This window comes from Strix uralensis, chromosome 7 (assembly GCF_047716275.1).
Source record: "Strix uralensis isolate ZFMK-TIS-50842 chromosome 7, bStrUra1, whole genome shotgun sequence".
NCBI classification, from domain to species: Eukaryota; Metazoa; Chordata; class Aves; order Strigiformes; family Strigidae; genus Strix; species Strix uralensis.
Genome location: NC_133978.1, coordinates 4,700,199 through 4,763,961, shown reverse-complemented (window position 1 = coordinate 4,763,961; position 63,763 = coordinate 4,700,199). Strand labels below are relative to the sequence as shown.

The following is a 63,763-nucleotide window of genomic DNA, read 5'->3' as shown; positions in this document are numbered from 1 at the left end:
CAGGGACCCAGAGCCTCTGCAGGGAGTGCGATCCCACCCACCCCCAGCTCCCCAAACCAGAGGGACCGAAGCAAAAGCGTCAGCAGGCTGTGGGTGAGCGAGCATGACCTCATCCCTCAGACACGCAGAGCTGCCATGAGATTAAACCAGAAAATAGTTACTGCTGCAGCGCCAGTGGCAGAAGGGGAGCCTCGCTCTTGGGAGAGAAAAGCCCCCGCAGCATCTTCCCCTTCCTCTCTAAAGCATCTCCCAGCCACAGTAGGGAAAGACACCCCTTTTCCAGAATTTCAGCTCTCTCCAGGGTTTTTTGAGGAGTGCTGCTACAAGACCATCCGGGAGGGTCACAAAGATGCCATGCTCATGCAGGAGAAGAGGAGGAGAAGCACAAGCCCTGCTCTTGGAGGCAGAGAGCTGACAGGCACATTATCTGGTCTCTGGCTGCCCCAAGGCAGGATCATCCTGGCAGAGCTCTCCCTAATCTGCAGTTTAAGACCTCCAAAGATGGAGGGAGCCTCCACAAGCCCCCAGGACTTCTTTTCTTTTTTTTCAACGTCTTACTTTTCTTATCTTGGAAAGTTTTTCCTCCTGTTTTATCCGAATATTTCTTGCAGCTGCTTACGCCCAGGAGTTTTTGTGCCATTTACTTGGATTTTCTTGCCTTTCCTACAGCCCTTTCCCTACACGAAGATAGCCACCGTGCCCCTCCACAACCTTCTCTGATCTCCTCTGACCTCTCCCTATGCAGGTCAGTGCTTTCCCTAGCTGCGACGCCGAGCTCACGGTGCACCCTGAATAAAATCCAATTAGGTGCCCTAATCCTCCACAAAAGTCCAGGGATACAACTTAAAGGCTTCTGGGCTTTTCCTCCAGAAGTGCAAAAGCAAAGCCATGCCCATCTGCCTTGCACACCCCTTGGATCCCTTGCACCTGCAACACCCACGCACAAACTCAGAGCCACAAGATTTGCTCAGGGAGAATATAAATGCAAATATGCACGTGTGATACATCCTGCCACCAAACTCCCCCTGCTAACATACCAAAGACACTGGATGCTATCACAAAGCCAAGTGACAATGTTCTTCCATGAGGCCCCAAACACACTGGCATCATCACAATTTTTTGAGGTGAGCCTTGGCTGCAGGTGGAAAACCAAGTTCTTCATACGGATTTAGCACCTCAGAAACAAGTAGCACATGATACTGTGGATTTTTGGGAGGACTGAGGCTCCCAGTGCCCTTTTCCAAGACCTGGAAAGGAGAGCTGGGTCTCCGGAGCGGGTGGGCCAGCCCGGATGGGAAACAGCAGTGATCTCCCATGCTGTGAGGTCCTACACTCTTCCCATCAACCGGCCACTCTGCAGCCCACGTCTCCAAAGGCTGCCAGACTCTGCTTCCTTGGAGAGGCCAGCACATGGTATGAGGCCATTCCCCTGCAGTCAACGACCCCTGGCAGCAGCTGGCCAGCAAACGCGATGTCAAGTTATCGCAGGAAAATGGGGAAAATGCATGAAGGACAACAGCAAGAACCCTCCAGAGACTGACAAATTCCCATCCCTGCACCAAGACAGGGATGGAGCATAAACCCCACCAGGGCACAGGTCCTCCTGACGGTAACCAGGCAATGTTTGCTGGGATCAGAGCCCTGCAGCCAGCCCAATCCGAGGGGAAGCACCTTTCCCTCATCCCACTTAACTGCACCACACTGAGCATTGCTTCTCCCCCGAGCCGGGCTCAGGCTCATCCCTAAAGCCCATCTCCTAGCAGAGCATTCAAGTAGAGCTGCATCTCCAAATTCCTGCAAGATATTTGCCTTGGCAACCTTGCTGGGAGGTTTTTAGGGGCCAGGAGTCCCGCCTCAGCCCCCTGCCCACCCAGGGAAAGCTTTGGAAATGAAACCATAAAGCTGAAAAAGGAATAAATGAGCCAGAAAGTGGAAGTCGACGCTGGCCTCGGCTGATGGGAGACGCTGAACTGCAAGTTAAGGGATGGTGAAACAAGGTCAGCGAGATTTATACCGACAGCCTTGGATGGCTTCCAGCCCCCACCATCAGTGGTGAGGGCTTGGAAAAGAGGAGGGAAAAAGTTGCTCTCCTTCTAGGAACCACGCTGCATGGTCTGCAGAGAAAGCTCTGCTGGCGTGGCTGGGTCCCGCCGATGGGAAAGCAAAAAATAAACTCCCAAAAAAACTTGTTTTCCAATTGTAATGCAACACGGAGCCCAGCTGCAGCAGATGTTGAACTCCGGGTCAGCGGGACCGCAGAGGAGTTCAGACGTTCAGCACCAGCTCAGTTTAAATAAGCCAGCCACCCAGCTAGCCCAGACGCCTGGGTGAGGGGCTCCCCGCTGTGACGGGCGGAAACCGATTTAACTGCTCCTTCCCAAAAATGCAGTGCCTACATAGAGGCTTAAAGCCACCTGATCGCTGTGGCATCCAAGAGAAATATATATGCTGTATCCTCAGGACCCAGGTGGCTGTTAAAGCCTCTCCGTGCCGGCGAGCGGCCGGGGCTCAGACCACCTACGGCCTGGAGGGCACAATGATGGTGGCAGCATCGCCCACAACCCACCAGCATCGCTTCATCTCTCAGTGCAGGAGACGAGCTGTCCCTGACAAAATATGCACCTGAGCCACGGGGCTGGCTGGTGAGAGAAATCCGTCCCTGCCCGCTATCTTGGCATCCCCAGCCCTTCCCTTTATTTACAGCAGTATTTTTCCCATCGAGGCCCAACACAAACTAGGTTAGCCTTGCCCAGCATCTCTCCAGATGCGCCTTTCCCTCTCTACGCATTGACCATCTTATCAATTTTTAATCATTCTCCTGCTAAAACTAAGCTTACTGGTGCGTAAAACCAAATTGTTTTTTTTTTTTTGGCCTCTTCAAGCTAGTTGCTGAGCATTTCCCAGTCCCTCAGGGCCTTGCTCATCCCCTCGGCCGACAGTTACCGTTCCGGCAGGACTCCTGCCAGCTGGTGAGTGCTTTCGAGTGAATCTCATTGAGCCCTGTCTCCTCTTTCAGTGCTTTCAGCTTGAGCTGGGGAAAATTGATTTTTCATTTGCGTGGGGCCAGAAGCACCCCAAGGTGGCAGGGAGCCAGAAAAAAAAACAGCTTTTATCTTTTTTTTCCTTGCAATGTTCACAGGTCAAATGTGAGAAAGAGCAGAGGAAAGTCATTTCAAGCCTGGGGGATCGCGGTTTGTACGTGCTTTGCTGCAAGAAAAGAGCTAACCCTGATGCTTTGCATGGTGCCCCCAATTTTTGAGGCTTCAGAAAACCTCAGCTCGATGCCCGCAGGGATATTTCCCCTCCACACAGGATGGCGTTTGCATTGCTCCTCTGGATTTAGCCAAAAATCCCCTTTCTCCACATCATCCTTTCAGGCCACGATTTATTCCTGCCTCAGCAGCACACCCCGGACCCGTCGCTCCGCTCCCTGAGATGGAAAGCGGGCGTTTGGCCCCAAAACGAGCCGTGCTCAGGGGTCTGATGGGGCTGGGAGGGCAAAATCGGGGGGGAAAGGAAAGTTTATGGTGCTCGGAGGTCTGGTATTGCGCCTATATGGCTTTTATTTTTAGTTTTCCAAGCCCTGGCTCCGCGAAAGCATCTTAATTACTATTCTTCAGCTATAAAATGAAACACAGATGCGCTCTCTTTGCAGAGGTCCAACGGTTTCATCGGGGGGTTCTGCTAGAGAGGTACATCATAGAAAGAAAAACATGGAAATTATTATTATTATTATTATTTTAAGAGTCGTTATGTCAGAGCTATTCGCGGTGGCCCCGTGCCAGTGCATGCCTCCCCAGCATCACTTTTGCCCTGGCCTGCCAACAGCTTCCCTGAGCTCAGCCTCTTCCCGTGCACCTTCCCTGCTTCAGTAAATAGAAATTATATCATCCCCCAGCCCCAAAACACACTTTATTTTCACCAACAGTTAGGGAATATTCCCGAGTTGGTACTTGAGAAGCTGAGGTCTGTGGGACTTGGGTACATCTGACATATTATGCAGAATTGCCACAGCTAGGTGGAGAAAATGGGAAAAATGTTGGGTTTTGGGGTTTTTTTAAAAAAAAGCACCTCTGAAGCCCCTGATAGCTGCGGTGATTATCTGGGCCTGCAGCAGGTTTCCCCTTGCAGTCCCACATGCCAGCGGAATATTGGCTCCTCAGCATATTTTCCCCTTTCGATGTATGAAAAAACATAAAAGACACATGAATTTAAGCTTCCAAGGATTTCTACTCACCCATAAGAGGAGGGGGAAAAATAAATCCTGGCTGAGCTCCATTCCTTTTACCTCTGTTAAGCCCAAAGAGGGGTCCCTTTGCCAGGGCCCCCATCTGAAGGAAAGATGCAGAAAGGGAGAATCTGGCCAGGAACAGTTGTATTTTTGCACATTTTTGAGTCAAAAAACCAAGCGTGTCAATAATCTTAACAAAATAGAGCGGGTCCCACAGGCCAGCTTGTTCAGGGGGAGTTTCACAGAGGGATGAGGGAGCTAGGATGTCATCCCTGGCCACTTTTTCACCCTCCATGCAGTGAATTTATCTATTTATTTATTGCACATATTTATTATGTGTATTATGATGACACCAGAAAATAGTTTCTGGCAGCAAGTTTTGCTTTCTCGCGGGAGGCAGCTGATCTGTGGGTACACGTGGATGAACATGGTGCAACTCGCTACTAAAATATTGCTCACAAAAACCAAGCTCCATCCAAACGCGAAGGCTGAGCAGTGAGAAAGCACATCTGTGCCCATCACATAGCACCCATGACCTCACACATACGAGGAATTAGGGTGTACCCTCACTTAGGAGGCAGCTTTTGACCCCAAACTTCCCACAGATCAAGTCACAGGGGTTTTATTCAGTTCCGAAAAGGTTTTCCTCTTTTTTTTTTTAATAAGTGTTTTATATTAAAATATGTTTTAACAGGGATTTAAAAGACAGCTTTTATCCCTGTATGGGTAGTGAATACCATTTAGTGCTGCCAGCGGTTACAGGTTAATCATGTCTTGTTATATATCAGTGGGTTTTTTAATTACACCCTTATTTGTGACCTTTGCTATGAGAAAAGAGCGCACGTGCAGTACATCTACTGCAGAGAGAAACCTGGAAAGTGTGCATCAGCATACACCAAACCCTCAGGGACGGGAAGGCAAATAGAAGCATTAATAACTACAAGCTTATCCATTTAAAAAATAATCTCGTTAGCCAGTAGCAGAGCATAGCTACAAAAGTTGCTGTTGCCACGTTACCCCCACGCTGCAGCCAGAAAGAAGGAAAAAAAAAGTAATAAAATCACTCACTGCTTTTACGACAATGGAGCTGGACTCCCAGACTGGCCAAAAAACCTCTTTGATGATGATCCAGGATATTTTGGCGTGCAGGAGCAAGCGTCCCTCCTTTGCTCTGTGCTCAAGGCTTCCTGAGTGGCGTGGGGAGAAATGCAAACAGCACTGCTCTGCAAGCAGGAATTGGGGGGCTTCTGGTGCCCCCAGGTTTGGGCTCCAGCTCCTGGGCAAGGGTGTAAGGCAGGTCCCACCTGAGGATAATTTGCCCTCACGCAGCACAGATGCCCTTAAGGCTGCGGGTCCCAGCCCTGCAGGGAGGGAGGCACTGATGGGGATGCAGCGCCCTGATTTCTCTGGCAAAATAATGTGGTCCAGCCCGGCGCACATCGGCAAGGCTCTGCTAGCGTGGCAGTCTTTAAATTCACTCCTACAGCAATATATGTAGATATAAAAAAATATATAAAATATATATATTTTCTCTGGCACAGGCAAAAGGCTCGCTAGCACCATTTATTAAGGCAGCTGTGGTTCCTTTTTCAAAATACTCCAGCCGCGCATCGCATCTCTTTCAAGCTCCATCAGGGCTGTTGCCACAAAGACCATTTTCAATTCCACAAATAACTTTTTCTATAGACAGAATAAGGGGTGGGTGGGTCTTTTTTTGTACATGATGTTAAGAGTTTCCATGATCCACTCCAGCCTGTGTGTACAAACATGGGTACACTGAGGGGACACCGGGTGATTTCGGGGGGGCGTTATCTTCTCTCCTTGCCTCACCGTGACACGGAGCCCATGGAGCCTGGCTCCACATTCTTAGACAGCCCAGACATCACATCCCTAAAGCCGGTGTGGCTCCCACGGCTGCAGAGCCAGCTCTTTCCCATTCTCCCACGAACCTACAGGTTTGGGAAAAAGGGCTTGTAAATAAAGCAAAGCCCAAAAAATGGGTGATGATATCCAGAGCTGTAGGGACGCCTTGAGTCCCCCCAGAGAAAGGACATGCAGAGCCGGGATGAGCACTGAGATGTTATACCGACTGCTGGATGGATGGATGCTATACCATCAGGCTTCCAGAGCAAAAAACCAACCTGGGATCTGTGTTTCCTGCTCTGAAATCAATCCCTTAGGACTGCTGGCTGGGATTTAAATATTTACTTATCTGCTCCAAAATATTTACTTATCCGCCCTGAACAAGAAGATGGAGAGAGCAGAGAAACAGGAGTATAACGCAGTTAACAAAGGGTCAGAACCCTGCAGAAATCCATGAAATCAATCAATGAGCACTCCTTCCATGGACTTTCCTTGGCAGAGCAAAGCCAGTTCTGAAAAAACAGGGTAAATAGGAGTCAGGAGTAATAAGGAGGTGAAAAAAATAAAGGCTTGTTTCACTCCCTGAGCCTCACGCTAAGCAATTTCCAGTGAAAAGGTCAGCTAGCAGACCCAGCCAATGGAAAACAACATTTTTTTAAAAAAATATAAAAACACCCTTTGAGTTTCCTTTTTGTAAGTATTTTTGTCCACAGATCCCCTTGCTGATGCCTCCCTGGGTTGAAATGCTGCTCCTGGCAGGGAATATACCCCAATGAGGCTAAACGTCAGCATTAACTGCATCTTACTAATAGCTGCTTTTTTAATATATCTTTATATTTATATTCTATACGTTATATAGAATATATATTTTGTATGCATGTTATTATATAGAATATAGTATACATCATATTATGTATAACAATTATAGAATGTGTATTTTGTTATTGTATAATTGTGTTCTAGATAATATATACACAATAGATAATGTACAAGGTATACTGTATACAATATAGTATATATTATATATATACAATATAGTGTATATATTACTATCTCGTATACATTCTATAATTATTCTATATTCTCTCTAATACATGATCTATATCCCCCTGTTTGCTTTGTCTCCAGCTGAAGACTTTCAGAACTGCCAATCTTTTCCCTGGAGTGGTGGTTTCCTCAGGCAGGGCTGAGTGGCGGAGTGGGGGCAAGCACGGCCCTGGTCCCCCCTGTGACCCCGCGAGCCTTCTGGCACCGGTGAGCAGCACAGCCATAGTTCGGAGGGGAGGTGCTGAGCTCGGGGAGGAGGCAGAGGGGAGGAAAGTCCCGCAGGTCAGGATAGAGATGCACAGTCAAATATCTCAGCAGAGCTTGATGGTGCAACCACGGCTGGTTGGAATGATAGGAAGAAGTGAAACCATGACCTGAATTTGCAGAAAATCAATTTCCTGCAGCAATCAGGATGGGAGAATTGACGGGGACCAGGTCACCCAGCGCCCTTGAGGATGTTGTGCCCCATCTCCCAGCCATTCCCCCCACATTGGGACCCCCCTGGGCTCCCCCCTGCCTTGCCCTGAGAGCTTCAGCAAATCTCTCCAAAACCCATTCAGAGCCAGGTTTAACTTATCATCTGGGAGAGGGAGCCAGGTTTCTGCCTTCTGAGCCTGGGGAAAAGAAGAAATAAATACAGCACGGTTGATTTTTCACGTTCAAACACATTCCCATCTCCAAGGCGCTTTTTTTTTCTCCAGGCAATTGCTTTTGCCCCATGTTGGAAATCTCTTGTTAGGATGGTGGGAAAGTGGAAAGAAGCCTTTGAGTTCCCGGGTCCAGGTGATGCAAAGCCCCAGCCTTCATTACCAAGATTAAAGGGGCTGGGATTTCCTAAGCAATTAAAAACCCTGCCTAATTAAGTCAGGGCTATTAGGCAGAACTTTCAAGGATTGCTGCCAGGGGCAGGAGAAGGGGATGGGTCTGCAGCCTGACTGAAAGCAAAGGAGCCTGCAGGTAATTTCTTTAGTAAGGCAGAATAAATGGAGATTTACTGTGGCTCTGCAAAGATGGAAAGCACGCGCTCTGTTAAAAAGAAAAGGGAAAAATAGCATCAACAGCCTCCTGCAAATTGCTAAGTCAACTGTCCTACTGCATCAGCAGCAAATTATCCAAACACTGAAATACCCAGCACGGGACAAAATATTCAGGCAGGTATTTCTGCACTAAAAAAAAAAAAAAAAAAAAAAAAAGAAAGTAAAACCAAAATGCACGGTTAAGTCAAAAAGAATGAGGGACCCATTGGGAATTGGAACTCTTGCACCCACAGCAGTAACCATCCCAATGTTTAAAAAAAAGCATCCCTTACTATTTAAGAATGCTATTTTTCTTTCCACCCTCCACATTTGAAAATGCTGCCAGTGGCGGGAGGTGCAGGCAGCAGATGAAAGGAGCTGCTGGGAGAGAAGGAGCGCGTGCTCCTGCTTTTGTGCTCCCCATCCTATTTTATCAACCCTCCATCCAGGCTGTCGCCCATACCAGCGACTTCCCCATCGCCGTCTCAGCCACCAGCCTCTGCTCCCCCCGCTGCGAGGGAAGGGGGAGCACTGGAGCCCTCATTTGCATCTTGTTTTGATTAACTTTATTTTTCACTCCTCCTTTTCTCTTTTCCTTAAAAAAAAATTATGCTTTTAAGTACTACCCTTTGCTGAACAGCTAAACCCTGCCCCTAGCATCACCTTGGCACTGAAAAGGCAGGTCTGGGGGGGGAGTAATGGAGACCCCCAAACCTGATGCCGTGGCTGCTTTTCCCCCAGCCACATCCATAACTAAAAAAGTTGGGAAGAACCAACAAAGATGTCCAAACCTTAAAAATAGCCAGGTCTGCAGTGACTGGGATCTCTGTGAGTCCTATTCCAGGCTACATATATATGCACCCATGGAGCCACAAATACATATCTCTGTGTGTGTATACACATACACACAGATATGGATATATGTATTTATGTATATATGTGTATATATACATGTGTGTATATATATTTGTGTATCTATGCAAATATATACACACACGTGTGTATATATATATATTTGTGTGTGTATGCTGCACCTATTTAGGGAAAAAGTGAGGATGGTCTTGAAAAACCTGACACAATTCCATGCATCCACCAAATCCAGGTGACGACATCCCGGCCTTTCAGAGCTGCTTTTCAAATCACACCCTGCTCACAATTAAGCATCTGTCTAGACAGATTGATTTTTAATTTACAATATTTTTATTGCGTCCGAAAGAACCCCAGAAATTCTAAGGCAGTTTCGGGGCTCCCCCCTCCCTCCCCACACCCCACAGTTTTTGGGAAAACAGTCTTTTTCCTCTCTCCCCGCGCTGAGAGGAAAGCAGCCGGGGGGTCCCCCCCCACCCCCCCACCCCGACCCTACACGAAGTCCCCGCGGAAAGGGCGGGAGGTGCCCCCCTGCGCCTGCCACCGGCCCCGCAGCGTGCACAGGGGCTTGCCCTCCAGGCTCTCCAGCTCGGGGAAGCCCAGCTGGTTCAGGACCTCGTAGATGCCAGCCACTGCCGCCACCTGAAAACAGAGGGAGAAGAGAGATTTAACCCCTGCCCGAGCATCACTCTCCCAGGTGAAGAAGCCCAGGGAAGGTCCCCAGCATCTCCCAGCGTCCAGGTACCCACCCGCCTCCCACAGCCCCTGCCGGCTGCTGCTCTAACATTTTATAAGCTGCTTCCTCGCTGCTGGGGTCAGCCGTTGCAGGGTTTGTTGGCTTTGGCACTCTTCTGCCAAAAAGCTACAATGGCGCCTTGTTTTTGCTAAAAATGCAAGGATTATGCAGCGGGAAGGGGCGCTTTTGGGGTCAAAGGCTCCTTGTATCCAGAGTTTGGGTGTATTTCCCCACCTCCAGCAAACGGGGGGACAGGGCAGATGTAAACCCACACGTTAAAGATGCCTCATTAAAGATGCTGCGTTTAAACCCACGCATCCCACATCCAGCCGACAGCAAGCATCACACATCTCCACCAAAAGATGGTCCAGCTCCAGCCACCGCCTCCCAGGCAATGCAAACACCAGCATAACCGGGATGCCACGCCGGGGTGGGCACCGGCCATCCCCCCCCGCCTCCTCGCTGCGGCCCCTTCCAGCGAGATGGGGCAGGGGGGGGTCGGTGAGCAGAGCTGGCAGCCACCACTTTCATCTCCCGCCCGGCGGATCAAACATGCCAATATGAATTAGCGGTGCTGGCGGAGGCAAGCAAAGGGGTGAGGTTTTCTCCCACTACGGCAGGCACTGCCCACTTATCACCGTGCAAACAGGGAGAGAAAAAACTAATCTCTGCATCGTAATAGAAATAAATAATAAAAATAATAAAATTAAAAAGCAATATAATAAAACTATAAAAGTAATAAATTATAAATAAAATAGTGATAAAAATAATAACATTTAAATGAATAAAATATAAAACAAAATAATAATAATAATACCACCACCATAATTAAAATTGCCCTGTCCCCAGCTTTCCTTTCTCCCCTCTTACTCTCCTCTCCTGCAAAATAACCCCCCTAACCCCACAGGGAGCAGCACACACCCCCACGCCCCCCATCACTCGCACCACCTCCAAAGTCCCTTTTTCAGGTCCAGAGCGTCCTTCTGCTGCAAATTTACAGCCCCCTCAACACTTGCATATGAAGCAATGTGCCCCAAACAAATTCAAGACCTATAGCCCCCCATGAGCAGGAAATATGGGTAATTTGGGGTCTCTCACCCACCCCCCATTCCATTTTTTCAGGTGGCTCCCAATTCTCTCGGATGCCCAGCGCCAGCATCCCCATCCTCCCGGGCCCTCCGTCCCCTGTGCCGCCTGTCCCAGCCATGCAAGGCAAAGTGGGGTTGATTTTAATTATTCTTTCCTTTCACTCCCCCGACCTGTTTGGCTGGGATATTCTATTTTTACAATTCTGCAATTACAACTGGCAGATCAAAATAAACCCCTGGGAAACTCAAAAAGAGGAGAAAAGGGCAGGTCTGGGGTGGGAGGAGTTCCCCCCTCCATGTGGTGGGATGCCACCCATCTCCAGTGACCCACCTGGCTTTCTATGAGACCCACCAGCCTGGTGAAATGGGAGCTTGCCTGGAGCAAAGGGAACGCGTACGATGTCCCCAGCAACCATATGGAAATCATATGTAAAATAAAGACGAGAGTCTGCTTCCCAGTGCCCTGAGGCTGAGCAAGGTCTTGCTGGCAGCTTAGGCAGGGAAAGCCTCACCTCGCGCATCCAGAGGCTGAAGGGCCGCTGCCAGGAGTCCCTCTTCTCCAGATGCAGGTAGGCGTTGAAGAGGATCAGGTAGATGTAGCGCTCCAGGTACTGCAGGCTCCTCAGCTGCAGCATCCGCGTCTCCTTCTCATCCTTGCCCGACCTCCCCTGGAAGGAGCAAGAAACCAGCTGAGATGCCCGTGGTACCCGCCTCGGGAGAGCATCTGAGAGGCAGCTCCTCGTCCACGGTCCTGCTCTCCATCCCACAGAAGTTTGGTGGTGAAGGACCCACAAGGACCCCCTGCGCTAGGCAAATGCCATATATACCACTGCGCACCGGCCCTCCGACCCCGTTATCCCCCCCGAGGAGCCCAGCCCAGCCTGCAGCCCCCGCCTCCCCTCCAGCCGAAGAGGGAGGACTACTTCAGAGACAAAAATAAGCGCATCCTTCCAGCCTGTTTCCGCCGTGGCTTGGCAGTCCAGGCTCTCATTACCTTGTGGTTTCCAGCATATAAAAACTTCCCCTTTACCGTGCAGGCCTCAAAAATAGATGAGGGATTGCTAAATGCATGGGGTGTGTGCCCAGGAGCCAGGAATAGGTGCCCAGGTGCAAACCATACCCAAAACCATGAGCTCCTGGACAGCAAAGCATACCCCCGGGGAAAAACATGTCCCTTTCCAGCATTCCCCGGTCGGATTGAGCCTCTGCTGCCAGAGGAGAAGCCACAGCAGCCACCCAGCAGCCTGCTCTGAGGTTGGTGGCCATCACACCTCCTATTATTATTTTTTATGTATATATATATATAATTATATTATTGATATAGCTGTTATTTTAAGAATAGATGAGCCCTGCAGTGATGTCCCTTCTAGGAATAAATAATAAATAAGGAATAAACAGCCAGCTGGCATAAGAGCCGTGATCCGTCCGTCCCGCTGCGAACCCTGCAAACCATCCCAAAGAGCAGCAATTCCTCGCTCCGGTGTCAGCACCAACCCGCTCTCAGGGACAAGCCCGCTCCGCTTTCTCTGGGTCCTTCCCCAGCCGCTTGCTGCCACGGCACACAGACATTTCCACCCGCAGGCTTTGAAAAATCAAGGTTTGTTCAACCCACTCACACCCCTACTCATGGCAGCACCAGGCAAGCAGTTCTGCCCTTGGAAAAGGTGTCTCCTCAGCCTGTGTGTGCCAGTATTTGCAGGGAGCAGATCCTATTATCCTATTATTTATAATTTTATTATAGGATCCTATTTATTTTTTATTCTATTATCCTATTATTTATCATGTTATTATATTCTCCTATTTATTTTTATTCTATTATCTTAGTATTTATCATTATATTCTATTTAATTTCATTCTATTATCCTATTATCTTTTTATTATCCTACCGTTTATATTTTATCCTATTATTTATTATTTTATTCTATTCTCCTATTTTTTCCTCCCAGTTAGGGGTAGGAAGGAGTAGGAACAAAAAAAGCAAGTACCAGAGCATCTTTTCTTTCCCTCCTGCTTGCCCTAACCCTGCAAAGCATCTCCTGGCAGGCTCCCAAAACTACAAAGCAGCGTCAGCCCTGGGCGCACAGCATCCGTCCCGTGACGCTGCTGGTTCACCCAAACCCCACGTTTCTCTAAACACTAATCACGGCATAATTAAAAGTCCATTCGGGCAATGCCTAGACTATACAATTCCAGTAATTCTCCTCTTCAAGCTGCCCATCGCTGGGGAAAAAGATAAAAATAAATAAAAATTAAAGCATTGGCACGTGCCTCCCCCCGGCCCAGCCAAATCCAACGGGTGGATGGAGCAGCTCAGAGGGAAATGCAAAAAATGCAGGTGGCGACAAAAGGCTTTTCCTAGGGCAGAGGGTGCAGGGGGAGCGGATGACTCTCTCCTTATCTCGCTTTCCCACCGGGCTGCCAGGGCGAGTTGGATACGGCCAGCCCGGAAACAGGATACGGCCCAGCAACACCCATGTGCTGGTCCTGACCGCCAAGCGCCGGGAAGAGGGGCAAGGAGGTCACGGGAATTGTCTTCCAAAAGAACCCACAGTGGGAGCAGCCGGGTGAGCCTGCTCTGCTGGGGTCTTCCTCCAGGGACCTCCAAGGCTGAGCATAGAGGCAGGAGCCGGCAGCAAGGCGGGGGATCATTCTGGGTCACCAGAGAGCATAATTAAATTCATAAGCAGGCAGCCGCTCATTTAGCAAGGGAGTTTTTAGCTCTGCAGCAGCAAAGGATGCAATAAAGTAGGTGAGACTTCCCACCAGCTACGTGGCCACCTCCCCGTAATACATAAAGAGGGGGAAAAACAAAATAAAATTACTTATCGCAAATAATTTCACAGTAGCCATTGCTGCAAATAGTCAGGTCACCAGTAGCTCATCCCACAGAGCTTAGGTTTTTCTCTCCCAGCCCCAAAAAAACACAGAGACAAATGCTCAGGGAGCTGTGGATGTTACCGGGTGATTAAATGCTTTGGTTTTTCTTCCCCCAGTCAATTGTTCACAGCTGTTAATTGAAAACAGGGGTCGATGGCAGCTGTGGGCAAGACCATTGCTGGCAGGGACGTGGGTCGATCCAGCCCAGGCACGGACAATGCCGAGCCCTGAGCTCAGCCCTTCCAAGGCCCCAAGAAATACTTACACAGCTTAAAAAAAAAAAATCTAATAAAAATTACCCTTTCTCCCCTTCATCAGCTCCACAGAAGCTCCCATGTAAAATCAGGCTGTGGCTCACAGGCTCGGCCAGCACGGCTTCCTGCACGCACCTGGATGGGTGCCCTCCCGAGGATGGGTGCCCTCCTGAGCTCGAAGGAGCCAGAGGAGCCTTCAGGGCTGGGAGCGGAGGGGGATGGACCGGCCCTGCCCTCTGCCGGCTGCGTGCCGCTGGACGGACAGCTGGGATGCTGGCTGGGATGAGGGATGGTGTGGGATGGGGGATGTGGGATGCTGAATGGGATGAAGAACGGTGCCAGATTGGGATGCAGGATGGTGCGGGATGCGGGACTGCGCCAGATAGGTGGGATGCTGGGATGGTACCAGGCAGGCAGGATGCTGGCCAGGAGGCAGGATGACACCAGGCAGGCGAGATGCAGGACAGCACTGGGTGACCATGGCCAAAACAACCCTGGCACCTCTCTGGTGACATGTCAGAAAGCTTCAGCCCAAGAAACCATCCAGCTTCAGCCGGGCTGGTCCTGGAGCGTGCGGTGCGAGGGACCCGGGCGGCCCCGTGCCGATGAGGAAGAGGGCACCCAGGAGCCACTCACCTGCCGGTAGGTGCAGATGATGATTTCTCGGAGGTGGTAGTGCATGGGTGTCATGGTCTCGCTGACAGTGTCCAGGGCCATGTCCACCTCCTTCTTCATCCGGTGACCGTCGGGCAGGAGCTGGACCACCCTCATCACCACCTGGAGCATGGGCACAAGTGGCAGGGGCCTCACTGGGTGCCTCCTCATCTCAACCCAACTGCTCCATCCCTGCCCAGGAGAGGACCTCGCCCCTCCAAACAAGCAGCTGTGGCTAAGGTAGCAAGCAGTGGGGTTCAGTGGGGGATCCTGAAACAGAGTCAGGCCCAAGGACTCACCTCGAACTCCCCTTTGGTGTATTTGGCGTCAGGCACGCTCACGATTTCCTCATCGCTCATCTCGGGGATGCCCTGGGGCGGTCAGAGAGACAGGCCGTTACGGGACGCATGGCCCCATTCCCGCTGCCCAACAGCTGAGCAGAAATAAACAGACCCCAAACCCAACCCACCAGGACCCCAGGCATCCTCCGCCTCCCCTCTGCACCGGCAGAGAAGCCCAACATTTTATGCCCATCTGCTCTGCTGGCCTTAGCCCTCTGTCCTGAGGTGGGAGCTCTCAGGAATGGGGTAAAGGCTCACCAGGGATGCACCCACACTTCTCCTGGAGCTCGCTGGGGGCTAGGCACAGCAAGAAGCCAACGAACAGGCATCCACACCCTGCAGCCCACCCTGGCCCTCCCCACACTACTTTTAGCTCTCCTGTTGTGTGATGGCTGCTGCGGGCTGTGCTGAGCTTCCCCAGCAGCCCCTGCTCCGGCCCGACCCCCAGAGAGGGCTGCAGACCCCAGTACCCACGTTGAAGTGCCAGAGGGTGAGAACAGCAATGACCATGGCCGTGGTGGTCCTGCCCCGGCCACTGGAGCAGTTGAACACGAAGGCCGCACGCGAGTCCTCGGCCAGGGCACTCTTCATCACCTCCAGCAGCCGGTCAAAGTCCTGCCGGGGGTGAAGCCAGTGGGTTTTTTTGCAGCCCGTCATGGGTCAGCACAAGCTGCCCACCTCCCTTCCCCAGCATGGGATTCCCCTTGTCATACAGTCCCCAGGCTAAAATCCCTGGCTTCTTGCTGCTGGATCCAAGCCAGCAGCCTCCCCTCCATCCCTGGCTGGCTGAAGGCACCCAGGGTCTCCATGCAGCATCTCCCAGGGACTCTCCCTGCCCCAGCAAGCACCCTGCACCAAGCCTGGGCACGCCACCATAGTCCCAGGGCTGGGTGGCACCGAGGACCCAAGGGCCATTCACACCGCAGCAGCAGGGATGGCTTGGGAAGGAGGCAGTAGCACTGTCCCGTCCCCAGGGTACCTGCTCCTTGGGAGCACAGAAGTCAGGGATGGGGATGCGGCGGTAGGTCAGCCCCTGGCAGGCGTTCTTCTGCTGGCTGAATATCTCCTGCGTGGTCAGGCAGCTCTTGAACATCTTCATCTGCTTCTCCACCTCCAGATACACCTCCAGCCACTTCTGGCACTTCAGCAGGTCACCCTTCAAGGTAGCCTCTAGTTTCTGCAGAGGATGGGAGAAACCCTCACCATAAGACCCGCTCCTCTTAATTTTTTCAGGATTTTAAGTATTTTTTTTTAGATGCAGGCTCACATCCATCCCGCAGTCAACTCAAAACCTCACATCAGGTCCTGTCCACCACTTCTGCCAAGGACCATGGTCCCCACCATGCTTGACGGGAGCCTCAGGAGCATCATCTCCCACCACCCTGGGCAGCTCCTCCATGCAGACACGCTGCTGCTGGCAGCCAAGCTCCTCCACCGCCTGTCTCCTCGGGAAGCCCAGCTGGGAACATCTGCTCTCCTTTCCCCGGGTGCCTTTTACCCTCACTTTCCAGCCACACTATAAATTCTTCAGGGGAGGATCTCTGCTTTGCTCTGCCTCTGCAAACTCTTACACAGTGACAGCCAAGTCAGAGGACTCTGTTATTTTTGCAGTATGATAAAGAGAGGGACAACCACCTCGTTTGGCATCAGCTGGGCTGTCCCCAGCCTCCAGCGGACACAGAGGGCACGAGCCAAGCACAGCACCTGATGCAATCACTGTCCCTCATTGCCGAAAGAAAAAATTCCTGAAACAAGCAGCGTCAGGGGTGGTGAGGGACTATGAAAGCCTGCAGACATTGCCCACGAGAGCTCCCAGGACGGGGAGATCAGCCCTTCCTGGCTGGGTGGACACCCCCACACCACACCCAGCATCTCTCCATCAGGCCGGAGCTCACCTCCAGCTGCTGGGGCGAGGCAGTGGGCACAGGGATCAGCTCCTCCAGGTGGTCGGGCTCCCGCAGCGTATAGATCTGCTCATTTCCCTCCAGGACCACTTCTTCCCGGAGGTTGATCCAGACGATGCGGGCGTGCTTCCTCTTGGCATCCGTCAGGTACCGCAGGACGCTCCCCAGGGTCTAGGGGAAGGGGTGGGCAAGGGTGATGGGAAGGCCAGGAGCCCATCGCATGTGACCCTGCGGGGTGCGTGGCCCTCACCTTGGAGCTGGGCTGTGCCGTCCCGTAGACGGGCATCTTGGGCACCCGTCGGAAGTTGGCCACGCTCATCTCCTTGGCGGTGCTCAGCACGTCCGGGCAAAAGCGCTCGTCCGCCACCTGCAGCGAAGAAAAGCCAGGGCAAGGGGTGGAAGGGAGCTCCCAGCACACGGTCCCTCCTCAGGAGAAGTCCCCAAACCCTTTCAAGACCAGCAAGCCAGGGCTCAGAGCTGCACAGCTGCATTTCAAAGGTGGGAGATGCTCTTCTTGCAGCAAGACCATGCCAAAGCAGCAGCAAGCCACCAACAGCTCTGGCCTCCTTCACCCCGCCACAGCCAAGGACCACCAAGAAACATGAAGCCACAAGCCAGGCTAGCAGTTTAGGCTTGTGTCATGGGGTGCTCCAGCGTGCTGGTACCCTGGGTCTGTGGGGATGGACACATCCGTGAGCACAGGGGTTCTCTGGCCACATGGCATGCCAAGGATGCCAGCAGGACATGGACCTGAGACCCCAACACGGACCTGAAGACCCCAAGACTCAGCACCTGCCCTACAACAGGGAAACCCCCTCACTCCTCCCACCCCACCAAACCTCTTTTGAGGGCAAGCATGCCAGGAAGGTGCCATTCCCAGGGGAGGATGAGGAGCTGCCAGCCCCATCCCTACAACCAGCACGGGTACTCACCAGCACTCGTGTCCCCTTGGTGACAAGGTCCCCGGTGACGGTGAGCTCCGACGAGTTCATCTCTGCCTGCAGCCGGTAGAGCTCGGGGTGCCGGCACATCCACCTGCTGAAGCTGAGGGCAAAGCCCAGGGGGTACTGCCGGCGGGGGGCCGGGGGGGGGACGCGCCGTCAGCCTGGGCTCGCACCCCCTGCCCGGACACAACCCATGACCCCACCAAAAAACCTGCATTTGCTTGGGAAACTCAGAGGTGGAGACCCCTTCCCTCCCACTACACGGGGAAGAAAAAAAAAAAAAAAAAAAAAAAAAAGAGTAACGGATGGGTTTTAGGGTTGGTGGGGTTTTTTTTACCTGCTCGTGAAGGTAGTAGTTGAAAGCAATCAAGTAGAAATAGCGTTCAAGGCTCTGCAAAGTCCTCTGGAGGAAATATTCTTTGGTGCTGCTCCCCTGAAAGCAAAGGCAGGTGGGATTCATGATGCCCAACGCTGACCGGCACTGCAGCCCTGAGCAGACCAGGAGGCTGGGGAAAAAGCCCTACACACACTTGTTTGTGGCTGGCTTAGAAGAGAGACAAGCAAGTAGCAAACAGGCCCAGGGCCTTTTTTTTTTATGGAGCAGTTTTTTACAGGGAAGAAGGGCAGAAATTTAAGCTGCTCAGAAGTTTTTTTGCGTATTCATGCTAACTTCACCAAGCTGCCTGTTTGGAAAGAAACCACTTCCAAAGTAGAAGAGGAGGGCGAAAACCTACAAAACCTAATCTGGAATATAGGTTTTTGATGTCTTTTTTTTTTTTTAAAAAAAACATTTCAAGTTTTCCATATTAAAAGATGCTTAAATACAAAAATTTGATTTCAGCTCAAACAAAACCTTCCCTTTAGTCCAAGGACACACCAGGAGCGGTTCCAACCCAACCCAAGGGGCATTGCTGAACCAGGGAGGTACACTGTCCAGATGCTAATGGGAGACACAAACCCAGGGGGAGGGTTAACACAAGGTCCTGCACCCACCCCGGCCACCTCCGTGGCCTTCAGCTGAGATGCTCAGGCAGTGGCATCCCTGGAGAGAGAGAGGTCCCCGTGCCAGCGATGCCACAAGTAAGGAAGTGGAGAGCCTGCCAAAGACATCACCTCCCAGCCCCATGCTCCAGGTAATGCAAGGAATGGTCAGTGACCCCTTGGGGACCCCCCATCTGCCTTCTGAGGCCAGTGGGACATCCAGAACCTGCTCCAGCATCAGCATCTCATGGGGGGTGACAGACCCCAGAATGATGGGTGACACTAAAACTTAAATGAGAGCAAGACACGCTTATTAAGTAGAGACATAAGCCCCACACGCTGTAATATCCTCCATTTCCAAGTGTCTCCTCTTTCCCTTCATCCCCAGAAGCATCATGATGCCTATATAGATGGCTTCAAGCGTGCTCCCCTCCTCCTCATCTTCATCATTACCCAAACCAGGCATGTTGCCCCAGCACAGCTCTCTCCTCCCTGGGAGGAAAGCTCAAACCCTCAGGATCTTCCCTAATTCAGAAACCACCCCCACGCTGCCTCAGGGCAGGGTTTGTAGGAGCATCCCATCCAACAAATTAACCCTCAACACCGGCACTGGCAAAGAAGCACCCAGATGGGGCCCACGAGCATCCCCCGAGAGCCCATCAGGATCCCCTCCCCAGAGTACAAAGGAAAATCCTATAAGATGCGGCCGTATATGTACAGGGGGCAGCTTGGCAAGCGGGGTTTGTGCATCTCTGGTATTACATGGCTGACTCATGAATATTTACTTGTTCTCCGCAAGAGAAATCCAGCCCACTGTCATCTATCAAGAGGCAGGGCAGCGGGCTTTGCTCTGGAAACTCAAAACAAAGCCTTTGAGGATGGAGCTGTGCTGCGGTTTGCTGGTGGCACCGCTTGGGTTCCTGCAGTAAAAATCAGCCCTGTGCTCTCACCCAGGGTAAATCTCTAATTATTCCTCATAAATAGGCTTTTGATGAAAAGAGGGATGATCCGCTCGCGTTTGAGCCATGGAGAGCTGGGTACCACGTGGGACTGGCTGCAGCTCAGCATCCCACACACCTACCCCTGCCTCATCATTGCCTGAGGACTTAAATCTCCACTTTTGCCCCCCAACGCAGGGCAGAAACCCACAGTCCAGTGTGACATCATTCCTCCGTGCCCAGAAACGCCCTTCCTCTTCTCAAAATCAAGCAGGGCTCTGCCAGCTCACCCAGCAAAGCCCCCCCAGTACCACCTGCAGCCCCTCTGGCCCTACCAAGTCCAGGCTGGTTTTTTGATGGCCGAGCATCAGCCCCTCTCCCCTACTCATCCTCCCTCCCTATCCCCAGCACATTTTCCTGGCCCCTCGCCACTGTTTAAACCTGCTCTTGCTCCACGCAGACTTCAAATAAACACTTCTTGTAGCTAATTTACAGCAGTCCCCCAGCCATTTGTTTCCCCGGCATTGAGGATGATATAGAGCAGCCTTCCCCAGTGGGGAAAAGTCAGGGAAAGGCTTCGAAGCAGCAGGAAAGACCCCTGCCCCGTGCCCAAGCTTCCCCCGCTGTACAAGAGAGTACCTGCCATCACATGAGCAGCACCAAATGTACCCAAATCCACCCTAAAAGGGGACAGGGTGGGTAAAATTTGGAGTTTGCCACTAAACGCCAAAAAAGCGACAGTAAATGTTTTCTTTTCCCACTGCTTAATCATTTTCATGGTGCTTTTCTGCTCCAGCCTATCTGCTTTGGCCGCACAGCGCCTGTTTTTAGATTTTGCCCTTTACAACCGGCCCCAGCACTTTCACTCCACGTTCAGCATTTAAATGGGAAAATTAATCTCCAAAGAGGCTGGGATCGGGGCAGCACTTCCATCTGAGCATCCTTGCTCCCTCCCTCCCTCGGTGAGGAGCCCTCTGGCCAGACAGGGGAGACCCCAGCTTTGCAGGGTGGGAAACTACCCTGATGGCTTTTCAAAACAAAGGGGGAAAAAAAAATAATCTACAGATAGAAATGTTTGATCTTGAGTGACTGTATTTGCAGAAAAACCTCTAAGCAATGATCCTTCCCAGCTCCCAAGGACTTTTACCAGCCAGGCTGGTATGGATTTTCCGATTTTAGAGCTGACAAAACCAGGGCACGGGATATTATTTGCCCCCAAGGTCATCTACCAGAAGCAGCGGCAAAGCCCAAAACAGCCAGCTTTCCCCCAAATCCCAGCCTGCTCAATGTTATGGCTCTTCAAGGATTGGGAAAAAAACAATAAAAGCTCCACAACCTTCCAGGTTTCACATCCCTGGGACATTTCCAGCTCACAGGAAGCTTCGGATTTCCAGAATTTACATTCTTCTCATCCCCACGCAGGCAGCTTGCAGCTTGATAAATTACTCCGCATGAGCCGCTTGCATCTGAGCAATTCTCTAATTAACATACCTGGATCTGATAGTCCTCCCCAATCCCTTCCAGCTTCTTCTTGTACTCGTAGATGGCTTCCTTCATGTCGTGCATCTCCGAGCAGGAGGCGATGGCACCGTCCACCTTACAAGGAGCAAGTGGAAAGCCGCTCAGCGAGCCCCGAATCAGGGGGGGGCTGACCTCACGCCCTCCTACCCACCCTGCTAGGGGTTTTGCCAGCACCCCCTTACCTCCTCGACTATCTGCTGGCCTTTGGGGACCATCTCAATGAAGGTCTGGATGACCCGAAGCCTGTCCCTGGGAGATGTTTTAGGCAGGTGGGGGAGGCTGGGGTGGGAGAAAAAGGAGATCAAACCGGACCTGGGGGCACAGGCATCCCCCCCCGCCCCGGCCCTGGGGGCTCCCCTACTTACTCAGGCTTCTGGGAGGCTCCTCGGTGGTGGTGGAGGACGAGCGTGCCCATGGCCATGGCGAGGTTGGTCCTGCCCACACCGGTCTGGCAGCCGAAGAGCAGTGCTGGCGGGGGTCTGCCGGGGTCCCGCAGCAGCAGGCTGGGGCTCTCCTAGGAGGGAGGGACAGAGGGATGGGGACCACAGGGGCATCCAGGAGAGCCGACTCTGCCACCGCAGTGGGGCTGGGGTGGAGGTGACAGCCCTGCCCCAGAGTGGAGGGGTTGGTGGCATCTCCCCTTTGCTCAGGGAACAGTGTGGATGGACCAGGACGGCATAATAGGCAGTCAATCCATCCACTGCATCCCCCTGCCCCGCGCCCTCTCCGGGTGCCAGTGGATGTTGGCCTGTCCACCCCACTGGAGATGTTCCCACCACCAGTCCCTAAGTCGCTGAGATTTCATCTACCAAGCTAAAAAAAAAAACCAACACAAAAAAGAGAGGCCCTGCCATCAAAAGCCTTTGCACCAAATACAGATCATTTCTCCCAAACCCATTTAGGGAAGAGCCACCTGCACAGAGATGCTGGGAGGTGGCAAGGGATGGTCACCTCCAGCCAGGGGTAGGGACAAGCAGCTGGACAACACGGACTTCTCCAGCAGGGTCTACAGCAATGGGAGTAGGATGCAACCGCAGGCACGGGCACCCTCTAACGGGCAGCGTAAAGCCAAAATCAGAAGAAGATGCTGTCAAGGAGTCACGCTCCCCGATGTGGCACGCTTGCTCAGGCACAGGAGCAAATCCCAACCCAAAGTGGTCCCCTGGACCAGGCGCTTTTCCTCGGCTCACCCTGAGGAAGCGGATGAAAGCGTCGAACTGCTCCTCCAAAGGGGCTCCCTCGGCAGGCAGGGGCAACCGGTGGTACCTGCCGGGCACAGGGACAGCCCCTGTTAGGAGGATGGGGCTGGGAGGGGGCCTTTGTCCCCACCACGGTGGAGGACATGTGGCTTAAGAGGGTATCAAGAGCCCAGCTTGCAAAAGCAAAGCCACCAACCACACGTGAGGAGGAGGAGGAGGAGGAGGAGGAGGAAGGGCAGCACCTGTAGGAGGGCAAGAGGAAGACGGGTCTGCGGTAGACCTCCTCTGTCACCTGGATGTCCTCCTCACACTGCACCCGCACGGTGTGGGGCTCATCCCGCAAGCGCTCGATGTCGTTGTAGACATAGTAGATGCTCTCGCTCAGCTGTGCGAAGTCATGGATCTAGCGGAGATGGGGACCCCCATCAAAACCCATGTCATGCCCACCCCCTCCCACAACCCCTCCTCCTCTCATCTTTGAGCCGGGGCGGGGGGGTCCGTGTACCCCGTTATCACTGGGGTGATGACCCCCCACCATCCCACCTCACCTCCTTGCGGATGGCCAGCTCCAGGCTCTCCGCCCGCAGCCCCCGCTGCAGGTGCTGGAGGTTCTCGTGCAGGTTCTCCTTGCCCCGGGGGGTGTAGGACACAAAGTCCCCCTCCAACCTCAGGAAGACCACAGGCTCCTCGCGGACGCAGAAGAAGACGCACTCCTGCAAAAAGGCAGAGAGGCTGCCCAAAAAGCTCTCTTGGCTTTTTCCCCCTCAACTTCCACCTTCCCACCAACCTTGTGGCCCTCTCTCTGCAGCTTCTGCAGCACGAGCTTGAAGCCATTGAGGCTGGGTTGCCCCATGCCAAACACGGCGTAACCTCCTTTGGCTTGTCGGAAATTGGGAGCACCGCAGCTGCTGGTAGTGTTCAAGACGTCTAATTTGCCGTATACATCCCTGACCATGAAATATTTCCCCTGCAAAACAAGACGGGCAGAGAGAAGACGGGGAATAAGTGGATTTGAGTGAGCAGGCTTGAAGGCAGCTGGGAAGAAAAGTGGCTTTTTCTTGGTGATCTTCAAAATTAGTCCCAAAAAACCCCAAGGTCCCCAAACCCCAGGCTGAAATGGGTTCAGCACGTGGTGGTGGAGATGCTCACCTGCACAAGGTAGTGTTCCAGCGTGGCCTCAGAAATGCGTCCCACCGTGTAGTTGGCCTTCAGCAGGTCATCGTGGATTTGAAACTCCTCCCTGCAGTTGTACCTGCAAAAGCCACGCGCAGGTGGGTAAAGGCAAAAAAAATAACGGCATAGGTAAAGATTAAAATTAAAAAAGCAGAATTTAGGGAAGAGGGCGCAGAAAAACAGAGGTCTGGAGTTGCAAGATGATGCCGAGGACTTACGTGATGACCACGGGCGCCACTTTGTTGGTGATGATGGACTTGGCCTTGCTGTTGTGGAGCCCCAGGGTCTGGAAGGAGTGGATGCTGAGGGAGCGCTGGTCCTCCATGCTGCCGTCACCCGGCGCCCCGCTTTCCAGGGGGGATGCCGAGACTGCCTGCTGCGCCGCGCTGGCCGTCGTACCCATAATCCGCGGGCGGCTGCGCCGGGACGGGGAGGGAAAACAAGGAGGGAGGGAGAGGGAGGAGGAATTATTTTTTTTTTCCAGATGCTCCCGTTTTAGGAAGGGAAAATCCCGGGCGAGCGCAGGGCACCCCCCCCCTCCTGCCGACAGCCGGCGAGGAGAGGCCCATTTGGGAAGAAACGCTAAACCAGCCCTTTCCCTCCCGCTCCCGCAAAGGGCTTTCTTCCTCCCTGACTGCCTGCCATGTGCCTCCCTCCATCCGGGAGGGTCTGGACTCAGAGGAGCTGAAAGTGGGGCTGAGGAGTCAGGGGAGAGGGGGAAAAAAAAGGCAAAACGCTGAATCCGGCCCCCCCAAATCTGCTGAGTCAGCAGATGGCACTGCAGAGGGAGATGGCAGCACAGCCTTTAGCCTCATGCGCTGGTTTCCCAGTGCCTGTAAACCACTCCAGGGTCCCTCCCCAGGCAGAAAATGCTTGAGCAGCAAGTAAATATTACTAAAAATTTAGTAATTTAGGATTTTAGAGCTGCCCGGTGTGCCCGGGGCAGTGAGAGAGGCTCCGGGAGGTCGCTCCTCAGTCCAGGCTGTGCAGGCATGTGTGCGCACACACGCGTGTCAATGCATGTGCAAGCAGAGGAGTAGCCAGGGGGGTGGGAGGCAGCAAGGAGGAAAGGTTCCCCCCCCTGCACAGCAATAAATAATCCTTCAGTGCTGAGAAACCCCCTTGATTGCACCGGAGGCACAGGGAGCCTCAAGGCAGCAGGACGAGGGATTTCCGTCAGCTATTAATGAGCAAAGCTGCCTTTAAAGCAGCTGGTTATTCCCACATTGGAGGAGCACCCTCTCCCCCAGGGCAGGTGGGGGACCCCAAAAGCAGACACCCGCCCTCCCTAGGGAGCTCATCCCTAAACAAGGATGAAAGCAAAAGGGCCAGCCCAGGGTGGGGGGGCTGGCGGTGGCCAGGAGCATCCCACCACAGTTGACCGGTCCAGGACAATGCACTGACTGTCTGCGCCAGCCAGGGCTGGATCCTGGTAACCAAATGAAGCGAGAGATGGCAAGGGGGTAGCCTGGAAAAAATAAAAAAACCCTCCACCCACTCCCACTGAGACGGTCCCAAATCAAATCTCCTCTGTGCTGATGCTGCATGGGGAATATCCCCGGCAACATCCAAAGGGAGATGGTACCTGCTCGGTGGTGATGCACAGCGCTGGGAAACCCGGGGTGGCTTTAACCCAGCCCTACAAATGCTTTTGCAGTTGCTTCTACTGCCTTGCAAGCCACACAGGATCAGTCCCTTACTGCAATCCCAGGGAATGCAATGCCCCCAGCAGCTGCAAATGCTTCAAGGGGGGAAAAGCCTCCGGAAAATGTGCTATTTTGAGACGGCCGTGCCCCGGCACAGATTTTCCCCTCCTCCCCATCTTCCTTCCCTGCTCCACAGAAAACTTGTTGCTCTACCGTGAATTTTCTGCACCATTAGGCAGCCTGGTTTCTTTTACACATGAGAGAAAGGGAAAAAAAAACCCAGCTGTTTCAGGCCAGTGCCATTTCTCCAAATCCCCTTACGCTTTTCTTTCACATAAACAGTGTCAGGGCAAAAATAAAGCAAAAAAAAAAATATAGGGAGGTTTCAAGTGTTTCAGAGCAGGCACTCGTGGCTTTGGAGAGAGCTCAGCCAGCGAGCCGGAGCAGGGCGTTCAGTCAGGACACTTTTTTTTTCTTTATTTTGCTCAGAATCGGTGCATCTTTTCAAAAGCAGCGAGCACAGCCCAACGAGCCATACCGATCCCTCTGGGTTTGCTCCAGCATCCCCGTGCTGGGGGATGGAGACTCACCCCCCAACTTGCAGGCAGGCAGCTTCTGTATTTCCTTCATCCTTCTGCCCCCACCACAGTCACCCACCTTCACCGTAAATCCCCCAGGGTTATTTTTTTCGCCCGACAAACCACACCAGCAAATAACAGACATAAAAGATGCCGGGCAGATTTGGAAATGGTCCTTCAAACCACAAAATGAATGGAGAGAGGAAATCACATTTCAGCTTCTTTCCCCCGCTCTCGGCTAGGCAGCAAAAGCAAGCACCTTCTAGAAAAGTACCGAAATTACCCAAAATGAGTGCTCTGGGCAACCACGGGAACTGCTCTAAAAAGCCAGGAGAAGAGGGCAGCGCTGGTGTTATCCCTACAGGAGTAGCTATTTACTGGTATTGCTGCATCCGATGGGAGCGGGAGGGCTTACACCCTCCCAGTGCCTGACTGGCAAGCTGGGACAGAAAATGGGATGGGTGGGGAAGCAAAACCCTAACCCAGGAAGCCAGATAAAATTATCTTGCCTGAAAACTCTCTCAAATATCATTGGTGGCTGCAATGAGAAGAGATGCAACAGAGCCACCATCACAGGCCTGCCAAGTGGGGCAGGAGCCCAGGGACCAGCCTGGGAGGGACCAGCCCACCAAAGGGCTCAGGATTAGCCCACATACCATTTTTTTTCCCCCCCAATAGTTGAACACAGTTAGCAAACACTAAGCAGGTGCTTAGCCAGGCAACATCCCCTTAAAAAAAAAAAGTAGTTTTATTATTTTACCTGTATTTAAAAGAACCCCACTGCATCCAGCGTCTCGGCTGGAATGTTAAGATCTGAGTTATTCCCAAAAAATCAGCTGAGCTGGTGGGGCTTTGCTGTTTTCATGCCGCTATGAGAAGTTAGGAAGCTCAGATGCAATCTGTATGGATTTTATGATGGTGTTAGCCATCAGCCAGGGCGAGCCGGTTTTGAGCATCCCTTCCCTTGCGTGACACCACATTTAGGGGTTTCCTTTCTAGGAGAAAGAGGATGCAGAGACAAAACCCCCTGCACAGCATCCTTGCCTCTTGTCTGCATCTTCTCCCCAGGGCAGGGAGCGCAGGGACAGACCCCAGAAATACTCACCCAGCCAGCTCATCCCCTCACCAGCACTCACAGCCCTAATCTCAGGGACCTAAAAGACAAATCGTGGCTGTGGCTCGTTAACAAAGAGCCCATTTTCTCCGGAGCCACAAAAAGGACCAACACCCTGCAAGAGGGCATCCCGCCCAAACAAACCAGCACTGTTCTTCTCCAGGTGTTTCAAAGCTCCAGCGGCCGCCAGTTAATTATTCCCCCGTCTAACGAGAAAGTGGAGCCTCTGGGTGGGCAATGCATAGATGTTTCCCTTCCCCTGCAGACCCTCTCCCAGCACAGCCAGCCCCATTGAGCCCCGGGGTGCATGGGGAATGCTGGAGGAGCCACAAACAGCAGCAGGATGATGCCTGAGCATCCCGAAAGATGAGGTACAGGCTCTGCGGCCTCTCCCACGTAAGTCACGATGATGTACAGTGCTCAGCCCCCCACCTCCCCGCCTCACAGAGCCGCTCCTCTGCCCCGACGCCCAGCACAGGGGTTATTCCCGTGGCCAGGGACCTGGCGAGGACTCAAAGCTGGAGCAAACAATGGACTAAATATAGCAGGGGGTGGCCAGGCTGCAGCTGCAGGATGCATCTGCCCCGGCCGCCGTGATGAGGAGGAAGCGTGCACTTGCCCAGCTACCTCATTGTCAGCAGGAAATCAAATCAAATAAATCTCTCTCCGTGCATCCTCAGGTTATTTTATAGTTTTTTTAAATAAAATGCAAAGCCCTTTGGGAAGTAGCAGCAATTGCAGCATCCTCCTAAGGCATCCATCCCTACCCTGGGCGCAGGGCAGCCCTAGCAGCTTTTTGGCACCGAGGCAGCGTGGATGCATCCATGAGGGACTGGCGGGCACCCGGCACTGCTGACCCGAGCAGGGAGGCAGGAAACACCGCGGCGGCCAGCAGGAAGCCCCGGCACTGCCGGAGGGGCATCACCGAGCCCCGGAGGAAGAAGTGGAGACAAGCCCCCCGCCCCGGCGGGCTCTTTAACCCTCTTTAAAAAAAAAAAAACCCAGTGAAAATAAAATAATACACAAACAACAAGCCCTTTGCCGATGGAGCCCGCGTGTGTCGGGAGATATCCCGGGGCAGAGGCTGCGTGGGAACCGGGCTCCTGTTGTTCCAGGTGATGCCGGAAGGAAGTAGCTTGGCTTATTAAAAAAACATAATAAAACAAAAAGGAAAGGTGAGAAATAACATATTAAGCCGTGGTTTATTTGGAACACTTCATTCACCTGCCGAGCTGCAAGGGTGAAATAAGGCAAGGGAGCAATGCAACCCAAAATGCCTTGAACCAAGCCAAAAGCACTTTGCTACAGGGAGGAAAAGGCTCTGGAAAGCCAACTTTGCAGCAGACAGCTCTGATTTTACAAGCCTTTAAATGAGAAAAAGCAACCGCCCTCCATTCTCACAGGCTACGGGCTCCTCAGAGAGCCAGCGTTGATGGCCAAAAATATAACTAAAGAAAGCAGCAGTTCCTAGAAAGTAGAGAGGTATTTCTCAATGGGGCCGAGATCGGCGCTGCTGATCCCCCCACATGCCCTGTGCTCCACCACTGGCATCTGCCAGGGAGGAGGGGAATGCATCAGTGGGATGACTTCCCCCAAACCCAAGCGGGAGCACCAGGATAACAAGGACCCAGCATTTCACACCCCCTCCCCGACACTCTCCTGCCTTTCAGCAGAAAACCAAGCGCCGCATCCCCATCCTCCACGTGGCCAACCTGCCTTTAGTTACTTGATGTAAAAGCCCTTACCCTGAAGTCAAGGAAAGCTGTTTGAGGCGGGGTCGGAGGGGGGTGGAAGAAGGCATGTCACTCCAGAAATGTGGGTGCAACTCCGCACCCCACAACAGAGGCAGCCACCGATGGGGAGGATGCTGGTACCCGTTGGGAGGTACCGGGAGCGGTACCCAGGCTGCAGCCCCTGCTCCCAGACCTCGTTTACAGTGAATAATTAATCATCAATGTCAAACTTTCCTCACTAAGCAACGCCTGAGTGATGCACAGAAGGAATTAAGATATAAATGTGAGTATCTCGTTAGCAGGATACAAAGCAGACAGAGCTTTTTTGGCTGAGCCCCCTTGGCTTTGCAGAGAGCCCACCTGTAATGGCTAACAGCAGCCCAGGTGCAGGATGCCCTTTGGATGAGCATTTACCACACGCACCCTCTCCCCTCCAAAAAACTCCTTTACAGCATTTTTTTAAAGACCCCCAGCAGGTCCCCTCCCACATCATGACAGTCCCTGGGGTGCTGCTTCGCAGGGCTGAGAGGCGGCTCAGGGACATGCCAGAGCTGCTCAGGCTGCCTGCTATTGAAGTGAGGGGTTTTATCAATGAGCATGAATGGAAAGAGGAACAAAGCCCTAATTTGCAAGCGCCAGCACTGCCGGTTGTGCTGCCAGCGGTTTCAAGGTCTGCGAGCATGCTTACTGAAGAGTTTCTTTTCAGTAGTGCAAAGAAAGAAAAACCATAAAGGATGGAGATAAAGGCTGGGGGTATCTCCAAAGAAACAACTGTCCTGCGGAGGAGCTTTCCTCCAACACCAAATACTCCCCGACTGCCCAGGAAGCGCCACGGCCCCACAGTCCAAACACACTCCGCCAAATTTTTCACCCCCTGCTATTTCCACCTCCTCCCCGCTGGAGGTTTTGTGGCCATGACCCCACGCTGGCCGGCAGCAGGAGGGGGCAAGTCCCAGAGGGTGGGGACCCCGAGGTGGCACCCACGGCACAGCACCCCAATGCCAACCCCGGAGAGGCTCAAGCGTCACGAGGAGCCCGGCCAGGGCGTTTCGGGAAGGCGAGGGCTATGATTTTGTGCTATTCATAGCTAACCACCGGCTCCCCTCCCGACGGGGGAGGCTGGCGGAGCAACGGGATGGCTCCATTTACACGGGGGCCACTTCTCCAAGCCGGGCTGCTGCAGACCACACCTTTTGCAGGACAAGCAGCACCTTATGCTCTCGCCGGGTACCCGCCGTCGCACGCGCCTTTGCACGCTCGGTGGTTTTGCACGCGGTAGCGTGCGGCGCTCGCTCTCCCCGGCTGTCTTCTCCCCCACCCCGCTCGCTCAAAGAAAGCAAAATCAAGCAAATCCCGGGGGGTATTTGCTCAAAACAGAGACCTGCCGGTTATTTTTAGGCTCCGTGTCATTCGTGAAAAGACATAATCACTTCCTGCCTTCCAGGAAGGAAATGTCCCACCACCGCTGCCTGCACGCCTGCCTGCCTGCCTGCTCCCTCCTGAGGCAATGCCTGCCTGCTCCCAGCCCAGCCACCCCCCAAAACCCACTGCCCCCCCTCGCCATCCAGAGGGGATTAATAACCAGGACACAGTTTGGGATGTCACGAGTGCCATGGCGCGGAGCGCTGCGGGGGGAAGAGGGGTGTTTGCCTCCCCCCGCCCCCCCGGGTCGCTAAGAAGAGCGATGCACCGGGGGAAAGGGTAGAGGAAAGGGTCCGGAAAAGTCCGGCAGCCATAGGAAATGCAGTCTGGATGGAGTTTCTGGAAGTTTTCAGCTGCAACTGCTAGAGATGCTGGGTAGGAGCTCAGTGAGAGCAGGCAGCCTCCGCCAGGACATCCTCCACGTCCTGGCTCTGCCCGGGCTACATGGCAATGAGGGTGACCTTGTCCCCCATGGGGACGGGTGCCCACCGGGCTCTGCGATGTCCCCTGCATGTACATGCCAGTGGGAGATGAATGGCTGAGGGATCCCAGGCTTCCTGCTCCTCCTGTGCTCCCCAAACAGGAGGCTGTGGAGCCAAACCCCAGACCGGGATGCTCCCCGAGCAGGCAAAGGACTGCGGTTGCATCTGCTCCTCTTCCTCCTCCATCTTCCTCCTCCAGCAGGGAGCAATCCCGCAGCTCCCGTTTCAGAGCCTGCTCCCCACACGGCTTTTTGGGGTGCCAGGGAGGCAGATGAGGAGTGCAAACCCCAAAATTCATTTTGGGACACTCTAGCCGCAGCGGGCAGGGCCAGCACCGGCAGACAGCCGCTCTGGGCTCCCCGCCTGGGTCAGCCTCCTGCGGGGCTGGCTTCCAGGCAGCAGGAGGGAGAGAAAAAGCCCCTTTTAAATAGAAAACGGGACTGCAAAGGCAAAAGAGCTGGGAGGATGTCGCGGGGCGGGTGCTGGGCCTCAAAAACCAGTTATCCATCTATTTTCTAGAGGTTTGAAACACGGTGTGGGCTGCGGATAAACCCTCCTCGCCGGGGTTTGGGCACCTCATGCCCACGCTGTGGGGTTTGTGTTCCTGGGGCAAAATAAAGCTTCCTGCCATCGCCCCCCCGCTTTGGTTCTGGGGCGAGGGAACCGCCGCCCAACCGGCACCCCGAGCCCCAGCAGCGGCACCTGCCCCCCCCCCCCCGATCGGGGGGGGCTGCAAACCTCCCCCCCCACTCCCCGGGGTGGCGCTGGGAGGTGGGAGGGGAGCACCCCCGAGGTCCAAGCCGGTACCCCGCGGCTGAGCCTGCCCCCTCCATCCCCTTCCCCACGCGCCCGGCTGGGAAATGAAACTCCCCCCCCCGCGGGGAGGGGATGAGTGGGGGAGTCGGTACCGCGGGGGGTGTGCTCGGTGCCGGGGAGGGGGGATGCCCGGCCCCGGGGGGGAGGGGGATGCCCGATCCCGGGGAGGGGGGGGGGGGGGGAATGCCCGGTCCCGGGGCAGGGGGATGCGGTACCTGGCGGCGGCTCCGGGCTCAGCTCCCGCGCCGGGCTGGCCGCGCCGTCGGGCGCCCCATGGGGGCGGCGGGAGCGGGGTGGCGGGAGCGGAGCCCCGCGGCCGCCCCGACCGCCGGAGCCTCGGCGGGGGGAGGAGGCGGAGGCGGAGCGGGAGGAGGGGCAGCGCTGCCGCTCGGCCCCACGCCGCGCCCGCCGGCCGCCGAGCACCGCCCCCCCGCCCGGGACAATCCCCCCCCCCCCGGCCGTGGCACGCTGCACCCCCCCCAGCCCCGCGGGGAACCCCGCCCCGGACACAGCGCCGACCCCTCAGGGCCCCCCCGGCATGCAGCATCCGTCCCCCCGGACACCCCCTGGCATGCAGCATCCCCCACCCACAGCACCCATCCCCTTGGGGCACGCAGCACCCATGCTCTCGGGGCCCTCATGGCACATTATGTCCCCCCCGCCACAGCACCCATCCCTGAGGGGACCCCCTGGCACACAGCACCCCCCCAGCCACAGCACCCATCCCTGAGGGGACCCCCGGGCACACAGCACCCCCCCAGCCACAGCACCCATCCCTGAGGGGACCCCCTGGCACACAGCACCCCCCCAGCCACAGCACCCATCCCTGAGGGGACCCCCGGGCACACAGCACCCCCCCAGCCACAGCACCCATCCCTGAGGGGACCCCCTGGCACACAGCACCCCCCCAGCCACAGCACCCATCCCTGAGGGGACCCCCTGGCACACAGCACCCCCCCAGCCACAGCACCCATCCCTGAGGGGACCCCCTGGCACACAGCACCCCCCCAGCCACAGCACCCATCCCTGAGGGGACCCCCGGGCACACAGCACCCCCCCAGCCACAGCACCCATCCCTGAGGGGACCCCCTGGCACACAGCACCCCCCCAGCCACAGCACCCATCCCTGAGGAGACCCCCTGGCACACAGCACCCCCCCAGCCACAGCACCCATCCCTGAGGGGACCCCCTGGCACACAGCACCCCCCCAGCCACAGCACCCATCCCTGAGGGGACCCCCTGGCACACAACAGCCCCCCCAGCCACAGCACCCATCCCTGAGGGGACCCCCTGGCACACAGCACCCCCCCAGCCACAGCACCCATCCCTGAGGGGACCCCCTGGCACACAGCAGCCCCCCAGCCACACTGATCCTTCACACCCCTTCCTGGTGTCAGCCCCCTGGGATAGAGAGGGGACTGGCAGATGCCACCACCCCAGCCAGGTTCAGAAAGACAACAGCAGTTTGGGGAGCATCAAGGCATTGCCTGCACCTCTCAAAGCCAAAATGACCTTTTCCTTCCCAGAAATAGAAAAGGAGGGAGGGATGTGTGTGACGGGAGCCAGGGATGAGGATGCTGCTGGATCCAGGCTGGGACTGGTGTTAAATGGTCTGCAGGGAGCCCCTGCCCCCCTGCTTTGTCACACCAAGAGGAATTGCCCCCCAAAACTCACATGGGGAATGTAAAGGTTCAGCACTCACTTCTGCAAGCAGTTAGCACAACTTTTTAAAAGCAGGCTGAGAGCTGAAGCTTACAGAGGAATCTGCACTTTCTGCTAATTTTGAGCCTCCTCAAAGCCTGATGGAGATGGAACCCCCAAACACACCCAGCCCCAGCACATCTCCTCTCCCCGGCGTTGCTGGACAGGCAGGTCCCAGGGCTCAACCACGAGTAGGGTGGGAAGTGGCTACCCTAAGCAGAGCTGGATATGTAGCATCCCTTTCACAGCTCCAACACAGCTGGTTACAGCAGCCTGGCCTAAGAGCAAGCCATCCCGCAGAGCCTCCACGCTTGGTCTTCCCGCCTTGTGGGAGGTTTTCAGGGCATGGTGGAGAGGGTGTAGACCTGGAGGCATCCTCTGAAACATCAGGATGGCTCCAGGCCCTCAAGTCTCAGAGCAATCCCTCCTTGCTTGGGCCACTTAAATGCCTGGGGAAATAAGGCTGCTGCCCCGCCGGCTGCTCCCCAGCACGTACAGGCACCGTGGTGGGTTCCCGTAACGGCTCTGCCGGTACCAGCAGGGCCAGCATCATGGTCTGCTCATCTTCTGCTGGTTTCCATCACAGCACAGCGTAAAGCCATGAGGTGACTTCAGGCTTCCCTCATTGCCAACAGGCATTGCACTTACTCTGCTGCTGCAGAAAGATGCTATTTTAACTAATCCATAAAAACCCCTTCAGCTCCTAGCTGCCTTCCTCCATTTCATTTGGGTTGACCTCAGAGCCCTCAGAGGGTCCCATCTAGAACCCCAGCCCCACCTCCCTCCAAGACCCCCAACGCCCCGGCGCTACAGCCTTGCTCGCACCCATCACCATCCACAGCCACTGCGCTGATTCGGGAGGCACCGCCAAATAAATGTTTATAGGACACCGACAAGCCAAAGGGAAAAGAGAAAAACGGCATTAACACGTTCACCGGCACTGGGGAGGAGGGCCAGGAATGTAAACGGAGCCCAGAGGCAGTCCGAAAATGGTAACGGCTGGAAAGCAGGGCTGGAAAGTTTGTTAATCGGGATCCTAGATACTAGCCAGGCTCCTGGCCTTCAGCTCAGCCAAAATATCCTTTCCTGAGCCGCTCTGCTGAATTTTACACAGGGCAGATCCCAGCAGTCGCACACACAGACAGCAGCTGCTCCAGTCTAAAGCTCAAATCAAGAGCTATAAATCCAACCAAGGTTTCATTCACCCTGCTGCATGTGAAATTACCCTCGTTTAGTTCATTTACAGCTCGCTATCAGTTAAGAGCTTCAGTCCTAGATTGAAATGCTATCCTTTTTTTTCTTTTTAAATTATCCATTTTTATCTCCCAAATCGACAGCAAGAAACTCCCCCTGCCCTAAGGAGCGGACCAAAAGTCAGGGGTCCCCATGCACACGCACCTCGCTGCAGGGGCTTTGGAAGCCAGGATTAAAAAAAAAAGCACCCAAAAATTCAGGAGGAAAAGAGTTGTCACTCCCCTAAGCTTGGCATCGCACGGGCGAAGCCAAACCCAGAAGAGGGGATCTCCCAAATGCCTTATCAGCATTTTTTTCATCTTGCTCCTCTCCTCCATACAGACGCTTCAAAATTTGCTAACATTTCAGAATTATAAAAGAGCAACCCACGATTCACCACTCCCATGCAGTGGTGGAAGGAAAAATGTCTTATTCTTATTTTCTTTCCTTTTTTAAAAAGCCTTGCTGCCTATTTCCAAGCAACACAGCTTTCCTCCAGAGTTTTTTGCCCCGACAGGCTTTAGGCATCCCTTAATAGAGACTTCAGGTAAGAAACAACCCAGAATTTGGGGAGAAACTGCAGGAGGGAGCAGCCATGCAACAGGCATTCTGCGCACCAGCAGCGGTGCCTGCTCCGAAGGAGGGGTTTCCTCGCTGCCTTCTCCACCACTCCTCCTACATCCCACTTTTTAATTCAGGATCAGGCTGGAGAGGAGCGCAAGAAGCAAGAGTGTAGTAATAAAAATAATTTAATAATAATAATTTAATAATAACCCACGTAAGAGTGTGATGTAACAGCCCTTCCCCGGGCTCCCAGCGGAGCAGAGGCACCGCTGCTGCAATATGCGCCCGCATCCACGGGAGGTCACGGCAGGACCATGCCGGGTGCAGCCAAGCCGGGGTGTGCAAGGGGCCCCCCCCAAAACCCGGGTCAGTGGCACCCTTGGCGTCACCCTCCCGGCTTCACGCGTGGGACCCGAGCGGGCGTGGGAATGCGGCGTGCCGCTGCGGTGTTTCACACGCGGGGTCTGCGTCCCCGAGGGATGCGCTCTCAGGGGTGTCACGGCGCGGGGAGGTGGAGGGTTGCTGGGAGTTTGCTGAGGCACCCGCAAAAATGGGGGGCCCCCAGGGTCTGGCTGCTGCAGCTGGAGGGAGGGCACATCCTCCTCCCGCCCACCCTGCAGCACCCTTCCTACTAGGAGGGAAAAAGGTTTTTGCTGCTCAGATCCCCCCCATACAGAGTGGATGGTATAAAAAAAGGCTGACTTTGCTGCTACTTGGTTTAAAACTTAAATATATATATATATTACTAAAGTGACTAATGTCCTGGACCGGAACAATTTGTGGCAACACACCTGCATCAGCGCAGCCCCCTGCAAGGGCACAAGCCTGGGCTGGGACCCTCCAGAATCAGCAGAGATGGGGCAACCACATGGGCTGAGGGATGCAGCCAGGCCAGAACCTGGGCTTAAATGTGCTCCTAGGGATGGAGGAAGCCCAGGGGAGGCTGCTCAGGGCTGCTAAGATCCATCAGGGCCCTTAAGGATGAGCTCGGGTGGTGGTGGCTGTACCCCCACGCTCATACCCACCTGCTCTCCTTGGCCAGCACCGATTTGCAAGACAGCTTTGGTTTTGCAACAGCTTTGCAGCCCCCAGCAGCTAAAACCCAGTTTACACGATGGCCTTAGCAGTGCAGCCGATGTTTCGGAAACCTGCCCAGCACTCACAAGGTAGGGATGGGAGCTGTGTGCTGGCACACGCTCCTTTTGGCATCAGGGGGAAGGGGTCACCAGGGGGGTACCCCCAGGCTGGTGCAAACAGGCCTTTAGCAGCAATGTGGGAAATTGCTGAGGGTTTGCAATTTAAGCTCAGCTTAAGTTCAGGGGTTTATTTGCACGTTTGGAGTCTGGCTTAGACATGTCCCAAGCAGGCCTTCCTTTGGCACCTCTCTAGTGTGATGCCAAGGTCTGTACAGATTTTTGCACCTGGTGGTACAAGAGAGATGACCAATTTGCAGCAATTTTGCACGTGGGAGACCTTTCTATGGTAAAATCAGATTTTTCTGTACAGAAAATTTTGCAATCAAGTCCCCCCTTAACCCCTGGCTGTTGGTTCTGGGTTTGACCATCCCCTGCTCTTTGTAACACTGAGTTATGCCTGGCGAGAGGTGGGGGCTTGCTCCTGATTTACTGCCCTGGGCCCAGATCTGCTTTTTTCCAAATTTGAAATGCAACTCACCTAGAATTTGGGAGGGAAAAAAAAAAAAACAAGAAGCAGCTAAAATATAAAGGAAGGAGGGTTGGCCCATGAGGGGAGTAAAGCCCAGGTGGTGTTTGTTCTGAAGGGAAAATCTCCCCTGCACCCCGAGTCACGGTCAGAAGAAACCTCCATCACCTCGATTTAATAGAACAAAGATCTTTATTGATCTCACTGTAACAGCAACCACTGGCAAGAGCTTTTCTCCTCCCAAACACCTGCTTGAAGAGACGGTAAAAAAACCCAAATCTATACCCTGACTAGCAGAGGAGCTGCCCCGGCAAGGCCAGGCACTCCCTCCCTGCTCTTCAGTCCCGAGCCTGGTTATAAAAGAGAACCGGGAGAAAGTCGCTGGGATGGGGAACGGGGACAAAAGGAGGTCGGGAAAGGGGGTGTTTAGAAAAAAAAGTGGTTTCCCTCTGGCTCCTGTCTGTAAGCTGTCCTCGGACATTTTAATCTTTTTTTTTTTTTGGCTTGGAGAGCAGGTTTCCCAAAATGAGTGTCTGTGCCGAGGGCGCCGGGTCCCTGCACCCGCAGTGGCCGTCCCCGCTCCGCAAAGGATGTCCTCGCCCCCTGCCACTCCCTCGATCGAGGACCTAACAGACCTCCTAGGATCTTCGCTTTAAGGAAAATATATTTATTTATATATAATATATATATTTGTGTGTGTCTTATCACCACCCACCCACACGCATATACATATTTCTACTTGCACTCACTCACTCGTGCGCCTACGACGGCCGGCTACATGTTCACATCGCATCCCACTGAGCACTACCCATGCAAGGGAAAGGGGTTTTTTTCTTGCTTTTTCCCCCCCAAAACGAGTGGCAGCCCTCCCCTGCCACGAGAAAAGCAGCTGGAAGATGGGAGCTTGCAACCAGCCGCCGCGCCGACCCGCGCCAAACACACCTAGAGAAATAAATTACCGGACGGAAAGTGCACAAAGCCTGCAGCATGGATGCCGGCGTGGGGCGTACCCGTCCCCGGCACGCAGAGCCACCACCCCGGCAGGCGCCGGGTCCCCGGGGGGGTGGGGGGACGCGACCCCAGCAAGGGAGGGAGGATGGATGGAGCAGGCACTCAGGTGGGGGGGGCTGATAAAATGGCACTTGAGAAGGTTGCAAAGCTGTTGACGGCCCAACAGGCAGTAAAAAAAAAAAAAATTAGGGGGGGGCTGGCGGACTTGGGGAGCACAGCACGGCACCGCCGCGGCATCCCCCGCCACGCACGCCCTCACCAAACACTGCTCTTCAAGGCGAGAGCCGCACCGAGAGAGGAGGAAAAATAAATCCCATCTCTGGGGGGTTTCAAGATGCCGGGCACAGGCAGGATGGCCACGAAGTGCCAGGCTGGCACAGCTGCCGGCGGCAGGGAGTTTAACACGGAAACCCTTTATCCACGGCAGCACGGCCCAGCTGGGGGAAGCCCCGGTGCGAAAAGCAAGCAGAGGATGGCACCGACGCCGGCACCGCAACACCACATCCCTGCGGTGTCCCACTGGCCAGCCCCCGCATCGCCCCCCCAGGCGCCCAGCTATTCCTGAGACATCCAACGGCACCGAGGGATTTCGCTCCCGTATTATTCACATTTTAAAGGGGGAGGGAGATTTAAAAGAAAAAAAAAAAAAAGCACTAGAAAGCACTTTCCCAGAGGCGCTTGTCCCCAGCCCAAAAAAAAGAAGCGTTGCTGGTAAAGTGCCCCTTTTTAGTACCAAAAAAAATAAAAGCAAGGGGGTTTTTGTAACATATGGCTACATCACTTTGAGTCCTGGCTGGAGGGTTGGGGACACAGCCCCCAGTCGAAGGGCCAAGACAGAAGAAATCCAGGTAGGAGACAGATGTGGGCACCTGGAGCACCGAAGGGAACATGCTGCCAACGTTGTCCTCCACCGAATGCCAGCAGGTCCCGGGGAAGCTGAAAAAACCCCTCCCTGGTGCAAGCAGGCACTCGGTTTTTAGGAGCGACACTTTCCCCCTCCTCCCGAGAGGCTGCCCAAATTTTCCAGGAGAAGGAGCAAAGGGGGTGATGCAGCTCCGGACCGCCAAGCTGCCGGCAATGAGAGGTTTGGAGTAACGGGAGGGTCTGGGATTTTTAGGGGGGGAGCGGAGCATGAGGCAGCAGAAGAGGCAAAGGGATGTTTTAAAAAGGAGCCTGGTGGAGATCAGGCTGCCGGCGGGTGGAGGAGGAAGAGGACTAGGGCCGGATCCAGAAGGGATGCTCCAGCCGGCACATGCTGGGACCGGTCACCCACAAAGGGGGTGAAGCCAGAGTTGCACTCCCCAGAAAGAGGGGGAGAAGGGCGCGGGGAGGGGGCCGCTGGCGGGGACCGCTGCCGCCTCCACCTCGCCGGGACGGATCCTGCTAAGCCGATTGGGGTGTGCACAGGTCTGGGGAGTTGCTGCCTCTCCGTGGTTCCCACTCAGATATCCATCTCGAACTGAGCGTCGTCCCCTGGCGAGAGGCAAGGAGAGAAGCGTTAGGGGGGTCACCCGCCACCCCAAATCCCCCCAGCCCACCCCCGGGGGTTTCTTACCCATGGATGGCTTCCCTTCCTGGTGGTTCAGGCTGTTGGTGTCCGCTTTGGGCTCCTCGCCTGCCGAGCCGGGGCTGGTGACACCGGGAATATTGGGGAGGTGACAAGGCGGGGTCTGGGCCATGGGGGAGTTGCGGCGGTCCAGCAGGAACTTGCGGTCGTAGATGATCCGGGTGCCTGGGGGAGGAGGGGGACGAGAGGAGGATGGGGGGGATCGTGCCCGGCAGCGCTTTTTTTGCAGGAGTCTCTGGGTGAGACGGGCGCCCTGGCCAAGGACCTCCGCCGAAGCCCAAGGATAGGCACGGGGGGTGCACACCGCCGCTCTGCCCACTCTTATCTGGGCACGGCGGGCGATAATTCGGCGCTGGATAAACACCCCCGGTGGCACCTGGGTACCAGCTGCCCCCGGGCACTCGCCGTCGCCCCTGCGCAGAGGCCTGGCAAACTCGTGGCAGGGGTGAGGTGCCGACGGGTGCGACACCCCGAAACGCGTGTGTCCCCCGGCCGGGGTCGGGGGATGCTCCGACCGCGGGGTGTCAGGGCGGGACGGGGCAGAGCCACCGACACCTGGCGGGGCGTCGAGCCGGCCACCGCGTCCCGCCGCCGTCGGGACCCTCGGCGCGCCCCGGAAAAACAACCTCCCCCGCCAAAAGCGCCTGCCTGAAGGACAACCGGCGGCGGGCGCTGCCTATCGCCGACGGAGGGGCGCGATAGAGGCGCGATCGGCGGCGTTCCGAGAGGCGGGCGGCGGGAGCGCTCCCCCGGCGCGGCCCCGCGGCCGCCGCCCCGCAGGCCCCGGCCGGCCCGGCGCTTACCTCCCGGGGTGGTGGAGAACAGGGTGCCGCCGGGGGTGGTGCAGTAGTCCGGGGGGAGCTGCGCCGCGTCGCTGAGGGCCACGGTGCGGGTGGGGATGGCCCGGCTCTGGCTGGGCTGGCGGCCGCCGGCGGACGACATGGCCCCGCGCTATTGTCCCCGCGGAGGCGGCGCGGAGCGGGCGCCGCCCCCCCCCCCCCCCCCCCCCCCCGCCTCCCAGCGCCCGGCCCCGCCGCCTCCCGCCGCCCCATCGCCCCCCCCCGCCGTGTCCGGCCGCCGCCGGCAGGGGGCAGGCGCGGGGGCGGGCGGCGCTGCCCGCGCCCTCCCACGTGGTCTAGCGGTGAGGATTCCTGGCTTTCACCCAGGCGGCCCGGGTTCGACTCCCGGCGTGGGAAGAGCGGTTTGGGGGAGTTGGGGGGGGAACCACCCGCGCAAGGCGGGGCGTCGCGCCCAAGGCTCCTTTCGCCCAAACGTTTTGGCTGAGCCGCGCTGATCAAAGTCAGCGGGAAAGGGGATGAGCTGATCAAAGTCCCCAGGAAAAGATACGCCAAACATACCAACCCAAAAAGTTGGGAATCCCACACCCCAACGGCTGCACCATCCCCAGATCACCAGCAAAGGGAACAGCATCCCCATATCCCAAAGCACCAACCTGGAAGCTTGGGAATGCTGTGCCCTGAGGGCCACGCCAGCCCCAAATCACCAAGAAAAGGGGATGCATCCCTTTATCCCAAAGCAGGAAAGGGGACCCATCCCCATAGCCCAAACCACCATCCTGGACAGTTGGGAAATTCATACGCTGAGGGCTCCACCAGCCCCAGCACAGCCTCCCTCCCTCCCTCCTCTGGGAGCGCTGATCCCACCAGTTATTTTTAACATCCCTCTCCCGACAGGCCGGAGCAGCTGGTTTCTCCCTCCAGCCGTGGATCCCCCCAGCCGAAGCGTGCCCCCGGCGGGACCGGGTGCCCACATGCACAAGAGGATGGGCGAGGCGGTGGCCCGCGTGGCCAGGAAGGTGAACGACACGGTGGAGAACAAAACGGATTCCCTCGGTAAGCCCAGTACTCCGGCTCGGCTCCCGCTTGGGGCCCAGAGAAGGATCAGGTATCTGGGAGCAGGGCTCTATTTTTTGCTGCCACGGTCTAAAAAAAGCTGTTGGCCCCCCCTCTGGGTGCTGCACCCAAGGCTCCCACGGGCCTGGGGAAGGGAAAGGCTCCCCCAAAGGGCTCCCAGCCCCACCAAAGTTTGAGCAGGTTCTCAGTAACAGCACATAGGACATGCCCCAGGGATAAAGGCTTTCCTTGCAATCAGTGGTGGAAGCCAGACCCCTCCCCACATCACCTTGTGAGATTTGTGTTTTTCTGTAATGTCTCCGTTTCTAGCTAATATCCGACACCCACACGCAGTTTATCAAAGGAGAGAGATGAAAGCCACTCATTTTTATTCATGCTGGATTCCCGGCCCTGGGGTATAAACGAGCGTACGCTGAGAGTCAGAGCTTCATCACTCAGCCTCTCGACATCCTCCTGAGTGAGATGATAAGCAGGGGAGGACCGAGCTTGTGCAGCCCCCACCGTGGCTTCAGGGAGGGGGCAGGCAGCAGAGCCCAGCCTGAGCATCACAGGGCCAGCACACAGGGTTTCCATTCCCTGGCATGTCCCAGGAGGGGAAACAGAAACAACTTAGAGCAGAACAAAAACGCCAACAGGAGAGAAGCACAGTCAAATCCTTTTCCCCTCCTCGCTGCTTGCCATGGGGCAAGCACGCATCACCATGAGAAATCCAGCCTGGAACATGCCCAGGGGAAGCCCTGCTCCTTCTCCACCAGCAGTGGGGGAAGCGTCCCTGTGGTGCTCGACCTCCCCTAGGGGTTTAGGGCTATAGGGAAGGAGGATTACTGATGTTATTAGACACAGACAGGCTGGCTGGGGGGTTTGCAGAAGGACATTGCAGCATGAAAATATTTGCAATGTGATTTAGGGTTGAATGAGACAGAACAGCCTTAGCATTGCTGATGGAACAAACTATAGGTACTTGCAGAGGTGGCTGTGATGGAGAGGAGTATGGCAAGGGACATGATAGCATCCATGGGTGGCAGCACCCAGAATGGCAAATCAGTCATTAAGGGGTGGAAAATGAGATGAAAAGCATTGCTCCATCCCAGCTGGGGTGCATTTAAGATGTCTGTGTCTCTCCGGGGCGGGGGGCAGATCTGGCCAACTGCAAGCTGATGACCTTCCCCGTCGGCATCTACAAAGCCATGAGGAGCGTCACCGAGGGGATCCACCGCATCTCCCTGGCAAACAATGAGCTGAAGTCCCTCACTGGCCGATTCATCACCACCTTCAGCCAGCTGAGAGGTAAGGGACAGCCCCACTGCTTCGCAATGGCCGCTTCCAAACCCCTGGACCCAGCGAAGAGTCCCCAGGTTGCTGAAGAGGGGGCACAGCACTAGAGAGTTTCCTGCACCATGGTTTTTGCTCCTCTGCACTTGCGCCTCATTCCAAGCACTAATTCAGACCCCCAAAAATCCATTTTTCTTTACCCTTTCCAGCCCTTGCAGGAAGGCAGCACTGGTTTTTACTCTCACCCACCCCCCCCACCTCATGTCCTGCCACCTTCCAGTAGTGGCCAGGCTGTTGTCGGGTCACTCATCAACCTCCAGCTCCCACCAAGGATAGAGCTGGGGATGAAAGAGGACAGAAAAGGCAGCCTGGGCATAATGGTGCATGGCAGACATGGGGCATTTCAGGCTGCAGAAGGCATGCTGGCTTGCTGCTGGCTAATTAGCCCCCATCATGAGACAGTGATAGTTGCTCACTCTCAACTCACTGCAGGAGATGGGGACAGTCGTCAGTGCATGGCCGATGCCATGGGGACATGTCCCTGTGGAGCCCCGTGAAGGCAGACAGAACCTGATCTGCTAAAACGTGGTCGTGCAAGCATCCAGGGCATCCAGTGCCACGGTTCCGAATGCTGGGGACTGCACTGGGGCTTTGTCTGCCTGCAGCAGCACCTGGGCCTCTGGCACCTTTTAAAAGCAAGTATTTTGCTCATAGGATGTACTGCACAAGTGCTGCCGTGGTGGGTGTCTGGGGAGGCTTCCCCTATTGTACTGGAGCATCATCCGTGAAAACTCCCCTAAACTGGAGAAAAAACCCACACTGAGCAAAGGAAATCAATTTTCATTTTTTAGACAGCACGGTGAGCCCTGAGGGGGAATAAAAGACTTGTTTCACATCAAGGGCTTTGCTCCACTAGTGAACAAATGTGATGAACATGCCAGGCCTCAGCAGGACTGTTGCAGGGGAGTAATGCCCCAGGGCTGGGGACAGCCTTGCACCAGCCGCAACAAGGCAGTACCTATAAATACCAGGTATTAGCAGGGGCAGGGCAGCTCGCGTGAGTATTTATAGAGCAGAAAGCCCTGTGTCACTGGAGAAGGGCACTGGGACAGCAGCATTTGGGTTCCTGTTTCTACAGACTTTTATGTAGGAGTGCTGTTCCTGTCCCCACGGGAGCTCATTTGGGGAGTGGAGCATCAGAGGGTTAAACTCTGTAGAATAGATAGTTTTTTCACATATAATAAAATTTCTTCCACCACTCTGTTTATACGTCAGAAGGGGTTCAGGCACGTGAAGACAGAAAACTAGCCTTAAGCCATGACAAATGTTCATTGCGGGGGGAACAGCACCAACTTCACTAAGAATTATTGTTTATTTCTACAGCCCCTGCTCGCAAAATGCTGCACAGATTTCATTAGGAAAGCCTGTGGAAGCAAAGAAATATATTGCTCCTAAAAGCAGTATTCACAGCAGGCAAAAGTACAAACCATGGAGATGAGAAAAAAAAAATCCCATTTTTGGAGTTGAAAACCCCTGGCTGGACCTGGCAGTCCATGGGGGGCAGAGGCTGTAAGTTAAGCTACGCACTAATAATTTTCCCATCTTCTCCCCATCCCACCACCTCTCTCCCCCAAACCACAGAGCTCAACCTGGCAGGCAACTACCTGCACCGCCTGCCCGAGGAGGTCACCTCCCTGCTGCACCTCCGCACCATCAACCTCTCCAGAAACAGGTTTCGGCGTTTCCCTGAGGCCCTGGCTGCTGTTGCTGCCCTGGAGACCATCGACCTGGAAGAGAACGAGATCACAGGTGAGAAGGACCTTTTTCTGCTGGAGGGGAGGATGAGCAACACCCCAGGGCAATTGCACTTCCCAGCGGTGATGCCGATCCACATCCCTGGGCAGGGAGAGATGCTGGCTCCAAGTTTTGCTCGTGGTCCATCATCCCCTGCGGATGCAACCAGGCCAAGGGATGGTTTAGTGATCCAGCAAAAAGAGAATTAATTTGGCAGGGAAATGCAGGGGAGATGCTAAATAGACAGAGCCTTGTTAGCCACCAGCTTGTGCTGCCTCCTGGGGTGAAGCTGTTTCAGGTGTAGGGGGAATCAAGCCCCATTCAAGCCTCCCTATTTACCACACTGGGATATGGCTCTCAAAGGCAGCTCCAGCTGCGACTCAAAATCACCAGATTTAATAAAAAAACTAGGCCTGAGTGCAGAACTCAGCCCTAAGGATGCTGGGCTGGGATGTTTACTGCCAGGCAAAGTAAGGGCACAAGCCCACCTGAACATTTCCCAGAGCAAATAGGAGCCATGACACTACAAAACCCCTAAAAAAGTGAAATTAAAGGAATGGTAAGAGCCACTCATCCCTCAACCCTGCAGCAGGAGGAAAATCTTTCATACACAAAGCTGAAATCTTTGGAGTCCCAAAAAGCTGGGCAAAAGGGGCAGCTGTTGCACGTAGATAAAAGAGGATTTATTTAGGAGCAAGCTTTCAAAAAGTGCAGGCTAGAGCATCCCACAGCCCGCACATATCCCCAGGGAGGCAAATATTGAGTCTGCTCAATTTTACTGTTTTATCTGGGATGGCTTCAGCTGCTGCTGGGAAAGCTGCTCCCTGCAACACGAGTTTTATTAACAGCATCAGCTGCTCCCTGGCCGTGCCTGTAGAAACACAACACATTAAATACCGCTTCCAAGAAAGTCAGCAAAAGATGTGATTTTTCCTCACTCCTTTTTTTTCCCCTCCCACCTCCCAGAGCGAGCTGTCTCACTCTTAGTTCCCTCCATCACTTTTTGAGCTTAATTGGCCAACTTCAATCAGACCTGGTCTCCAAACAGCGTATTTCCCACTCATTTTGTGCAAGCAGGATGTTGCAAGAAGGGAGTACAGCTTTTTGTTGCTTTTTTCCCCCTGATTAAATGAAGGGAAGAAAGGATGGATCAAGGGCAGTACCCAGCTGGATTAATCCTAGGGGAGAGCGCAGCTAGAAAACCCAACTCCTAGGCTTGGTCACATCCCAGGCTCTCCTTAGCTGCTGCTGTCAGACTCTGGAAAAATAATGACAGAGCATAAATTAAGAATTTCAAGCTAAAATGTTTTAGTAACATATCTTAGTAATGAGCACAATGCTGTATGCTGCAGAAATAGGTAAGATTATCTTATTTTACACATTTTCTGGAAAGGGAAGAGGTAGATTAGAAAGCCAGGGGTGCTGCAGCCCATTTTTCCAAGGAAACAAAACTCTGGGCAATCACATTGCTCCTGCCAGCCCTTCCCAAATGCCTCCCAGGCTCATCTGCATGTAAGTTTGCATTTTTATATATATGCATTTCTATATGCTAATACAGTTTTATATATTATCTATGAGCTTTTATTTATATGTGCACCTTTTCCTCCCACACTAGCCTGGCAAAGCAGTGGAAGGAGAGTTAAGAAGAGTCCATCAGCTTGAATTTAAATGGCAAAAATTTATTTTTTCCTTAACAGCCAAGTAGGATTTGAGCCCTTCACACTCATTTCATGCCAGGAGATCTTAGACAGGGCTGTAGGAGATGGCATCTTCTCTTTCCCCCTCTGCATGCATACTCAACTCACCCACTGCAGCTGGCTGAGGACCCTGTTTTAGCAGCTGGGTCTCATGAGGAGCAGCTGAAACATCCTTGGAAGAGCTCTTGAGGGATCTGAAAGTTCATCCAGGTGCTGTTTCCCAGCAGCAGTGCCTACACACCTCTAAGCAGCTCAGCATAAAGCACTACCCCAATAGTGCAAAGAGTGCATTTTGCTGCCTTTTATAATTTGGGATGCAGGTTGCCCCACTTAATCCAATAACGCGTTGAGGACCCTGCTCCAGATAAAAAACTGGTAGGTGAGAAAAAGATACTTTACAGACCATGGAGGGGAGATGGAGTTTGGGTAAGGACTGGGCCTTTTCCATCAGTGTGAAGGTTACAGATCACCTGATTTTTGGTGCTGCTGTAGCCATGTGCTATTCCTGCTCCTGCCTGTTTTCCTCTGCCCTCTCCGAGATGCTGAAGGAACTGATACCAGGGCAGCAAACCAGATTTGAAAGCATCTCCTGAAAGAGGGCTGAGTCACCTACTAAGACATACTGAACTGGAGATGGGAGGTAATGTTTTCCAGCTAAAGGGAAACAGGAGTAAAAGGAGGTTAATTAACACCTGCTTGGAGTCTGTGGGCTCTGTGGAAGGAGACATTTAGAGTCACAAACTGCCCTTTTCATCTCAATCAGCTCAACCCTGGAGCTTAATTATGTATATATTAATGTCAGTGCTTTTAACTCTTTCCCTGCTAATTAGTTATATCCAGTTAGTATTTTCAGCTCCTAAATCTAGGGGGATTTTTGGTGCCTGAAGCTTTAGTTTCTCTTTCCTTATTCCTTGATTAATGGTTTAATGCAGAAGATGTTGAAACAGCAAGGGGGATGCTGGAGACTACTGCTAAGGCTGGGCAGGTTTCTGCTGGGAGCAACTGTGGCTGATTTTCTCCTCCTGAGCATCCAAGAAAGCCACTGTTAATTTGGGATAATGGCATGGAAAATGCGTTTTTGTTAATAGCTGTAGAAGAGCCAGCGAGCAGGTTTCCATCAGCAGGTTTGGAGGAGGCTAGCAGGAACTGGTGGCCACCAAAGGACGCGGGTAATGCTGAAAGGTAACTGGGAAGCGACTCTGCTGAGCTGAGCAGGGTCCTTCCCCCTTTAATTTGCAGCCGTACATGGCCAGGGGACCTTCGGGGCTGTTAGTGTTCATTATCCAGTTCCTCAGATGCCTTGGCAGCCTTTTCATAGCCACCTCCTCGGATGTCTCCCAATGCCTCAGCAGCCCTTTCATCTGAAGGAGCTAGGTTTTTCACTCATTTATAATCATATTCTGATCTGAGAAAATGACTGTTTGCTTTAATTATTGAAAAGCCTTTCCCCCCCCCGCCCCTTTTTTTTTTGCTTAACTGGTGAAGGCAGCATGAATAATTCAGGCTCAAACGTGAGTGCCTGATTCATCAGGGAGCTAGCAAGTGATGGTTCAGGTTGCTTATAGAGGAGTTTGTGACTCCCACGGCACAGCCCACAGCTGTATAGCTATAGGAGGCACTGCGTGCCCTGCCTGTCGCTTCATGCCAGGGGTGAGTCACTGCTCCTTACCTTGAATTGAGCTGCAGAGCTGGGCTGCTCCCAGACCAGGTGAGGCTTCCTCCCTAAAATACTTTCCTTAGCTCCCTAAATTTAAGCAAAGTGGGGTTTTATCACTCTGCATAGCCTTAGAAGATCATTAAACAGGAAGATCATAAAAAAAAAAAAAATTATGCATCAACGGGGGAAAAAAATAAAAAATGATACAGGTGAACAAATCCACTGTAAAGAGATATTAAAAAAATCCATGGGAAGCTCAGCCCAATGAGAGAGATGGGCTCCTAAGAAATATGTGTATTACAGAATATAGCGCTGCTTTCTGGAGGAGAAATTAAAAAAAGCCATCAAGGTGTTTGAGTCTTTTTCCAGCATAAAATAAGTTTCATCATTTAAAAACTGCATAATCACCAGCCTAGCCGTAATTACAGCACTGCAATTCTGCGCCAAGTATTGGCAGAAGAAATCAGAGCTGGGGATATAAAAGGCTCTTGTCATTTTGGTGGTCAAATTAAAAAGAAATTATTCTTGGTAAACCCAGGCAGGTGGGCTTTTCAAGCCCAAAATATTGTGATTTGTAACAAAAAGCTAAATCTATCATCTTTTAATGATCTCGGAGGTTAGGTTTTTGTATCAATCGCATTGCTCTCAGTGGATTTACATCAGAATTATTCACAGGACCTGCACCCTGTTTTAATGTAAAAAGGGTTTCCTTTCTAAAGGAAAACACCCAAGTTCATGGAAATTGCAAAATAGGAACGTGGCTGGTGATGGCTGAGAGCCATTTTGCAGCTTGTCCAACAAAGGCAAAGAGCACATGCTCTCTCTTAGCCTGGTGAGGGCTCCTGGGCATTGCAACACTGGGAATAAAATAAGGCAGTAAGTCTCTAAGCACCAGTTTAGCACCCCAGCAGGGTTCCTTTAGGACTGGGAGAACTGGAGGGCAGTGTCCACATTTAATACCATGGTGTTCACACCTTACCGAGACATTTGAATAGTCATATGATGTAATATTATTTGATGATGTCTTTGGTTTGATAAAAACCTGGAGACCAGCGGGAGCGGGGTTTGGTCTGGGTTGCCCACCTCGCCGTGGCTTTTGCCCCTCTCTGCCGTGCCAAATTCCCTGGCGCCGGGATGGATGCTCACCTCGGTGCTCTCTTTTGCAGAGGTGCCGGTGGAGAAGCTGGCCTCCATGGCATCGCTGCAGAGCCTCAACCTGAGGGCAAACCCCGTCGGCCCCGAGGCGCGGCTGCTCGTCCGGCCCCTTGTCCCCTTCGACCTGCTGCTGTCACCAGAGGAGCCCATCCCCAAAGCCTGAGAGGGTCTCGGGGTGCCCGGGCGAGCTCTCCTGAGGGGTGACTGCCTGTGAGAGTGGTTTGGCTTAGGTCAGTCCCTGCTATGCTGCTGTTTCTGTCCCAAAACCAGTGAGGCAGCCAGTCCCTCTTTTTTTTCCTTAATAAAAAGCAAGCAGCAGGGCTCTTCTGCGAAGGGATGGCTCTGCCAGGTCCTGAGCTGGAGAATCTCCCGCTTTGTGTTTTGCCAAGCGCTTGGGGAGGAAGCGAAGCCAGGATGCACGTGGTGCAAGGTTTGGGTAAAACTGGGGGAGTTGGATGTTTGGCTGCATCCATGCTGCCTGGCCAGTGATGGGGAGCACCTGCTGCGCTGGTCCAGGGCTGGGACTGTGGGGGACATCCCTGCAGCTGTAAGGGTTCCCCCTTGAATTGCTGATATGGCAGTGTGCCACATGCCTGATTAAATGTTTTCCTGTTCCGTGTGAGGGGTTTTTTTGCATTTGCTAAATTTATGAGTTATCAGTTGTCTTCTCCTTAAAGAAGCCCCTTTGCAGATCCTCATGGCTGCTCACTGCAGCTCAGGCTGATGCCAGCAGCAGGATTCTGCCCAGACCTTAGCAGTATTTCTTTGCATTTTCCCAGGGAATTTTTTTCCAAGGAAATCTCCCCCCCCCCCCCCCCCCCCTGGTTTGTCACCGTGGAAATCAAAGCAACCCAGTGTCAGTGGGTCCCTACATGCTGCTCGCCCCAGAAGCGTGCACCCACCTCCTGGGTGCTGTGGGTCTTCAAGACGTGCTGCTTTTTCTCCCTGGAAGAAATGGGCTGTGGGGCTCAGGATACAGCCCGGAGAGGGTGGCTCCTTGGTGGGAGGAGGCCACTGCTAGGCATGCTGGTGTCCCTTGGCAGCTGGCTGCCTGCAAAAAAACTCCTGGGTTAAACCGCAGGTGTTATCTCAAAATGCCTCGTTTAAACATCTCCTCTGTTTGCTCCTTCGTGTTTTTAAGGGACAGACACTTCCCAGTGCCAGGATGGAAATATTTGACTTCCAGACCTGCCCAAACCCAACTTTGGTAAAAGATGATGATAAGAAGGGGTTAGTTGATGTTGGTAATGATGAAGGAGCTGGAGTCGAGCTTTTGGGCCAGGACCAGCATCCCTAAGGACCGTGCTGCTTTTCCCCCCCTCAGTGCGCGTGATTTACACGGGATGGAGGATGAGGGTCCTCCCCACTCGTGTCGGGACTCCCAGCGTGTTTCCCATCTCGGGACGGGCAGAAGTGCTGCTGGGGACACCGGCCATCAGCTGGAGGAGAGACAGGCACCGAGTCCGTCAGCGTGGGGACCTTGGGGGTGGCGAGGGGGGCACAGAGCCCGACCCTCCCCAGGGAGCAAACCGGCTCCGGCTCTCTCCTTGCTTCCCGTGGGCTGCTCCCCGCCCCCCGCGCTGCCTCAGGCGTGGGAGGGGGTGCGTGCGGGTACCCCGGTATCCATGGCGATGGGAGGCTGTCCCCCCCTCCGCCCCCCCTCCGCCGCAGCCGGTGAGCTGCCGCAACCGGCGCGGCGGCACCGACAGCGCGGTACCGGCACCGGGGCTCAGCCCGGGGCGGGGAGGGGACCAGAGGAGGGACGGGGACAAACTCGCCCTCCCCCGGCGGCAGCCCCCCCACGCCCGCCCGCATGCCAGCGATGCACCCCCCGGAGCCGGGCCGGGTCGGCGGAGGTGAGTACCGAGACCCGATTTATTTTATTTTATCCCCAAAAAAGGTGTCCAGCCCCCCGCCCGGACCTCTCTTCCATCAGCCCAGCCTTTCCCTGCAGTGGTTTCCCACGGCCAGGCAGGGAGGCGGGTGGCCCATTGCCCCCCCCCCAGCCGGTCCCCCCGCCGTCCCCTTGTCACCGCATCCGAGATATCAGCGCCAAACGGAGGACACCTCCATCCAGCCAGCACCGACCCGCGCATTCAGCAGTCCCTTGTTTTCCTTTCCTCATCTTCCACCTCGCTTTTGAAAACCGCCTGTGATTCTTCATCCACAGGATACCCCCCTCCCACTAACGCTGCAAGACACTGCAGCCCAAAGAGATAAGTCCAGCAAAGTTTCAGGCTTAATATCGCAGGTTTCGAGCAATCTCATTACAGTCTTTGCTTCGCTTCTGCTAACGAAGCTGGCTCATGTGGGTGCACCTGATGCCAACTGGCCGGAGCATCTTGCCCCAGCAGCCCTGATGCTTCCCTGCCTCTCTGAGAGGTTCCTTCTCCCATGCCAGTGCTGCAAACCTCCCTGGCGCCTTTCTGAAGCCCCGCTGGAAATGTGCTGGCCGAATCCTGCTGGGCAGGGCCTCCCTGCATGCCAGCGCCTCGGGGAAACCGGCGGTCCCGGCGGCTGGGAAAAGCATCTTGGCTGGCAAGCTGAGCACCGGCACGGGGAGGGGGGATGACACGGCCGCCCACCATGCAGCAGCTTTGCAGTGTTTTCTCAGAGCAGGGCTGACCTGCAGGCAGTTAGGCTGAGCCTTAAAGCAAAAATATGCCTTTCCTTGCCTTAAAATTGCAGCCTGGGTTTGCCCGGAGGAAGTCCCATCACCGCTGCAGGCAGCTCCTGCCTGCACTCGGCATCCTCCCGCGTCCCTGCCTGCGTAAAGCTGGGGATACCCAAGGGTGGATGCTGCACAGCCTTGCTCCCCCTGCTAAATCTGTAGCGACAAAATGCCATCCCCTCCTCCATCAGAAGCTCTCAGGATCCCAGATAATGATCATAATTATGTATAAATATCACTTTGTATGTAAGGGGAGGGTAGGGTCTCCTTTGTTTCAGCCCACCTCCCTCAGGTACTGTGGCTTTGCCGGGGAGAAGATTTTAGAGGATGTCAAATTGCAAACCTCGAGCGCAAGGAGAAGCAGCAGCAGACACTCGGCAGCAGGGATGCTCCCAGGACGGCCGTGCTGGGGACCGCACGGATACAGCTCCTGCACAGCCGGAGTGTTGCAGTGTTGGGACGTGGATTTCTCTTCCTTGCATCACACCTAAAAAAAAAAATCTCATCAGAACAGCACGTCTTCTGGGCTGCTTTAATTCCTCATTAAAATAAAGATATAAAATAATAATGATATCAAATAATAATTCAGCTGAGGTGCTGCAATACCTTGGGCTGGATAACCCAAGGAGGAGGATACTTGTTGGGGCACTGAGATGATCCCAGCAGGACAAGTTGAGCCAGGCTGGGTGCTGGTATAAATATGAAAACCCACCTCTGGGGGCATTAAGAAATTAAGGGAATAATCGCTTTATCCTCTTCCAGCTTCATTTTCCTGCCTTCCCTTCCCCAGGCCCTTCCAACAGCACTTGGCCCAACTCCACCGCAAACGAGAGCCACCTCCTGAGGGAGAACTACACCTTCTCGGCGTACTACCAGCACTCCTCCCCCGTGGCCGCCATGTTCATCCTGGCCTACACCTTCATCTTCCTCATGTGCATGATCGGCAACATGCTGGTGTGCTTCATCGTGGTGAAGAACCGCCAGATGCGGACGGTCACCAACATGTTCATCCTCAACTTGGCCATCAGTGACCTGCTGGTGGGCATCTTCTGCATGCCCACCACCTTGGTGGACAACCTCATCACGGGTGAGCGGGGCAGTGGAAGGGCAAGATGCAAGGGGGGGTGAGAAAATCGTGGGGACCATCACCCACCTTCTGCCCCCCAAACACAAGGCCACCCTGTGGGTGATTTTTTGTTGAGGATGAGGAGGGGCAGTTGGTGGCCACTCAACATCTGATGAAACGTATAATTTAATTTAAAGCTACTATTTTAGGGGGGAAATATCCTCTTTTTTTGAGGTTTTGGACATTTTTGGCAAAATAAGTATGACCTTAATGCTGCATTTACATATTTAAACTTCAGCCATCCTCCATCAAGCAGCACTGAAAAAAACCCTCCTCTTCTTTCATCAATCTTTTCCTGTGCTGGCTCAGCTCTGCCTGTTGACCTTTCCAAAGATAAAAGGCAACATTGGCACAGTTGGTGAATTTTAGCACAGCAGTAGCCAGGGCATGGGGCAGAGTCTGTATTTATTACAGGGTGTGATTTATTTATCACCAACACCTTAGCATTGGGGTCAAGAAACAAGATGAAAGCTCCGATTGAGGATCCCAAGGTCAGTCCCCATGATAACAGCTCAAGCCCTGCGCAAGGGTAGGAGAAATGGCAACCACTGGGCTCCTTGGGTTTCTAAGAAGTGTAATATGCATCTTTTTAAACAATTTTTCTCCAAGCATCTGTACTGCTTGGATCTGTAAGGCCATCTCTATATGAGCCAAAAATGCAGCCCCCCCTTAGGAGCAGGATTTAGCATCCCCCAGCAATGACATGGTGGATGGGGACATCTAGAGGGAGTTGCTGATGGACCTGGCTGAGCTAAAGACACCTACAACCTCTGCCGTATCCCCTTGCAGGTTGGCCCTTTGACAACACCATGTGCAAAATGAGCGGCCTGGTGCAGGGCATGTCTGTCTCCGCCTCCATTTTCACACTGGTGGCCATCGCCGTGGAGAGGTACGCTGGCGTGGGCATGCAGGGACATGGGGACGAACCCACCCCCAGGGTGTTCTGGTGTCCCGTGCAGTTTCCATCATGGGAAAGCAACTGGGGATGTCAGGAGCGTGTCCCAGCTCTCCAGGAGAATCACAAAGCTGTCCATGAGGCATCCCAGCAAGGTGTCTTTCCCCACCTTGGGCTGAAAACACCAAAGCTGGAGAGATCCCAACCTATCTCTGACACCAAAAGCCATATGTAAAGAGCAACCCACCTTACCCTCCCTTCCCACACCCGTGTCCTGGCTGCCCTCCTTCCCCAGGGACATCCCACCAGATGCCCAAAGCCACCACCGTCTGCCCTCCCGCAGGTTTCGCTGCATCGTCCATCCCTTCCGGCAGAAGCTGACGCTGAGGAAAGCCCTGGTGACCATCGCCATCATCTGGGTGCTGGCCCTGATCATCATGTGCCCTGCCGCCATCACCCTGACCGTCACCAGGGAGGAGCACCACTTCATGGTGGACACCTACAACAACTCCTACCCCCTCTACTCCTGTTGGGAGGCCTGGCCTGAGACGGGGATGAGGAGGATCTACACCACCGTCCTCTTCTCCCACATCTACGTGGCCCCCCTCGCCCTCATCGTTGTCATGTATGCCCGCATCGCATTCAAGCTCTTCAAGTCAGCAGCGCCTGCCCATGGCCAAGAGGAGCCGGAGGGGAGGAGGGTCTCCCGGAGGAAGGCCAAGGTCATCAACATGCTCATCATTGTCGCCCTCTTCTTCACGCTCTCCTGGCTGCCCCTCTGGACACTGATGCTGCTGATGGACTACGGGCGGCTGAGCGAGGGCCAGCTCCACCTGGTCACCGTCTACGTCTTCCCCTTCGCCCACTGGTTGGCGTTTTTTAACAGCAGCGCCAACCCCATCATCTACGGCTACTTCAACGAGAACTTCCGACGGGGTTTCCAGGAGGCCTTCAGGGCCCCCTTTTGCTCACCCCACCGCCACCATCGTCACCGTGGGCCCTACACCCCCAGGAGCCACGGCCGTGGGCTCTTCTTTGGCGCCCGCAACCGTGTCTTCGCCCAGGCACGGGCCAGCGACTCGCCGCCGGCATCCGAGTCGGGCCCGTTGGCGCCACGCCACGCCGGCGTCCCCGCGTGGGATGGCTGAGCGGCCGCGGCCACCGGGCACCTCGGGACCAAGGGCTTGCGGGGTGGGGCATGGGGACTCGCTACGTCGCGGGCCGCGAGTCGCTGAAATAAAGGCACGTCCTGCTGATGCCATGTCCCTCTCTTGGCTCCTCCACTTCCCGCAGCAGCGCCGTCCCGGGTGCCACGGAGAACCACGCAGTCCTTTGCGGGACCACGCCACCATGCTGTGCCACGCTGCTGGGCTACCCGTCATCTTGCTGAGGAGGCCACGTCCCGCGCCACGCGGCCCCGCGCGCGCGTGTGCGCGCGCGGGGCCGCGTGGCGCGGGGCGTGGCCAGAGGCGCGGGTTTGGCGCATGCGTAGTGGCCACGCCGTGAGGCGGGGGGAGCGGCGCGTGGCGCATGCGCAGTGCGGCAGCCGGCGGGCTGAGCGCGGCACCATGGCCGGCTACAGCGTGGAGGAACGCGCCGCGCCCCACAGCCTGGAGTACCGGCTTTTCTTCAGTGAGTGCTCACCGCCTTCCTTCTCTTCTTTCCCCCACATCCTCCCGGCCCCGGGGGTTGGGGGGTGGTTGAGCTCCTCTGGAGGCGCCCCCGCAGCCTGAAGGTGCGCCCCTCACCTGAGGCGGCCCCTCAGGCAGGGCCTGGCGGGACGGCCCCTCAGGCCGGGGCTGACTCACTCTCCTTGCCTTGTAGAGGACGCCGCCGGGCGCTACATCTCTCCTTTCCACGATATCCCCATCTACGCGGATGCCGGCAAGGTAAGAGGGGAGAGGGGCTGGCTGCCTTGCGGGGAGCGAGGGCCACCAAAGCAGGTGGCTGGTGTGGCCTCGCTGGCCCGGGGACGGTGACAAGAGAAACCGCTGGAGCTCTGGGCCCTGGGGGTGAGTATGTTGTCAGTGCTCCTCAGGGAGTGCGGTCCTGCAGGCCTGAAATACCCGAGAGAGGCTCCTTACGTTGCTTCTCAGCAGCAGCACCCTAAGATGGCCAGATCTTGCAAATAATGGGTGCCCTTCTCTTGAGATCTCAGCCTCAGTTAGAGCGGTGTAGGAGAAGAGAACAGATGACCTCATTCTCGTATTTGTGTCTGAGATGTGAGTGCTTGTCTTTAACTTGTCCGTGAGGTCACATGAAAGTGTTTTGCATTAAAAGAAGCAGTTTTTGATTTAGCTAAATATCTACATCTGCTTCTATGGAGGTGTATGCTTAGGCTGCGTGATATTTCAGGCTTGGGTTTTGACTGCAATAAGGCCACTGTATGTCTGCTGGATAATCAGCAGCAGAACAGAAGGTGAGGACGTTAAATTCTTGCTGTAGCAGCTCCTGGGGACCTCTTGCCTCGCAAAAAGTGCAGGTGGGGAACTTGCCGCATGCAGTGATGCAGGGCTTTTACATCCTTCCGGCAGGCAGCGGTTAGTCAAATTAGGCTGTTGTGAATCACTGTCTGAAATGCCTCAGCTCTAGGAAATCAAAACGGCTGTGCTTCAGTTTTCACTGAATGCTTTTTCAGCAGTGGCTCGGGCTCTCTGGCTGTGTTCCTTACCTTTGTAGCTCATTTCTTCTTTTAACACGTACTGCAAAGCTCTGCAGCTTGAGAAACATAGTGGGTGAATTGTTCTAATGTTCGCGATAGAGAGGGGTAATTTGGAGGTAGGGAGCGGTCATGGAAAAGGAAAGAATTGAGAGATGAACCTCTAAAAAGTAGCTAATTGAGCTTTGAGGTGCAGGTGTTGTCAGAATACGCTTTGGGAAGTCTGAGGTGGTTTTTGCCTGCTCAGAAGGGAAGAAGTGGTTTATAATCATCACGGACAGTGGCGAAGCAGTTTCTGTGACCAACTGGGAAAGCAGTTTTCAAAAGCAGGTGTCAGAAACTCGGACAAGGAAAATCCAGATAATACTACGCTTTGCTTGCAGGGCAGGGTAGCGCATATCGGGGTGAGGAGGGTTCCTGCGGACTGGTAATGATTAACAAGGGAAACTGAACTACTGGTGTGCCTTCAGGCACTTGGTGCTGCTTGCCAGCATCTCGGTGCCAAGCCTTTAAGAGCAGCAAGTGCCGCTGAAGGTTGTAGTCCCCGAAGTTACACAATAGTGCTGATCACGTTAGACCTCTTTCTGTCGCTGGAGTGCCTGTGCAGAGACTTACTCGTTACTTAGCAGGTTCATTACCAGCTATGGTAGGGAGCCCAGCTTGGAGCAAAAGGTTGTCTTACTCTGTCTGGGCTCCTTGATCTTTATCCTTAGGCTTCTAAGACACTGAGAGGATTGCAGGATGTTTTTTTCAGTCTAGGTCTGGGATGTGCTGACCTTACCTCTACCTACGTGTCTTGGCATTGCAAAGGAATGGCCCTGGGCTACTCACTGGGTGTCTTGGTCCAACTGACAGATCTGCCTTGGTCTATGGGGAAACTGCAAACCTAACAAAGATGCACCCCCAAGTCATCCTTCCTTGCCTGCAAAGCTGTAAGCACCCTGCCTAACCAGTTCCGATTGCCTGATTCCTTTCCTCAAGTTATTTAAAAATAGTATATACCTTTTTACATATAAATTGCAAATGAGCAGTGACCCCTGGCAATTAAGGGGACGTAATAAACTTCTGTTAGGAAAGGGTGTGGGCCAAGTCAATGATGTAACAGCACTCATTGCACAATAGCAATCTTAATTATGGTGCAATACAGGTGTGAGGGATTTTGCAATGCTAATACTGCTTAATGTGGGGATTAGAAACTTTGTCGATGCTAGGGAGCAAGGTTTGACTTTTTATTAAAAGCCATAATCTCTTCAAAGAGCAAATGTTAAGGTTCAAGCATGAAAAGCTTGTTTTCTTGAAGAGGAGACTGACATTGAACTCTCAAGAGGCCTCTCAGTCCATCTGGAGTCAACAGGAGATGTTTTCATACATCACCTGTAAACTAGATACTGCAAGATGTGGTTCTGTGTTTCTCCCCCACACCTTTATCCTGACACCATGCCGCTAAAAAGGTCTGCTTTTATAGGAGTGTCAGCTTGGAGAGAAGGAGCTCGGGCATCTTTTCCTACTTCAAGACAGACTAGAATATCTGGGAGTGATGTTCTTGGTTGTTCAGGATAGTACATACTTACTCCTCTAAGCCTTGTTTCTTCTAAATTGCCAGAGTGGCTCTTGCTGTAATATTAAGTGCTTTGTATTTAATAAATATGCCTAAAAGCTCATTTTGTTACGTCCAGGATGGTTTGTGCGCAGCTGTCTTCGGTTCATTTAAACCCACTGTTCTGTAACCTGGGAACACCATGGAGGTGTTCGTAGGTGGCAACTGATGGAGCATGCGTGGGTAACTTCAGTCTAGCTTTTGCTGGTGTCTTTCATGGATTCAACTTTGATGACATGGAACTGACTGGACTACGGGATTTCTATCAGCTGTATCAAAATTGGCACTGGAACAAACAGGAAAAAAAAAGTTACGGTTTTCATGCAAACTGGCTGGCTTTCATGCTTACTTATACATGTTCTCTAGTTTAAAATGTGATCTTGAGATTCCTTGCCATTCACTGATACTTTGTTTTCTTCAGAATGTGTTCAACATGGTTGTGGAAGTACCTCGATGGACAAACGCTAAAATGGAGGTAACTGTATCACAATTCCTAGCTTAAGTGCTTGAGCTGACTAGTCTATTAATCTTTGGCTTCGTTGATTCTCTCCCCCTCACCTCCACATCCTGAAGCAGAGTGGGCTAACATTGGTGGCTCCATAAATGGCAAGAAAATAATTCAGCCCCAATAAATAAGGCCTTTCAAAACCTGCCATAGTGCCGGCATCATGTCAAGGAACCTCTCTAGATGTAGCTCTAACTTCCCATGTAAATACTCCCTTAATGCTAGAAGTCTAGGATGGAGGCAGAGACTTGCAGAAGTTGCAATAACTTAGTGTTCTTCTCTGGCTTCTGATTAAAGCAGCAGCTCATGGCTCTCAACCCCGCGTGCTTCTGACGTTTGCAAGTCTGCTGAAAACTATCCCAGGAGACGGCAATGCAACAGAAAGTGGAGTTGTCCAATGTCTGCTGTTGGCCTCGGGGTCAGCTCCTGGTCTCTTGCCTTGTCAGTTAGCAGTCAGCTTCATTTAAAAAAAAAAATCTCTTGTTTTTTCTTGGAGAGCAAAGTAGAGAGATTTATGTAACTTTCCTTTCAGATTGCAACAAAGGATCCCTTAAACCCAATTAAGCAAGATGTGAAGAAGGGAAAACTGCGCTATGTAGCGAACGTGTTTCCTCATAAGGGTTATATCTGGAATTACGGTGCTATCCCACAGGTACTGTAACTTGTCTCGGTGGCTCATCCTTTCTGGTGGGGAGGAGGGAGGATGCCTCTGTGTGTCTCTGACTACCACCAAATTAACGAGCGAGGCCAGCTGAAAGTCTGATCGCAGCATTTGCAGCTGCATGTGTAATCTTGCTAATAAAGAGAACCTGTCCAGAAAGCAGGGATAGTTTTAAGGAGAAATCTCAAGAGGTAGGCTTGTAGCTAATGCTGTAAATAAACTATTGAAAAATTTGAGGATGAGTGGCTGCTGTTAGTGAGGTACCTGCTGTGTGACTCCTCTTTTTGGCCACTGAGCAGTCCAGTTGGACAGTAGCTAGCAGGTCCTTGCCTTTTGATGAAAGAAGCTGTCGCTACACAAGGAAGATGAAGGTTCGTGATGGGCAGCTGGCAATGCGATGCCCTCAGTTCCTGCCTGGTGAAGCTTAAAGAGCTGAAGTTTTAAGTGAATGGTACAGGATCTCGGTGTATGACCTTAGACTGAATCTTTGCAGAAGATTTTTTTGTTGCAGCGAATTAGCTGATTGTTTTAGACTTCAGCTGTGGACAGTGAAAATCTTGAGTAGATCTGAAGACTCTCTTTCCTGTTTCTGCCCCGTATTGTTCAGGGTCTAAAACACACAGCTAGACTAATGTATTGACCTGTTGGATGGTAGAGGATGCCCTGATCTCAGTGTTGGATCTGAGAGAGGCACTCAGCAGTCCAGAGACCATGTGAGGCAGACGTCCACAGCTGCACAGACACGCTTTCCCCAAAAGAGCTGGCAAGGGGGGACAAACAGATGGACACACGCTCTTAACTGACTGGTGACTGCTAGATAAAGAGGAACTTTGAGCAAGGCTGTTTGGCTCTGATGGTCTCTGAGGTTTGAGTTTGCTTTAGAGAAAGAAATTTTCAGTGGCAGTTCACAGGGAAACACACTGAATTCTGTAATTCTAGTCTTGATAGTAGTGCATGTCATGTTTCCTCCAAGCGGCTTAAGACGGTGTTTCGAAGCTGAATTGTTTTCTACTGGGATGGATTCTGAAGCCAGTTCCTTTTTACAGCATTATGGCTTTTGAAACCTTCATGCAGTCATGTGTTAGTGGATCAAAGATGTTTATGCATCAAGGACAAGGGATTGAACTTAACCCTTCCTTGTAGGGAAGCGTGATAGCGATTGTGAAGAGTCCTTCAGCACCACCCAGGTTTCAGTACATCTTCTCGAAGGCTCTGGATGCATCACGAGGTCTTGACTATACTAGTCATATCCTGGCCTGCAGAGATTTGGGAAGAGTATTCCTGCTTTTTATATCTCAACAACCTTAGAGGTAGATGCTCCTTATGATGCAAGTGGGCACGGTGTCCTTTCACTCCTGATCAGAAGCGTGTTTTAAGTAGCTATTATTTTTGGAGGCCTAGCTCAAATGCCTTCTGGGATCCTGTCTTCCAACTTGGACTCACCACTGTGGGGGAGATGCACTAGGACACTGGGTAGCACAGGGTATGGGACTCCGCGTTCTTGTCACTGCTCCTAGCGTAACAATGTGTCTTTAATTGTTTAATTAAAAGGAAACAATACACCCTGTCTGTCTTCCATCTCTATTGGACTGCTATCTGGAGTTCAGGAAACTTCTGTTAAGAAATGAATAGGGAGAGGAACAGGCAGGCGGCCAAATCAATGACTGTTCTTTATAGATGTGAACTTCACCTTTATGCATCTGTGGAATGGAGGAGGAAGTCTGGAAACTTGTTGAAAAAAAGGTTTGTCCGTGGGAGGGAGCAGCTTACCCTTGGCAAGATAAGACCTTTTAACTTGGATTCAAACTGCATTTGCAGGCACAAGTGAAATAGTAGCCCAACCACTAGACCTGAAAGCAAGTGTGAAGTGGGCCATCATCTGTATCTTGGAGGCAATTGCATGCCTGAAATAAAACTGCTTTTTGTTTCCTCTTGAAACCTGAGAGTTCTTATTCCTGAGTGTGGGGTTTTTTTGCAGACTTGGGAAGACCCGGGTCACAAAGATGAGAATACTGGCTGCTGTGGAGATAATGATCCAATTGACGTGTGCGAAATTGGAAGCAAGGTAATGCACTCTAAAGGGTAACTGTCCTTTGAAACATGTAATTAGTCAACTATTCAGAGACATTATTCAGTTCTTAACTCCTCTGCCTTAAGAATATGGTGTTTCCCTCCGCTGCCTCTGGAGGTTGTTGATGAGATCATACAGCATGAGCCTTGTGAGCCAAGGCTTGTGAACCGATGATAAGCGGTAGCTCTTTTTGTGGTACCCGACTCCTTGCTGAACTCCCACAGCTTGCACAGCCTCCTGTTGTGCATTCCTGGGATGCATCAGTACAGACAACAACGTCTTTGTCCTTGCAGGTCTGCTCTCGAGGAGAAGTCATCAAAGTGAAGGTGCTGGGCACACTGGCACTGATTGATGAGGGAGAGACAGACTGGAAGATAATTGCTATCAACATTGAGGACCCTGAAGCAGACAACTATAATGGTGAGTAACAGGAGGGAGGAGCAAGCTTAGTACTCCCCTTTCTCCGTGAGAGCCCACAGGAAACTTTCAAGTCAGGACACGGGCTTGCTCCTTCTATGCCACGGTACTAATCAGATGTGAAACTGGAAGGACAGCAGAACAGGATGTTATCAGTCTTGTAGCAAAACATTTTACTGCTGTTTATCCCAAATTGTCAGTCCTCTGCACAGCCTGGCATCTCAGAGAAGAGGGTGGCTGTACAGCCTGTCCTCTGAGTGGAAGGAAAGGGATTGTCCAGTAAGTCTCTAATTGCAGCTGTTTAAATGTGCCCGTGCTCCTGGAGGCAGACAGGATATGCTGTGAAGATGAAAGACTAACTTTCCTGTGCAGATACCCACTTTGTGTCTTTCCTGTAACCTGTCTGAAATGTTGCTAAGGCTACTTGAGGAGGGGCTAAAAGAGGGGCAGCTCGGGAGAGCGGGGTAGCAGCTAAGTAGCTTCTGTTACTAGATCTGGCTAACAAACCTCTTCTCCCTGGCTAGATATCAATGATGTCAGAAGGATGAAACCTGGGTACTTAGAAGCTACAGTGGACTGGTTCAGAAGATACAAAGTACCTGATGGAAAGCCAGAAAACCAGTTTGCTTTTAATGGTGAATTTAAAGACAAGGTAGGATCACCTTTCTTGTCAGACCACACCTGGAATACTGTTCAGTTTTGGTCCCTGCCACACAAAAAAGATGTGGACAGGCTGGAGAGGGTCCAGAGAAGGGCCACAAAGATGATCAAGGAACTGGGAAGCCTCGCATGAGGAAAGTCTGTAAGAACTGGGTTTGTTCAGCCTCGAGAAGAGAAGGCTTAGGGGAGACTTTTATCACTGTGTTCCAGTATATAAAGGGTGGCTACAAAGAAGATGGAGACTCCCTTTTTACAAGGAGTCACATGGAAAAGATGAGGGGTAATGGGTACAAGTTACTCCTGGGGACACTCCAGTTGGACGCAAGAGGAAAATTTTTTCCCAATGAGAGCAGTCAGCCACCGGAATAATCTCCCCAGGGAAATGGTGGATTCGCCAACACTGGACACTTTTAAGATTCAGCTGGGTAGGGTGCTGGACCGTCTTGTCCAGACCGTGCTTTTGCCAAGAAAGGTTGAACCAGATGATCCTGGAGGTCCCTTCCAACCTGGTATTCTGTGATTACTGTGAGCATGCAAAGGCACGCTGTCCAAAAACTGAGCTCAAGGTGCGTGGGGACACGAGCGAGCAGTTGCTGAGAGAATGGATTTCTACGGGGCTGCTGATAGCTGACTTTATTCTTCCTGCTGTTTTTCCAACCTACCATTCAGCTTGTTTCCAGCCCAGTGCTTGCAGGAATACTAGGAGAAAAAGCATAGTGTTATCACCCTGCTGCTGTTGGATATTATCATTCATGTGGGATCACTTCAGGGCTGGGAGCCTCCGTGTCAGAACCAGGGTGGAAAGCACTGGGTTTATTTGCTCCTGCTCTGGAGCAGAGGGTGCTTGACCTCACCCTTTACCTGCCTTGCTCACTGTTCCGCTGCAGCCTGGTGCAAGTTGAAGTGAACTCAGGAGTTAAAATGCTTCTTCCTTCAGGCATAAAGCGTTCCCTCGCACCCTTTGAGTAAGGCTCTGCCTTGGCAGCGTTCTTCTGCCTCTTCTCTGGGTTGGGTCAGATAACTTGCTGCTCCTGAACGGGTGAAATCCTGCTTCTGCACCCTCCCTCCTGCCAGTCCGGGTGTGCTGTGAGCGGGTTAGTGAGGTGACTCAGCTCCCAGAGCTCCAGCGTTGGTGCAGAGAAGGGGTGGGCCTGCAGGGCCCCGAGTGGGAAGGAAGGGGTAAAGGGGGGCTAAAACGGAAGTCATGTGGGAGTGGACTTGTCCCCTTCAGCTGTAGCACAGCACGAGGTTGAGTGGGCTGGGACATCTCGCTGCCCCTCCAGATGGATGAAACTGAAATCAAGACCAAGGCGGAAAAGAGGGACAGAGAACCTCACGTGTGTTCCTGCAGTGTTTTATTTGGCTCTGTGTTGTATGAAACCAGGATATTTTTTGCTGGTGTTCGTGCTAACAAAGAATTGTGTGTGCTTCCTTCTCCGGCTGACAGGTTAATGCTTGAGCGTATACTACTTTTTTTAAGGAAAAAAAGCTGTGATATGTTTGGGAGCAGGTTCATTTTTAAATGGTTGCAATTCTAGATTAGGTGCGTGTGTCTTCCCGTTGGTCTGTGCAGCAGCTGAATGATTTGCCTGGAGTGACAGAAATCTCGCAGATAGGTTGGGATCAGCTACCTGCTGGAGACAAACAGAGGGCAGCAGGGTGGGGGGGCTTTTATAATGGAGCACTGGCTCGAGACTAGACTATCTACATTCAGTTTCTTTTGGCCTCAAGCTTGCTGGGTGACCTTGGCGTATACTCCCACCTTGAAAGTAAAACAATTCATATTGTAAAATCCCTGTTGTTTCAGCTGTTGCACGCTGGGAGGTTGCTGTTGTTCCTGAAAGGTGCAGTAATGGAAGAGGTCTCCCTTGAGTCAGAAACTATCTAAA

The 63,763-nt window shown here is 53.5% G+C and overlaps 5 protein-coding genes and 1 non-coding gene across 6 annotated transcripts in view; 4 read left to right on the top strand and 2 right to left on the bottom strand.

The window, feature by feature from the left end:
- Positions 1–9,456: 9,456 nt before the first annotated feature.
- PALD1 (phosphatase domain containing paladin 1) lies at positions 9,457–31,750 on the bottom strand. The gene is made up of 20 exons (XM_074874210.1): positions 31,641–31,750; positions 23,853–24,050; positions 23,611–23,713; positions 23,249–23,428; positions 23,010–23,174; positions 22,704–22,864; positions 22,453–22,528; positions 21,628–21,776; positions 21,445–21,541; positions 21,233–21,337; positions 18,160–18,255; positions 17,811–17,945; positions 17,129–17,245; positions 16,870–17,049; positions 15,954–16,151; positions 15,449–15,589; positions 14,933–15,004; positions 14,616–14,756; positions 11,361–11,516; positions 9,457–9,666 (listed from the first exon to the last, which is right to left on the bottom strand). The coding sequence occupies exons 2-20, from the start codon at positions 24,035–24,037 to the stop codon at positions 9,517–9,519; spliced, it is 2,607 nt and encodes an 868-aa protein (XP_074730311.1). The 5' UTR covers positions 24,038–24,050; positions 31,641–31,750; the 3' UTR covers positions 9,457–9,516.
- Positions 31,751–36,758: 5,008 nt separating this feature from the next.
- On the bottom strand, positions 36,759–40,127 carry EIF4EBP2 (eukaryotic translation initiation factor 4E binding protein 2). Its single transcript, XM_074874209.1, has 3 exons — positions 39,967–40,127; positions 39,152–39,328; positions 36,759–39,069 (listed from the first exon to the last, which is right to left on the bottom strand). Exons 1-3 carry the CDS (start codon positions 40,103–40,105, stop codon positions 39,038–39,040), a joined length of 348 nt encoding a protein of 115 aa, XP_074730310.1. The 5' UTR covers positions 40,106–40,127; the 3' UTR covers positions 36,759–39,037.
- Positions 40,128–40,287: 160 nt separating this feature from the next.
- On the top strand, positions 40,288–40,359 carry TRNAE-UUC (transfer RNA glutamic acid (anticodon UUC)). The gene has a single exon. It is a non-coding gene; the product is annotated as a tRNA-Glu (tRNA).
- A 503-nt stretch (positions 40,360–40,862) lies between these two features.
- Positions 40,863–49,227, top strand: LRRC20 (leucine rich repeat containing 20). The gene is made up of 4 exons (XM_074874208.1): positions 40,863–41,016; positions 42,175–42,324; positions 43,951–44,118; positions 48,624–49,227. The coding sequence occupies exons 1-4, from the start codon at positions 40,935–40,937 to the stop codon at positions 48,773–48,775; spliced, it is 552 nt and encodes a 183-aa protein (XP_074730309.1). The 5' UTR covers positions 40,863–40,934; the 3' UTR covers positions 48,776–49,227.
- A 2,198-nt stretch (positions 49,228–51,425) lies between these two features.
- On the top strand, positions 51,426–54,551 carry NPFFR1 (neuropeptide FF receptor 1). Its single transcript, XM_074875701.1, has 3 exons — positions 51,426–52,370; positions 53,199–53,298; positions 53,648–54,551. Exons 1-3 carry the CDS (start codon positions 52,181–52,183, stop codon positions 54,450–54,452), a joined length of 1,095 nt encoding a protein of 364 aa, XP_074731802.1. The 5' UTR covers positions 51,426–52,180; the 3' UTR covers positions 54,453–54,551.
- Positions 54,552–54,826: 275 nt separating this feature from the next.
- The window catches only part of PPA1 (inorganic pyrophosphatase 1), a 12,091-nt gene continuing 3,154 nt past the window's right edge, over positions 54,827–63,763 (top strand). The window contains exons 1-7 of the mRNA XM_074874206.1: positions 54,827–54,936; positions 55,129–55,193; positions 57,982–58,035; positions 58,598–58,717; positions 60,705–60,791; positions 61,091–61,217; positions 61,739–61,866. Of these exons, the coding sequence (XP_074730307.1) occupies positions 54,873–54,936; positions 55,129–55,193; positions 57,982–58,035; positions 58,598–58,717; positions 60,705–60,791; positions 61,091–61,217; positions 61,739–61,866 (645 nt within the window). The 5' untranslated portion in view covers positions 54,827–54,872. The remainder of the gene's footprint in view (positions 54,937–55,128; positions 55,194–57,981; positions 58,036–58,597; positions 58,718–60,704; positions 60,792–61,090; positions 61,218–61,738; positions 61,867–63,763) is intronic.

What these genes read in the sequence shown, in the direction of transcription:
- PALD1 (XM_074874210.1), bottom strand. Translation starts at nt 24,037, where the DNA reads ATGGGTACGACGGCCAGCGCGGCGCAGCAGGCAGTCTCGGCATCCCCC. An exon ending in GTGGCGCCCGTGGTCATCAC is followed by an intron (nt 23,714 to 23,852) that starts GTAAGTCCTCGG and finishes TGGCTTTTGCAG; the next exon opens with GTACAACTGCAGGGAGGAGT. An exon ending in CGGCACAGCCCAGCTCCAAG is followed by an intron (nt 17,050 to 17,128) that starts GTGAGGGCCACG and finishes CCCTTCCCCTAG; the next exon opens with ACCCTGGGGAGCGTCCTGCG.
- EIF4EBP2 (XM_074874209.1), bottom strand. Translation starts at nt 40,105, where the DNA reads ATGTCGTCCGCCGGCGGCCGCCAGCCCAGCCAGAGCCGGGCCATCCCC. An exon ending in GTTCTCCACCACCCCGGGAG is followed by an intron (nt 39,329 to 39,966) that starts GTAAGCGCCGGG and finishes CTCCTCCCCCAG; the next exon opens with GCACCCGGATCATCTACGAC. An exon ending in GGAAGGGAAGCCATCCATGG is followed by an intron (nt 39,070 to 39,151) that starts GTAAGAAACCCC and finishes GCCTCTCGCCAG; the next exon opens with GGGACGACGCTCAGTTCGAG.
- LRRC20 (XM_074874208.1), top strand. Translation starts at nt 40,935, where the DNA reads ATGCACAAGAGGATGGGCGAGGCGGTGGCCCGCGTGGCCAGGAAGGTG. An exon ending in GAACAAAACGGATTCCCTCG is followed by an intron (nt 41,017 to 42,174) that starts GTAAGCCCAGTA and finishes GGCGGGGGGCAG; the next exon opens with ATCTGGCCAACTGCAAGCTG. An exon ending in GGAAGAGAACGAGATCACAG is followed by an intron (nt 44,119 to 48,623) that starts GTGAGAAGGACC and finishes TCTCTTTTGCAG; the next exon opens with AGGTGCCGGTGGAGAAGCTG.
- NPFFR1 (XM_074875701.1), top strand. Translation starts at nt 52,181, where the DNA reads ATGTTCATCCTGGCCTACACCTTCATCTTCCTCATGTGCATGATCGGC. An exon ending in GGTGGACAACCTCATCACGG is followed by an intron (nt 52,371 to 53,198) that starts GTGAGCGGGGCA and finishes ATCCCCTTGCAG; the next exon opens with GTTGGCCCTTTGACAACACC. An exon ending in GTGGCCATCGCCGTGGAGAG is followed by an intron (nt 53,299 to 53,647) that starts GTACGCTGGCGT and finishes GCCCTCCCGCAG; the next exon opens with GTTTCGCTGCATCGTCCATC.